Raw genomic sequence first — 68,679 nt, 5'->3', positions numbered from 1 at the left:
TGTCTGGAGCGGCCTTTCTGTTACTTAGCACTCCGCTGAAGACGCCGAGCTACAGTCGATGCCTAGGCAAACACTCTCTCTCTCTTTCTCTCTCTTTTTTTTTCTCTTCCTCCCTGCTCTCGCTCTCCAGCTTTGTCAGCTGCTGAGATGCATTGCGGTTAATTCATGAATCCCATTCAGCCTTGGTATTAAGGCTGAGTCATATCCATCTTTTGTTCCGACATTTGGAATGGCATTCTGTAATACTGACTCCACACAGGAGTCACGGGGTGTTTCGAGTTATTAGTCTGACTGCAAATGTTATGTCAGAGTCAAAATGGATCATCGTCATGTGGAAGTACTTTCATCACACGAGTCCCATGATAAAGACTTTGCCCACTGAAGGAATTTTTGGGGATAAACAGGCATTAGTGATGCAGGATAGAAACTGCCTTACGGGAGTTTACACACTGGCTTTAAAGGTGACATATCATCCAAAATGGACTTTTTAATGGTTCTCTACCTGAAATATGTTTCCCTGGCATGTCTACGAACCCCCCGAGAATTAAAAAAATCCATTCTGCCCCTGTTCTGATTTCTACACCTTTCTATAAATGTGTGTGAAACGAGCCGTTTCAGACTTCCGTGTTTTTGTTACGTAACAACAATATCCGGTCTGTAACGGAGTCAGAGCTCGGAGCTTGTTCAGCCCATAGACTGTATAAAATAAAACTGAATCCCCCCTCCGTTTTTCATTACCTGCACAAATGTGTGGTAACAAGGAGCTTAGGAAGGAGGCATGCTAGTTGTAGGCTTAATAAACACAAAGGTCGGTTTTACTCCCCACGTCTGCAGATTTGAAGATCTAGTGGATGATTTTTATTTGTCATGGAAAAGTGCTAGCGCTAATTAGCATAGCCACATAGCTACATGTTCATAGCTGTAGCTGTAGCTGTAGCTGTGTACCAAGACACACTGACAAATAAAACAACAAGAAACACTAAATCTGTGACCAATCCTTCAGAAAGGTCCCGCTGCCTTTCTGGCAGAGGTCAGTTTTACTCCCCACGTCTGCAGATTTGAAGATCTAGTGGATGATTTTTATTTATCATGGATAAGTGTTAGCGCTAGTTAGCATAGCCACATAGCTACATGTTCGTAGCTGTGTATCAAGACACACATCTACATACTGATAAATAAAACAACAAGAAACACTAAATCTGTGACTAATCCTTCAGAAAGGTCCTGCTACAGGCGCCTCTCCGTCAGGATCAGATTCTGGATCAGATTCAGAGGGTTGAAGTAACGTGATCTCTGAGCAGCCGTGTATATTCAGCCAACATGTAAACATTAGATCAACGTGCCGGAGAGCCGAGGGCACATCCACTTCCTGAGGGGGCGTGGTCAGAGGGAAAACAGAGTGTTCTGAGGAGGACTGATGAAGAGGGATTTTCAGGCAGACCAAAATCTGATTTCAAAGTGTTTTTTTGAGCATAAACTTTAAAGACATGTTTTGGGGACCTCTTAGACCAATATATATTGATGAAAAAAGCGTGATATGTCACCTTTAATGGCATTGCGTAGGTTTACAATGTTGCAGGTTTTCTCTTGTGCTTGGTGGTGATGAAACGTGTGATCTTTCAGTTTGTGCTAACCTCATCTCGCTTTGTTTAGATTTTGAAAATCTTTATTGTCCCCAAGGGGCAATTTGGTTTGCAACAGTAGTCCCCACACACATCATATATACACTCAAGCATTACACAACAAACAAACAAACACATTTAATTTAAATACATAACTACTTAACCCCGCGGATGACATCATTTTTTCTACATATGAGACCAAAGGTACCACAATCCTATGTGAAATGGCAACACCCTACCTACAGCTTGTTTAAAAACCCAACAGCTGAGGGCACAAATGATCTAAGATATAAATTAGATCTGGCCCCCAGGGGAACCTCTGGGAACCTCCTCCCTGTTGGCAAAAGTCTAAACTCTGAAAAAAGGGGGCGGTGAGGGTCTTCAAGGATGGCCTTTGCCTTCTGAGTGGCTCTCACTTGATAAAGATGGTCAAGATCATCAAAGCTAGGGTTGGTAGTCACGGGAAACTAGCATGAATTTGAATGTAGCATTTCCTCAGGACTCCATCTTAACAGGTTGAAACAGAAACTTTCATTTCACATCCACGTCCGGATTTATTTTTCTTTCATCTCCTTTTAATGTCATCACTGTTCAGGAAACAACACCTGTATGTCTACCATTAAAACTCCTGTGATAGATAGCTTATCATGCAGCACTTACTGCTGCTAATGTCTTTCATATTTAACTCCTAATGACCATGAGCTGTAATTAGACCTCATGTGTCACGAATGATGACTGACAGGTTGAAAAAGGAGGGCAATAAGGTCACAACACTGGAAAAAAAAACATGTACTAATAACCTACCAAGTAGAAGTATCAAGGTTTTTGAATTTATGCTTACATCGATATCACATTTTCAACCAAAGTAAGGTTGGACCTGATCAGAGACATTCATCTTCTGCTGGTCTTTGTAGTTTTGTTCGGTGAGCACCTTCGTTTCATCTTAGTGTAGAAAATGTTTGAGTTTAATCGCACGACTCCAAAAGGATGCGTGTAAAAGCATTTTATATCGGCTGCACTTCATGCACCAAGACTTACACTTCCATAAAGTTTGGGAACTTACAGTGGACAGATTAATGGAATGAGTAATTACGACGGTCAGGCTCTAAAAGTTCCTCATTCTGGATACGGATACATCACTGATAATGCAACTGGAGTGTGTCTTTCATTAAACTCGCCCTGCATTTCAAATTCTTACCCCACCTGTACCACAGCTTGGTTTAATATTGGACTGTGATTGGCTTCTGGAAACAGCTAGCACAATCACCATGAGTGGACATTCACTTTGGAGGGAGCCACAACAACTCATTTGAAGAAGCCTACAGGGTTGAATGTTTCTTTCTGCAAGCAGCTCCAACCCTGGAACAAAAACAGACTTTATTAGAATTTATTTTGGTGCTTTTATGCCCATTTTTTAAGAAATAGGAGAGTGGATGGAGGAGGAAAGTGAGAAGATAGCTTTGGAGCTGGAATTGAACTCAAGCTGCCTGCTTTGAGGAGCGTAGCCTCTGCACACGGGACGGCGATTTAAAAAGGAAAAAGGGTCTAGCTTTAAACAGAATTAAAAAGTTGAACATTTTTTAAAGCTCATGTGAGGAACTTAGATTTCTCATGATTTTGGCGACCTCTGTGGAATAAGCAGTACCTCTAATTCCTTTGTTGATCTGGTCCTGCATGTGTGTTCTTTTTGTCTTATAATAGTCAAATGTGCCGCTCACTGTAAATGTGGAAAATGTAAACAAAGGCTGTCTCTGCAACATGCTGTTAAACACCTTGTCTGAAACACTGTGGCAACATCAACAGACATTAAAATAATCGTGTACAGATAATCAACCTATAGAGGCATCAGTATTGTTTTCAGTCTCTCTCATCAGCAGCTAAAAACTCCCTGCAGCAACTTAAATCAATCAAATATTTCCAATAAATATTGTGTACTGAATATTTAATTTTAGTCTTGAGCCTAAACCTAATCCTGAGCCATTGGGTCTCTTCACATAAATGTTTATGATGGGTTTTGATCATACTACACAGCAGAGTGAAAGCTGCAGGGTGCCCCTTTAAACAGGAAAAGTTGCCTTAAAAATGATTGTTTCCCAAAGTATGAAGATTAACCGTACCCAAGACCAAAAGAATAAACATCTGTGGGAAGAGATATTCACATGCTTTCATTTTTTTTTAACTGGTTCTGTCCTTATTAAGCAGGGAGCTGATTCATGTAGAGTTTTTGTCTGTGCTCTCCTCTTTAAACTGCTCTATATCAGAGTGGTCCCAAAGCCCTGCATCCTCTGTGCACAGAAAGCAGAGCATCTCCATAAAATAAGATGTAAGATGGCACTTTTTCATGTTCCCGGTGTCCTCCTCGCTGTGCTCCCTCGTGGTTTCCTGATGAAGACGAAGTGTAATTGATTCAAAGCTTAAAGCCGTGCCTCGGAGACGGCTTTAGTTTCAGAAATAATAGACTCGACCGAGAAGGGACTCGAGGAGAACTGAAGCAGACACCAGACAAGTGGAACAGTGTTTCCAGTCCATGTTTGGGATGGTGTGTAAAACAGGGCTTTTCCCAGCAGAGCCACAAGATGGCGCTATGAAGTAGTGTCTCAGTCAGCTCCATACAGCTCAGATGAAGAAGTTGGTCTGGATATCAGAGTTTTTTCCTCTTTTATTCTGAAGAAGAGAGGGTTGGAGGTCTTTTCCACTGTGAGGCTCTTCACTGTGCTGCTTTTGTCAGTATCAGCCTGATCACATCCACGATGCATTCATGGCCTCATTCCAAATATCAAACCTAAACTTTTAAGCATCTCCAGCTGATAAGAGAGTACTGGGGTGAAACTGTTTCTTATTTATCTTTCCAGTCATCCGTCTGCCACATATTGTGAAAATACTGGCAGGAAACTTCTTATTAATCTTCAAATATAAAAATGCACATGCACCCACATGCACAGCAGGCCTCACAGGTCTTCAAAAGGAGCTGGAGTGGAAATGTCTCAGCATTGTTGGTGGTGTGCAGACAGATGGTGGTGTTTCTTTTCCTGCCTGCATTTGATATTAAAAAATATTTTTAGATATCTTAAGCCCAACATGAACATGTCATGCTTTGATTGAAATGGTCACAAAACAAGAGGGACTCCTGAATAAGCATGAAGGGCCTGTGTAAGCAGGAAAGCCCCATGCAAAGTTCCTAAAATAGACACATGCACACGTGCCGAGCGTGATAAACCTATCAGCCTAAAGTTAGTATTCCTCAAATACACGATGAGACAGACGTTTCCCGAGAGAGAGACACAGAGAGGCTGTGTGCAGTCTGTGTGTGTGTGTGTGTGTGTGTGTGTGTGTGTGTGTGTGTGTGTGTGCGTGCGTGCGTGTGTGCAGACTGCAGTCAGGGGGGATGGTAGGGGAGCTGGTAGACTAGAGTGCATTTGGTATTCAGCCGTGCCTAGTATTTATCTGTCTGCTGGCTGTCTAGTCTGGTCTGGCCTGTTAGTGGTGTCACCCTGCGTGCTCCCTGGGGGACTAAATTGACGCTCCAGACAGACTGCATGTGTGTGTCTGAGTGTGTGTGAGTGCTGTTTGGTGGTGGTGGTGGTGGAGGTGGTGGTGCTTATGAGTGGATAGAGGTAGGCTGCAGGAGAATCATGTGTGTCTGAGTGTCTTTATATGAGAGCTTGTCTGGGGTGTGCGTGCATGTCTGAGGTGTGTTGTGAGTGTGTGTGTGTGTGTGTGTGTGTGTGTGTTTGTGAGGACATGAGGATGACCTCACATCAAAGCAGAAAAAAACTCCTCAGTGTCTGAATTGATATTGTTGCTTTGGCTGACGAGACAGCAGCGCCTCAATTTGTTGCTTCAATAAAATTATGACAGCTGCCAGGCGTTTGTAAATTGCATCAGGGTCACGCGTCAATTTTTTCTCCCCTACCAAAAGTGTCACTTCAGAGTGTGGAATTCATTGAAAGCCGTCAAGGAAAATATTTTTGCATGATTGGATATAAAACTTGGCTGGTGATGCGGCACTTAATGCACAACATCTGTTGGAGGTCTTTGCTTTTCCCATTTACTTATTTTCCTTCACAGAGGGCCATTTTATTGCCAATGGTTACTGGTGTTCTCAGAATTTAAACTGTAAACCCCCTCAAGAGCAGGCATATTTCAAATATTTTTCAGTCAAGGCCTATAAAAGATGAGATTTCTCTCATTGATGGGGAAAATGTGATTCTCTGCAGAAGTAGACTGAAAAACATTGACTCCTTTATTATTACATTTTGTCTTGTGCACAGAATAGGCCAACTTCACATTGTAACTGCTAAGATGGCGGGCCACCAAAAAGCTATTCAGTGACCTCTTGTGGGCCCTGGACCACAGTTTGGTAACCTACTGGTCTAGGGTGGCATTCAGTGCTTCTCTCAGATTTGAACAGCCCTGTTTATTTATAGACTGCAGAAGGTCTTGTGCTACAGTGTGAGTGTGGACATGCGATGGGTGGGAGGGTTGCACTGTTGGTAGACTCAGAGGGGATGTGTTGGGTTTGGGTGGGGGGGTGGTGTAGGTGGGGTTCTTCTCTGCTGCACATGTGCCCCTGAACCACAAGACTAGCGCGGGGGTCACCTCAAGGTTAGCCCCTTCAAAGGCCCGTCTCCATTGGCTGCAGCCCGCCGTAACAAGGGAGTGAAACTCGAAGCGCTCTCCCCACCCTCCCCAAATAACACACCAGACAGACCAGTCCCTGCCTTGCCTCCCCCCCTCCCTCGCCTCTCCCCTGATCTGCTCTCCCACAGCCATTGTCAACCAAGACCCAGCCATCTGCTAGCTCTCTGAGTCAGGTCAGCCCCCCACACACCACCCTCCAACCCACCCATGAGCACCCACCCTCCTGTAACCCAGACACACATATAACCCCCTGTCCCATCCCTCCTCCGTTGCTGCCTTCAAGTCCCGCTCGTACAGCTTGGTATCCTAGCTGTGAATATCTGTGCCAATGCACATGCAGGGCCCTTTGGTGAGAAATAAGAACCTCACCTGCACTTGCTTTAATTTGATGAGCTGTTTAACTTTAAGAAACTAAATGCTGTATCTTATTCTGCAGAGCAACAGTATAAAGAGTCATAAATGGTGCTGAGAGTGAAGACTAAAACAGTCTGCCAAACAGGTGCTGCACTGTGCATATTGAAACGTTTATGAAAGGCCAAGCAGCATGATAGCCAATTAATGCATATGCAACTAATATATGCAAGGACTTCATGAATATTAACCACTGACACCAGACAGCCCCTCACCAAGCATGACTCCAAACACAGGGGCCCCTTTATAAACAAAATAGTCTTTTGCTCATTTAGAGGGAATAGCTTTATGAGACTTTAGGAGATGATGCTTAAGTCACATGCAAAGTTGGTATTTAATTGATAAAAACATTTTATGTCTCTACACAATTATTTTAACGAGTATTTTAAATCAAACTAGTGAATATATTGTCATCTCACATTGAATATTGTTGTAATAAAAGGTGTTGTGTTTGCATTTTTTAGATCTGAAATGTATGACACCCTTTAAAATAAAAATACATTTTATTTTTTTAGCACAAATTGCAGTTAAGTCTAATTTATATGCTGCTGAAAAAGCTGAAACACTCTATTGAATTGATATAAAGCATTTTTGTCTGTACACAACTATTTTTTTAAATGAAACTAGTACATATATTGTCACCTCAGGGTAAATATAGTTATAATAATTATTGTTGTAATCACAAATTGACATTTTTGCACTTTTAGATCTCAAATTTACATGATAATATATTTTATTCTGAGAACAGATTGTGGTTGAATCTGATGTTTTGCTGCTTAAAAACCCTCTTACTCCTGTGTGAAGTAAATCTAGACTTTACCAGTCCCATAATACAAGTTGTAGCCTCTTGTTATTGAGTCACTTGCAAAGATGGTATTCAATTCATATAAAGCATTTTATCTCTGTACGGAACTACTTTTTTAAAAATCAAAATAGGACATATATTGTAACCTCAGGGTAAATATAGTTGTAATTGATATTGTTGTAATCACAAATTGACATGTTTGCACTTTTAGATCTCAAATTTACATGAAAATATGTTTTATTTTTTACCACAGATTGTGGTTGAATCTAATGTTTTTCTGCTCAAACACTCTCTGACTCCTGTGTGAAGTAAATCTAGACTTCCCCAGTCCCATAATACAAGATGTAGTCTCTTTATAATTATTTTAGCTGATTCAAGACAGAGTGGTGCTTTTCTCCGTTCGTTCCTGAAGGCAGCACCTCTCTTCCCCTCTGTCAGTCCCTCCTCTTCCTCGCTCTGATTGGCCGGCGTGGCTGTCAGTCAGTGAGTGGGCGGGGCCCAAGCCCGCTGTGTCTGCTCTGCTCTAGTGAAGGAAGGACAGCTGCTCTCAGCGGCGAAGGAAGGAACGGAAAAACTACACAATGCGTTAGCCACGGGCAATGGCTCGTCCCCAAATCGCCTCCTAATTCTCTGTCCGAGCCACTCCAATACAAATATGGCGTGAGAAGAACCGTGGAGGAAAACTGCGAAACTGTCGGGAGTTACTCGTAGCGGCGGACCGAGCTGCCGCTGCCTGGAAGTTTTCTGTTGTTTTCCCGTCGTGGGGCCCCGACGGTGGCGGCGGCTCTCTCCCCGGAGCGGTGTCCCGGTCTGCCCAGCCCCATGCAAAACCTAACGGCCCCTGGCGGCCCCGGCAACTCCAATGTCACCTGCTCCTGCAACTGCACCGTTTCCCAGCCACAGGGAATGGAGATATGTAAGTAACAGGAGTTGCGTTTTTTACCCTGATCTTAAAAAGCCGCATGATACTTTAGTTAATCCGCTGTATGTTGCAGTCTGGGGTGCAGCAGCAGAAGTGGAACAAATTAGACTCAATTTTCCTTCAAGATGGTGAACAAACTCTGCTCTTGACCCTTCATGTCTGTCTGTTCTTGCAGTATATGTGTGGCACCTCTGCAGGAACTTGCTGCATGTTTGAAATGTCCAATAGAAACTTTATGGTGACCTTAAAGTTCTTACTGGTATTTATGATCTCTTGTGTTGTCTGTTTTTACTGAGAGCTAATTATGTAGCACACAGGATTAGATGTAAAGTCATAAAACCACTGTGTGTACTATGTTAGTGGCTGTGTTGTAGTGTTAGACCACAGGAACATAATGTTTTACTCAACAGTTGGTTTACAGTGGAAAAAAACATCTAGCATAGCATCATAGGAGCTGTTACTGTATTTATGAAGCATTGCATGTTAACTGAGCACTTTTAGAACAATAATTAATCTCTTTGAGTTTCTCATGTAAGTTGAAGTTGACTTTTTCAAGATGTTTCCTGTTCCTCACTTTAATACTTGGAGATCTAACCTCACAGGGCCTGTCTGGCTGTGCATATGCTCTGAGGGATCACCACAGAGGGTTAAATAGTTTGCCTGTCAGCATAGACAGGAAACGCTGGAATGGTATGTTATGTCTGTCTGCCTTCTGAGCAGCTCACAGAGAAACTATCATTATCAGCTCTGCCCTAATGCCGCTGCCTGCTAGATCCACTGCAGATGTTCCTCTTTATGACTGAAGCAGAGACAGACACATGCAGGCATTCAAGCAGGCAGGCAGACAGGCAGTAATGCAGGGGACAGCCAGACAGACAGTGCATGTATCCATTCTGACAGATCTGCAGACAGACCGCCAAAGACAAATAAACAGGAGACGGGCACACAGCAGACATACAGACAGGCGGGTAGATTCATAAGCAGGCAGCCAGACAAGTACCAACAGAGATATAAACAGAGACGTAGACACACACATCTGAAGCTAGACAAGCGGACATATTGAGAGACAGACATGCAGACACACAGACAAGCTACAGATGCACGGACAGAGTTACAGTGATGTGTAATTTCCATTGGGGCTGAGGGCCAGGCCTGGGCAATGTGAGGTGAACGCAGGATATTAGATTCAGATTTGGCAGCAGTGGGTGGTTGTGCTGACGCCACATTGTAACCAAGAAGTGTGTGTGTGTATGTGTTTGTCTGGCAGACGGGCTGGTGTGCGACCATTCGTTTTCTGTGGCATCATCGTATTGCTAGCCAGGAAAAAACGCACACAGTCAGGCATGAGCTGGTGCGATCCACAGACACACTGATACAACAGGGACTAATGAGATAACCCAGAAGAACTGCCTCAGACTTCTAAAGTGAGCTGCGAGAGTCGAATCATTGCGTTTCCACTGGATGTCACTCTGTAATAAACAGATTAGTGTGTAAGATTATGGATGCATGTGTGTTTGAGAGCACGTAAACCCCGGTGACATTTTCTCAATGCTTATCCAAACGTCTCACTAGTTGGAGGGAGCTCCATTCACAAGTGGTTTGAAATAGCTGTCCTACTGTAGTGGCCGTCTGGTTTGAAAAGAGCTCTTGTTTGTCGGCCGTGTTGTCATGCAGACTCGGCAAAGGCTGAATAATGTAGCTCATGCTTTGATGATTTCTCTGGCTGAAGAAAAGAGCTACAGTCTGCCTTTTTTTCTCCTTCTTTTTTTAAAGCAGAGCGGGCGGTCTCACTGGTGTGTTTCCTCTTTATTCAGACGAGGAGGAAAAAAATTGAAAGGGACTACGAACATAGAGGGATCACAGCGCAGACAGTGTGTCACGGCCAGGAGTCGAACCTCTGCCTACACACGGGGGATTCACATGTAGGATTTTGAAAGGAGGAGACCTTTAACAAGTGTTAGTCTGGAGCTGTTGCTGGGCTTGGATTCATTCTGTGGTGCAGCTGTCTTGCATTGTAGGTGTGGTGTTATAAAGTCCTGAGATACTTGAGGTCAAACAGCACGGCTTCATAAAGATTTATGCAGATTCTTCAGCGTGACTCTACAGCTGTGTCAGAACATATTCAATAACTTTGTGTCTGGTCACATTTTGTACATTTCCACAGTGATAAAAACTATTACCCACACAAACCCACTTTAATAGGAAGTTGGATGTCTGTGTGATGGTACGGTCCCTGCAGGGTGAGAGCATACGCAAACAATTTTCACTCTTAAGTCATTTAATCTAGTATTGACTTTTACTCCTATCAGCCCGGTCTGTCTTAAACAAGCGAGCAAATATTATGTGCCAACTGTGTGAGGTCATTTCTCTTTCACCTAAAGCAAATACCCATTTCTTTTTTCAATCAGGAAGCCTCATCTTGGTAGCGGTTCAGTGCTTTATTTTGTGATACGGACTCCCAGAAAAGTCATGAACAAAAGTGAAAGTACACAGACTACAGGGGAAGTTTACCTGGAGTCAAGTCTGTCATTGTAATCAGTAATCACACTGTCCATGAGTTTCAAGCTTCAACTTTTTGCAGAGTAATCAATAAGTCCAACTTTACTTATCAAAGAACTTCTGCACAAGAAAATAACCAATGATGTTTTCAGACTTGTAGATTACAAGATGTCTCACTTCTGTCTGTTGGTTACATATATCATGGTGTATATTTTGGTGTCAGAATGACCTAAAAAGATATTTAAAGACAGGAACTGCGACTTTGAGGAACTTCTGTAGATGATGTTCAGTATTTTCTGACTTCTGCATGGACCAAATGGTGCATAGAATAACATAGAACATAATGGATTGGTGTTTTTTGCTGCAAATCATTCAATCAATCAATCAATCAATCAATCAATCAATCTTTATCTTTATTAAGTGCCAAATCACAACAAACCTTATCTCAAGACGCTTTTACAAACATAGGAAGTCTAGACCACTCTATGTCAAATTATGAACAGAGACCCAACACCAAGACTGGACAAGACTCAGTCTTACCCCATCTTAATCCACCATGAGCATTGCACCTCACAGTATTTAGCTAGTTACAGCGACGAGGACAAACTTCCTTTTAACAGGCAGAAACCTTGAGCAGAACCAGACTCATGTTAGACAAACATCTGCTCGACCATTTCTAGCAAAGTTTGCCCGTGTTATATGTAGGGATGACTCATTTCCAAGTTAATATTCAAGTTAAAATTCAGACTAGTCTAAAGGTAAGAAAATGAGGAGAAAAAAGTCAAAATTTGGCATAATTTATAACATGGCGAAACACAGGATCCCAGAGTTTAAGATGCAGCTGTTGTACAACTTCATCTCAATTTTCTAGATCAAAGTACTGCCAAACAATATCAGGCTACGTGACGCCAAAGATCTGTGCTTGTTTGCATTCTAAATGTAGAGCATTACACCGTGTGCTTGGAACCAGATTTAAAGCCCGAGCTAGTGCCCCTCAGAGACAACATTGGACTAGAACTGTAGGCCCACCCACAGACTGTATGAAGAATGGACGTAGTATTCGTGACGTCACCAAGAGGCAACCTCCCGTCTCAAACGATGAAGCCCATGCGGAAGTGATATAAACTGCAATACATCGAGAATCCGCTTGAGGCTGGCTGCAGAAACACCGGAAACCACATACACATGAATGGGAAAAAGACGATCTTTGCAGCATTAATAAACATGTTTACAGCCTGGTTCAAAAAACAGCTTGGCCCTACGAAGCTAATCTCTCTAATGGCACACACTGTACGGGGGGGTGAATTTTTTTCTAACGTGACGGTTCAGAAGATATTAAGATTCTGAGTTTTTGCCCTCATAAGGACATGACTGACGTGACTCCCGGTCGGGAACACATAGCTATTGGCTTGGAGGCTCACACTACGTTACACTCTGCCTGGTTGAGTTCCCATTTCCAATATGGCTGCCGCCGTCGATTGGCTTCAAAACAGCTCTCAGGAACAGATGGGTGGTGTCACGGATACTACGTCCATATTTTATACAGTCTATGGACGTCACCCATCTGATCTTCAGCGGGTGCCATATTGGAAATGCTGAACTCAACCTAACTTTGTCCAAGCTACTGTGAGGTAAAGAGGCTGGTCTTTAGCCTTTTCGCCAACAGCTACAGTGTGTCCGCCTGTCAATCAAGTCAGCCATGCCCTTATTTGGGCAAAACCTGTTTAATGTCTTCAAAAGTAACGAGTTATAAAAAGATTCACAGTGTGTGCTGATAGAGAAATGAGCTATTCAGACCTAAAGAGTTTTTTGAACCATGCTGTAAACATGTTTCTTTCTGCCGTAAAGATCGTCTCTTTGAATGGGTGTGTATGTAGTTTCCTGTGTTTCTGCAGCCAGCCTGAAGTGGACGCAGATTTTAGCACTTCCGCATGGGCTTCATATTTTTAGACTTGAGGTTGTGGCTTGGGCGCACCATGATCAACGTATGGTCATCATTATGGCGGCAACGTTTAATCACTTAGTCTACGTTAAGACATCAAACTTTATGTTCATTGGCGCCTTTTGCTGAAGAAACAGGACTCAGTGTCAAACATTTGTATTACTCAGGTGTCCTCTTGGTATCGATACCATAACTCAGCTCTCAGCTTCCACCCAGACGGAGTAACAGATCCCTGCCCGGTATTTCCTCAGAATATCTTTATAATCCTCCGCTTCTATACATGCACACATAGCAGTCTAGCTGTAAACATGCTCTCGCCTCTTGGGAAAGGCCCGGGTCCATGTGTCAGAGACTTGAGTGGCTGTCTGCGTCTGTGTGTATGTAACAGTTAGCCTGCAGCAGGGGCCAGCCAGCCAGACGGATGTAAACGGCCTGATCTGTAATCCCGTGTATGAGTGGTGTTAGTGTGTAGGTGGCAGCGGGGTCATCTGTCAACTACCTCAGGCCAAACACGCACTCGGCTACTTGTTGACTCTAACTCAGACACATACAGAAAGATATACACATAGGCACACGCACACATTTACACCTAGATGTATGCACACTGAACGCACACACACTCACAGAAGCACACACACACGCACACACAGACAGCCACTCTCAGGCTCAGCCAATATTTACCCTGCAGTCTCCCGCCAGACAGCCAATCCAATCTCTCACTAAGCTCTTTGTTGTTTGTTTGGGGGTTTGTTTTTTTGCCTCCTTTTTTGTTTGGTTTGTTTGTGAAGGTGTTGTTGATTTGAAATTAGTTTGGTTTTTATTTAGTTTTATTATTAATGAATCTTAGTAATGAACCTTGAAAAACAATAGTCTTCAAACTCTGTGCAGACTGAATAATCCTGGGACCTTGGGGAGGGGAGTGGCAGAGACAACCCAACAGCAGCATTTAAAGGAAGCATTTTTTTTCTCCTTCACACAGACTTCTTTTTACCATCACTGCTTCTGTAATTAATTTCACAGGGAATTTCTACACTTAGTGTTTCTCAGTGGAGTCTTATTGAGTCTGCCAACCCTCCTGAGCTGGAGGTGAGAGAGGGGGAAAGCGGTGCTCAACGTGCAGGGGGGTTAAGACGGAGCTCCTTTTTTTTTTATGTAAGTCAGGGGGCCCCAGATCCTGTTTTTACACAGCTGACCTGCAGACGCACTCTGCTGGCTCAGGTATTAAACACACACACAGGTAGAGAGCATACACACACACACACACACACACACACACACACACACACACACACACACACACACACACACACACACACACACACACACACACACACACACACACACACACTGTTAAGTCATTCAGGGAAAGTTTGAGGTTTCTTCTACATTTGTTGCAACACTTCTCTTTTCTTACTTCTCTTAGTTAAAACTGTCTTTTCTCAGGATGAATGACAAACAGTTTCAGTCTTCTTTCTTTGAATGAAGCTGTTTAAAGTCCTTAAATCATGAATTAACGTCACTGAAATCCTGCAGAGTTTTAACCACTTCTTACTGGGCATTTCAAGCCAAAATACTCTTCGATAATCATTGGCATCTATTCGACTGAATAATCCCCAGTGTCTGTCTCGACCTTAACGTCTGTGTTTCTGTCATGTTTACATTCTACGGCCATTAGACAGAGTCCTGAGGAAATGCTACATTCAAATTCATGCTAGTTTTCCGGGACTACCAACCCTAGCTTTAATCATGTTAGCATTCTTCTTCTTCTGTTACTTAAAGCGGCTAGCAAACAGCTGTAAGACACTCTGTAGCAACCGTCTGGCGGGACTACCATATTACAACCAGGCACCGGTGAAAACAATGAAAAATTTTACTTTTAAAATGAGAAAATATTCAAAGTAACTTTTCGATTTTTACAAAGTGAAAGAATTTTCGAATATTCGAAAATCATTGCCCATCCCTACTTCTTACTTCATGCAGCAATGAGTGCACAAATGCTCGTTAGCTCTGGCTCATCCAGTTGTTTTTGTTTTGCTGTGATCATCATGCTAGTTTGGCTGACTCAGTGTGTTGATGTGAGTAACTCTGGATGTAAACATTACATATTATAAGTATTATTTGCAAGAAAGCCTGGCAGCAGTGTGGATAGACGCTCATAGGGTGATGTGTGGTCTCTGTTGTTTGTTTGGCCAGAATGTGTATTTGTGTCTCACTCTGCTGCCCTGGATGTTTTCAGTAGACTGTGTCATGTGAGCACAGCAGCGTTAGCATCGCTCGTGGCTTTTTCACTACGTTTTCTCCTCTTTTACATTTTTTCAAACAGCTTGACAGCCATTCAGAGGTTTTTTTTGTATCTTGGGGCTGTGCGAGTCTGTGTGTCCAGAATCAAACTGACAAACCTTGCAGCTACACACACACACACTCACACACACACACACCGACACACACACACACACAGTGTAACATGCAGCCCGGAGCCGCCCCGCTCACTTCAGCTCAGCAGGTCAAGTTCAGGCTGAGTCTTCTGAAGTCCAAAGTGAGGAAAGGTCATTCCTGGTGTCCTTCCAATTCTCCCTGCAGCACCTTCACTCAGTGCTCCAGCCTGAGCAGCATTCACAGCCCATCATAGTCACTGGCTGCCGGGACTCCCTTTGTGTCTAGATTCTGCACCCCCAACCCCACGCACAGACCTCCTCCCTTAGTTCCCAAAATGCCCTTGGGACCAGAGCAGATTTGTAGTCCTAGTGTGTTTGAAGACAGGCCATCCGTCAAGTGTGTGCCTGTGTGCGTGTGATGGTGGTGGTTGGGGGTGGTTAGTAGCCTGTTGTCTCAGTCAACATCTATTTACACACAGTCGGAGTGTCTGAGATGCTAAGGAGTGAATGAATCAGCCACGCTGTCTGCTGCACGTCTCATGACTCCAGGTCTGTGGACATGGACGGGACACATTACAGTCAGTCATACACACACACACACACACACACACACACACACACACACACACACACACACACACACACACACACACACACACACACACACACACACACACATACACACACAGGCAGTTGTGTTTTTTCTGCAGGTGATTTTTGCTTTGAAATAAAACCGCAGTTTCGCATTACATGAAACAAATAGAATCTAAAATGTTGTGCCGCCCTCTGTTCGTCAGATTGGAGGTAATCCGTTTGTTTATATGTGTGTAGGAACACCCAGACAGTGGAATAATGACAAGTCTCTTCAAGTGGTTTGCAGGATTTTTCTTGGATTTCGAAGAGGCTTACGTGGTTAAGTTTCCAAAGCAGCGCTGGGGCGGTCTCCAGGGCTATACAGGATCACTTCAAGTAGGGGAACTTTAGTGCACAGGTAGTCTTTCAAAGCCTCACTGCAAGAAAAAACATCACATGGTTAACCAGTGAATGCCTGGAGAAGAAAACCCTTTGCATGGCTCTGTGACACATAAGAGGAGGGACGAACTTTGACGGATCTATTGCAACTTCTTTACAACTTTACTTCATATGTCTACACATTACGATTGTCACATCTTTTAATACTTTCAATCCCATGTGCTTTAAAACTATTATATATCTGTTATTTTGTAGTTTTTTTGTATCGTACAGCACCAAAACTTATGGAAAAAACGATCTTTACTCATGTTTTCATCTTAAAGCTGCCGTGAGCAAATGAAAGAGAGCAATCTAAAGAGGAAGTGAAGAGAGTGCGTGTTAAGGGTTAATACGGCAGTGAAACTGATGAGTAAGAGGTTCATTTCTAAGTTTATACTCTCATAAACTTATGAAGACATCCAAAACTACGTGCAAACCTTTGTTTGTCTGCAGCGCTTGTTTACGTACGTCATCTTGTACGTCTCTGCGCCGCTATGCTCACGTCACGCCTGCAGTTCTCACAAAGCCCAGACACAACGACAAATACTGCTGTCCTTTTCAGCATCTCAGAGCCACATGAGCACATGTCAGATTTATGTTTGGTGCAGGCAAACAGAGAGCAGAGGAGAGAGACAGCGATGCCACTTGGACCCTTTAAGTTTTCTTTTAGACTGGACTGCTGATGGGAAGTTTCACTCTGCACTATGATTGATGCTTTAAAATGTCCAAAATAAGACACTTTGAAAATGAGAGACAGCAGACTCTCTGCAGACACACGCACTGCCAGACTTGTGAATGATACTTCAGAGGGAATGTGCCCATCTTATTATGAACGAATACTTTTTGTCAGTGTTCTTCTATAAATACCAAAATTGCCAAACTCTTTGAGCAGAGGAGTTCATTGTTTGTTATGGTATCATTAGATTTTTACTTGTGTCGTATCAAAGTTTAAGATTGTTTTATCCTTACAACCTTACTGCCCACACCAGGTTACATTGTTTCAAGGGTTCCCAAAGTGTGGGTCGGGATCCCCTGGGGGGTCCCGAGACACAAATTGGGGGTTGTGAGATGTCTCCCAGAATGTTTTTTTTTTAAACCTTCTTTAAATCATCTTAAAATAGCACATTTTACCCATTATAGTAAAAAAATATCGACAAAATAATAGCTAAAATTGAAATAAAAACTTGAAAATAGAGAATGTAATGAGTTTTCTGCCTTTCTTTTTGCCACATGACTCCTGAGTTTAGGGTTAGTGAGCAGTGAATTATCAAAAGCATCAGTAGCAGTAGGTTAATTCATAACAGCACAGGAAACACAGACACCTGCTCATAAAGGTAGGCTAATTTTCTGCAGACCAGCTAAATGAAGCCACATTAAATCACTTTGAGAGATAGTGGAAGTCGCTAGATTTTGGCACCTATATTTTGGGGTAGCGGGCTGAAAAGTTTGGGAACCCCTGCATTATTGGGTAGCTGAAATGTACATGCTCACAAGAATCTTGTGCAAAATGTAGTGGTTGGCGTTTTGCCTGCACCCTCACTCAAAACGTCACGACCAAATCTTCCCTGCTGGACTCCTCCCCAACCTTGCTTGGAGGTAGACCTCCTCATTCACTAACTGGAAGCTAGTTTTTATGGCGAAGAAGAACCTGAACTCTCTCTCTCTGCTGGTAACACCAGGTGAACTTGGTTATCAGACTGCAGTTATAAAGACACGCTGTACTGAGAACAACAGGAGTTTCTTCATCAAACACAAACTCCACAACTTCCTCTAGTCCTCCTCGTGCAGGAAGACAGCGAGCATGTGTGAATGATAGTAGAGCTTTTCTTCTGTGATAAATAATTCTAGTTGCCGTTTTTAATTGCTGAATGTAACTGCTGCTACGTGGAGTGATTGACATGCAGTTACGTGTTGCCTAGCATCACCACAACGCCTCTCACTGTAAAAAACACACCTCAATGAGAGTGGAGTGTGAGCTGTACAACATTCTACAGGTCTGTGTGGCTGCAGGTCCTCATGCATGGATCAAAATAGTCTGTGATTTAAAGTCAACTTAAAGGACAATTCTGGATTTTTTGACACCAAACTCAAAAAAGGATCACTTTTATTAAACAGAGACAGCTGATCAATCACTCTCTTCCAAGCCACCTGACTCGGTTGACAGTAAAACAACGATTTTACCTTGAGGAGTTGCTGTTCCCTCAGAGTTTAGAGCATCCGTAGTGCCTCAGCGTCTGTGTTCTGAAGGGCAACATGTTTTTGTCAGTTTGCTAGCATTGAGTGTGATGTAGCTAACACCTGTCTCAGTTTTAAAACAGGAAGAAAGAAAGTATCTATGCAGGAATCAATTCTTTAATGTTGTCAGACAAATCAGACAGAAGTGACAAAAACAAGCTCTTCTCTTGGTGAAACTTTGGATGTAAACATTTCTCAGAAGCAGAGGAGCATCCTAACTCAACCAAACATTTTGCAGAACTGAGCAATTTGAACAGACAACTTGGTCCGATCTTGTATCACCGTCAGCTCTGTACCTTTGCACCGCCAAAGGGGGTTAAATCCGCATCCTGTGCCAGCTGGGCGGCTAGCTGCCCCCTAACAAGGCCCTGCTCTGGATCTGACCTTATCACAGGAAATTACTCTGGATTACACCTGAGGCAGAGAGAGGGAGGAGAAGATAGGTAGAAGAGAGGAGTAGCCTCTGTGGTCTAAATGAAAACCACACAATGACCTGGGTTTCTCTTTGTAGTCTCACGCACCAGGACTGGATGTGGCTTTCCTTTAATACATATGAGAGGTAGGGTTAGCTGTCCATATGGTGGTTAATATATCCATAGGGAAGACACACTAAGTTCACAGATTGTTACCAAGTTTCTGAAGTGATGTCTGTGGGGTATTCTATTAGTATTACATTTTAACCTGGTTTAACCTCCCAGCCTGGAGTCGAGTGGTAAAGGATGTGTGTGGGAGTCAATAACAGACCTTTGGTAGCCCAGATCCTTCTGCTCGTCCTCCTCTCCTCCCTCCCTCCCTCCCTCCCTCCCTCTCTCCCTCCCTCTCTCCCTCCCTGTTCTTCGCTCCTCTGCAGAGATTCAGACAGCTGTCTGATATTTGGTCCCTCTCTCTTCCAATCCAGACATGCAAGTCAGACAGTGGTGTCTGATACCTACCTCCCCCACTCCTCTCCCTCCTCCTCCTCCTCTTCCTCCGCCCCCCCGGCAGCCACCAGCTGACCCCAATCAGGCATAGGGCCTGCTCTATTGTCTGGCTGGGGAGAGGGGACACTCAAACACACACACACACACACACACACACACACACACACACACACACACACACACACACACACACACACACACACACACACACACACACACACACACACACACACATGCATAGACTCAGACAGGGGGTCAGTAGAAGATAGTGGCTGTCTGGTCTGGCCTGCCTCTTTGACTGCCAACCCCCAACCATAACACAGCTCCTCTCCTTTCCTCCTTCCTTCTGTCCTTCTCTCCTTCCTTTAGTAGAGATCTCAGATGTATGTATGATGTCCTTCCTGCTAAGTTATTAAAAATATGAATGCACTGTAGTTATGTCTGCATGGTCTACTTTGGAGAAACACAGCTGAGCGATTTCACCACATGAATCCACAATTAACAAACAAAAATAAAAGACTTGGTCTGGTATTTGAAGTGCTTCGTGCAGGCTTATCAGAATGATGATCTATCAGTTATATTTGTTTTATGAAAGACAAGTAAATCTCTCTCTCTTGCTCTCCGTCCGCTGCTGAGTAGCCAGCGTCTGCGCCCACAGGAGATAGTGAAGCACTACAAAAACATATTCCTGCAGAACTGTTCCTGCTGGCAACGTATCTTTGGCGACGTGATAAGCTACCGGATCTCCAAAGTCTTTTCACTGAAGTCCTTTGTTCTTATACAGGATACTATGGGGAATGCAATTCCACACAATTCTCCCACTCAGCTGCAGGCTTTTGTTTTAGATGCTTGAATAACTTTGTTGTGCAGCTTTAGTTGCTGCAGACTTTAGAAAAACTTTGCAGCAGACGCCGGTTTTGGTCAAGGTCGGGCGCTGCACCGGCAAACGACTTCCAGGTGGACGAGGAGAGCTCTTTGGGCTCAGATGACCTCCTCACTTTTATTTCTGCAAGTGCACACTGCGGTGTTGAGATTTCACCTACGCCTCAGTCACTATTCAGTCATTACAGTTGCTCTATACACAATAAGTTATACAAATACAATAATAAACTATGTAGAAAATAAATACATGGTTGAAGTCCCTGGAAATTAGGAAGAGGGCACTCTGGTGGTCTGTCTGGAGTCTGGCTATGGCAGCGTTTAGAACGTTGGACGCTGTAGTTGTGTTGGCACATGTGCTGATAATATGGTGGGAGGCCCACAGCGCTCTCAGTGCTATCCTGGTCCATCGGACAGTCAGGAAGCCGCCAATGGAGACGTTATGGTTGGGAATATCCTGATGCAGCAACGTTTCCGTGAAGCACAACATGCTACATTCCTGAAACTCTGTCTGACTCCTGGCTAGTCCTGTTAGCTCATCCATCTTATTAGCCAGAGGACTCACGTTGCCCATGATGAGAGAAGAGAGACACGGCTTCTATATCCTCTCCATAAACCTCCATCTTCTTATACCAGCTCTCCTCCTCGTAGCTCTATGCCTTCTCTGCCTCTATGCGTCCTAAATCTCCAGAGTTCTGCAGGAATATCCAAAAACTGGCCGCTCTTCTCCTCACATGAAGAAGGTATTTCCAATTTGAATTCAGACACCTGAAGTGAAGAGGAAGACTGGAAGATTGCCTCTCTGTCCATCTCCTGTCCCTGATCTTTATGCTTGACTTCCTGCTGGAAGCTAACGCGGCTCCTGGCTAGTGTTGCTAATGATGATTAGGGCTCCTGCTCCGTGCAGCATGGAGATCCTATGTGTGAATTATTAATATAGGTCATAGTCACAGCATCCGGCTTGGCCCAGCCCAGTGCCGTCCCAGCACTATTGCAATACACGGCCCCTACCTACCCCTGCTTACCCGCAGTCTGCCCCATCTGTCAGCCAGATTAACCCAGCGGATCACCTACAACTGAGGTCTGCACCAGGTTAGGCTTTATAAAAGAACCCCACTTAAATGTTGCACACCTGCACCTTTATGTGAGAGATGCCTTGAGTGCAGAGATGCGTCCATAAATCCTGAAAAGTTACAACCTCTAATTTTTTAAATTGTCAAAAATCCTGTGCCTTTGGGATTGTAATAATGGTTCTTTCCATAAACACTTAGTCCCCTACCAGTTATGCAGCACCCTGCGCTACTCATTTACAGCAATTATATTTTCATGAGACAGGAATCTTAATGGGAAGAGTTTATGGCTCCTCGTAAGAAACCTGCTTTCTATGATGAATTGTATCTGTGGATGTGTGTGAGTGGGCGGGTGGGACTCCCATTTCAAAAGCCAAATTGCCTTCCCTCAGTTTGAGACTGCTGCAGCACTCAGTGTCTGCTTGTCTCGCTGAACGTCTAGGAGCTCAAACATGGCGTGAGTTAGCCTTACACAGAGACAGCCATGCCCTCTCAGCTGTTTTTTGTACGCCGATGCATACACACACACACACGCACGCACGCACGCACGCACGCAGTCATACAGTCATACAGTGTTGTGTTGAATGGCATCGGAGAAGCCTTAATGCATTATTGTATGACTCTGCTTTAAAAATCCTGCAGAGTAAACAGCAGATAGTAAAAACGCCTCACTCCAAAAGACGTCAAATGAATCGTTGCAGTGAGAACTCGGCGTGATCCTTACCTGACTCCTGCGCCGTAAAAAGAAAGAACCACTATCATCAGCACAAGAAGCACAGGGAAGGTTACTGAAAACACACAAAGGCTTTCTGTGGGTGGGTGTTTCTAAGTTGTTGATATCTCCGGTTACACTCGGTCTTTGTGTCACAAAAAAAAAGACCTTTACCTCAAGGAAGCAGGAGCTTCTTCTTTTAATTCCACAATATTCGCCGTGAGCTGAACTCCCCAAGTGGTGCCTCTACAGAGAGACGAGTGGAAAGGAGAGGGTGGTGTGGGTGGGGAAAAAAGGAGTCCGACAGAGAATCATGAAAGATAAGACAAGAGGGAAGAAGAAAAGAATCAGAGGAGGAAAAAAAGCAGAAAAGATGGAGGGCGATGTTGTGTGTTGCTACACTACTTGACTCTAAGAAGTGAATTTTCATGAAGATTTCATAACGCCTCATGTAGCCCTCAGGGGTTTATCAGCCAATGGAAAGCAATGATGTGAGACAGATGGGTTCTTCTGTACCTCTAGTTGGCTGTGCAGGAGGCTGATTGATAAATCTTTTCAACACACCGCAACATGAACACCATCGAGTGATAGTCAGGGCTGGATCAAGACTTTTTGACAAGGGACCTGACTCAGCATCAGTTCACCTTTCTTTCTCTTTGGACATCATAGTATCATACAGAAAATAAGACATATGTCTAAGAGCAAGCGGCAACCTCCAGTTGCGAGAATTGAAGCCCATGCGGAAGTGTTAAAACTGTAGTTCCTCGAGTGTCCACTTGAGGCTGGCTGCAGAAGTACCGAACCCCATACACACTCATTCAAAGAAGACGATCTTTACAGCAGAAATAAACATGTTCACAGCCTGCATGATGACTCAGGTACAGAAAGCACAATGAAGATGTGGTTGATGACGACCTTGTGGGAAGGCGTACAACATATCAAACAGCAGAAAGACAAATTTTACTCCTCCCAGCCACATGAGGAAGCTGCTCTTTTTCTTCTTTGAGGTTATAAAGACGCAGACAGTCTGCTTCAGGAGGCCGTTAAGGTGCATGGCGGGTACAGTCTAACACAGGACGTTGAACCAGGAAAACCTGAGGTTAACTGAGACCGTTTCATAACATTCCCCCGTCACTGTAAATGTGTTGCTTATAGTAGGTGATTATGCTCTTACTGGCCTACTGGTAGGTGTAGTTGGCCCTGACTAAGGTTCTGTAATGATGGTGATAACGAGAGATAACGGCCGGTTTAATGGTCTGATAATTTCCTAAGCGGATGCTTTCACCTCAGCTGGATTAATCCATTCTATCATCAGCAGAGCTGCACATCAGAACACAGCTACACACACTCTCACACACACAACGAAAGAACATTAGACTACATCAAAGAGTCATGAAGTTAATTTATCTCATTTCTCATTTTGGTCAGATTTGCAGTCTATTACAAATTCTAAAATTCTGAATGTTTATAAAATCTCTCTTTATTTAAGCAACAACATTTGATTTATTTTATCTCCCTCTCTTCAACTCGGTCTCAGCAGATGTGTGTCTAACATGAGTCTGGTCCTGCTGGAGGTTTCTGCCTGTTAAAAGAAGTTTGTCTTTACCACTGTAACTTGCTAAATGCTGCAAAGTGCTCTGCTCATGGTGGATTAAGATGAGATCAGACTGAGTCCTGTCTGTAAAATGGGACTGGATCTTATCCTGTCTTGATGTTGGGTCTTTGTTAATAATAGAACAAAGAGTACGGTCTAGACCTGCTCTGTTTGGTTCTGTTGAACGTCATGTAAGAGTTTATAGTCTTTCTCTAAAAAGACAGCAGCCTGAAGTTCAGGGATTTAATGCTAGAGCTTCTATAAACTGATGTTTCTTGAATGTGAACCCAAAGGCCAGTCCTTCTGGAAGTCTCTTATAGTGTTGATTTAAGTAATCCATGTATTTGGCCAACCAGGAACTGGATCCAGAATGGAATCAGGAACCTCAGTCGCAGTCTGAACCCACCCCTTAGTCTGCTTTTGCTTGGAGATCTTAGTCTCTGAGATATTACTGCCTTCTTCACCCCTGTGTAATAAAGGGAAAGTCTTCATGTTGCTAAAAGCTGCATCATTATTTTTTTAGGAATCAACAGTAGCATCCTCTTATTTAATCCACTGAGCAGCAGCAGTAGTTTCACTGCAAGCAAACTAGCTTTAAATCCTTGACCTGGCTGCCTCGCTGCCCGCTGAGAGCAGCAGACAGAACTGTTTCACTGCAGCGTCTGTGTCGGTCTGTAGCCCAGAGGACTGGAGTTTTACTTCTTTTTGGTGAGACACGAGCCTCTCTCCACATTTAACTATCCTTCCCTCTGTTTGAACCCCTTCAATCCTCCGTCTACCCCCGCTGCCCCGGGTCTATTTATACCTCCGTCCCTCCCTCAGCAAGCCTAAAACATCCTGGCCATCTCCAAACTAGCAGCAGCAGCAGCGTTACTTAGAGAATCCGTGCTCCCCCTGCACCTCGCTGCCTCCTTCTTCTTCTTCTTCTGCAGCTTCTTTTTCTTTTTTTCAGCTTCCTCTGTGTCGGCAGCTGTTGCTCAGCACCGCACCGAAGTTCAGCCTGCGGTCACGGCCAAGTGTTCAGCAGAAAAAAAGTTTTTTTGATAGGACTTTTTGTATTTTTTTCCCCTGCATATACTTCTCTTTACCTTGCATTTTTCTCCTCGTACACACACAACTTGTTTTCTCCCCCTTTGCACTGACATCGCTTTCCTCTCCGTCTCGGGCTTTTCTTATTTCCTGTCTCACGCTCACTGTCTTCATCTTTCTTTCTCATCTCTACCTCTTCCTTCCTCTCTTCTGTTTCTGTCTCTCTCTCCTGCTTAATCCTGCCTGCGAGGCATTGCTTCATGGTTGTTAAGCATCTCAACCCAAAGGGGTAAAAAAGAGCGAGGAAGGGGAGGAGGAAGGAGGCGCTAGTCATCTGGTGAAGCCTATTGAGCAACTTAAGCGTGGTTGTTTTGCTCTATTGGCTCGGCACAATGAGACCGCATGTGGAAGACATGTTTACACCCCTTCATCTGAGAGTCGGAGGGAGTGGGAGGGAAGGTAGGAGACAGAAAGGAGGTGGGATAGGAGAGGAAGTGATGACAAAAGTGCACATAGTGAAGTGAAAGAGAAGAGGTGGGATAGAGAGGAGGCTGAAAGGGAAGTCAGAGGAGTGCAATGAATTATGAGAGAAAAAGGATGGAAGGATTAAAGATTCTGCAGAAAGCGATGAATAAATACAGAGGGAGGAAGGGATTGAGAGGAGTGTGACAAAAAGAGTGGAAGAGAAAGACACAAATGAAACCGACTAAAATAGAGGGACAGTCCATCTCTGTGGAGAGACAGTGAGTCATAGCAGGGTGAAAAAAACGCCACACGAGCATATGCTGCTGTTGAGGAGCCATCTTTCTCCAAGATGGAAACCAGTTATGATTTGCGGTCAGAGATTAAAAAAAAAAAAAAGGCTGAGCAGATAAAACCGAGTTATTACAAACAGACGGGATGAAATTACACACCAGAGGAGGAGGCTGTTTGTCACACTGCTCTCTTTTTGCTCATTTGTTCATTATGCTTTTTAGTGTTTTAGTTTATTCTTTAAGAACTGTTGTTATCGGAGGAGGCTTCATCATTCGTGCAGGGACACTCTGAGTTTACCTGAGATCATTTAATCCAGCTCTGGAGGGACAGATCCAGAAACAAAGTCTGTTAGGAAGTCCTGGAGTTATTTATCTGTGGTCTGTTTGACTGGGATCTCTCTACATTATGAACTATATGATACCACACAATCATATATGTGGCTGTAGTGTGCTTAAATTAGGGCTGCAAATAATGCATGATGCTGGTGCGCATTGCATTTGTGTGATTGACAAATCAATGAATCAATCAAGCTTTATTTATGCAGCACCTTTCATACAATCAAATTCAATCCAAAGTGCTTTACAGTGATGAACAAGAAAAAAGCTGGAATAAAATAGTGGAAAAAAATGCTACATATTAAAAAAAATATGGATTTTAAAGAAGAGACTAATGCTCCAAAAACAATAATATATGGAATTAAAAATAAGGTAATAAGGCATCACAATAACTAAAAATATAAATAGTTAAAATAAATAAATAGTATAAAAGTTGAAGATAAAATAAATGCATTAAAATATCATAAAATTAAGTAGATGAATATTAAAATTTGTATTTTGAAGAGACTATTGCACTGAAAAAGCAATTAAATATATGCAATTAAAATAAGTTAAAGCATCAAATTACTAAGAATGCAAATAGTTAAAATAAATAAATATGATAAAAGTTGATAAAAAGCACTAAATATATAAATAAAATTGAGTAGATAAATATTGAAAAACAAATATTTAAAAATAGATAAAATAATAAAATAACATTAGAATCAATATAAATGTTAACATAATTAAATTAAGAAACCCTAAATAAAAGCAAACCAAAGATATATGTTGTAAAGTCTCAATGTCTCCAGCTCCTCTCAGATCCTTGTCTTGGAGCGTCGTGGCTGAAAGCAGCTTCTCTGAAAGTTTTTGTTCTGCTGTGAGGAACAGCTAACATAAAGGAGCAGGAGGATCTGAGAGTCCTTCCTGGTTCATAAACTAAATAAAAAGAGATGTAGTCAGGTTTTAGGCCACATGCGTGTATATTTGGGCCTCTACTTCCTGTTTTAACATCCATTCACTTTGACATGCCTGCCTATGTCTTCACATCATTTGATCATTTAACTTCCAGGCAGGAGTTCCTCTGAGTAGAATATGAAACCCTGATTTAAACACACTATCATGTTCATGTAGGAGGTGGGTGAAGCTGACATAACCAGTCTGAGCTCAGTATGTCTGTGTAACCTCAGCAGACCCAGCAGCTCCAGTCTGGATGTGTCACATGTCTCCCAGAGCTTCCTGTCTTCCACCCACAGAATCCCCGTCTGTCCCTGTTTGGTAGATCAGAGCAGCCGCAGAGAGTTAGCAGCACATATGCGGCACGCAGCCTACGTCTGGGAGGTGTCTGCTCCACCTACTGATGTTCAAAACCTACTTCAGAGTTTGGTGGTTGAGATCGCCTCTCCTGTGGGGGTGAGGCAGAGGGGGTGGGACAGGGTGAGGGGGCTGTTCTATCAAATGAAAATGTGCCAGGAAGCATGCAGAGAGGCAGACAGACAGACCCCCTCGTTTCTTTTTCCTCCTCCTCTCTCTCATCTTGTCTGTTTTGTTCTCTTTTCCGCCGCTCTGCTGTTTTTGTTGTTCGGTCTCAGAGATGAGACACGCTTTGTTGTTTGTCTGCCTTTAACATCTGTCTCCTTTACCACATTCTCCCCGCACCTCTATCTCTTCCTCTGCTGACTTTCCTCCCCGTCTGTCCTTCTCCCTGCTCTTATCTCGGTTTCTGCATCCAAACCTGGGCTTTAGTCTCTCTCTCTCTCTCTCTCTCTCTCTCTCTCTCTCTCTCTCTCTCTCTCTCTCTCTCTCTCTCTCTCTCTCTCTCTCTCCTCTCTGTCGTTCTATCCCTCTGTGCCACTCTGGCGGCGATGTCTGCTTATTTCTTTCTTCTCCATTTTCCCTCTTGTTCAGTTCAGCCAGACCTCAGCGTGATTGTACCTTTTCGCCCTTAGCAGTAGCCGACCTGTGAAGTTGGCCTGTAGAAAAATGAACACAGCGGAATAATTTTCATAACCCCCCTGCTAAGTTGACAAAGATCAATGTGTCTGGATGGCTGGCTGAGTTGTCTCTGGCTGATTGGAGTCAGCAGAGTCAGATGCTGTGTGTGCATTTGCAGTCTCCATTAATGACGGCTTCTTCTTCTTTATTTGCGTTTTGTTTTCTGTCTGTTTCATTTGAGAACTGGCATAAAAGTGTTACTATCCATGCTGAGGTCATATATTCAGTGTCTTATTGGTGGATATTTTATCTCCAACAACTTCCCCTAAGAATACCAAGTCAGGGCTGTCCTCAGAAGTGGTTCAGGTAATGAATTAAAATCCCTGAGCAAACTAGAGATTTGTTTTTCTTGCAACTTTCTCAGTTGAATGGTGAAGGAGAAAAACCTAAAAGTGACCCCTCACTGGAGATGGGAATCAGGGATCGAGGCCTGGCTCTAGAATTTTCAAAACCTGTAAATCAATAGTGTTGGAGCTTACAGAGTCTCATCAGTCCTACCCATAGACTGTATAATAAATAGTATCTGTAACGTCGAACATCTGTTTCTGAAGCCAGTCGTCGGCGGGTGCCATATTGGAAATCCTGAACTCAACCTAACTTTGTTCGAGCTAGTGTGAGGTAAAGCGGCGGGCCTTTAGCCTCCTCGCTAACAGCTACAGGGTTTCTGCCTGCCAATCAAGACAGCCATGCCCTTATTTGGGCAAAACTCTTAAGTTTAATATCTTCAAAAATAACGAGATATAAATAAATTCACCCCATACAGTGTGTGCTGATAGAGAAATGATATATTCAGACCTAAACTGCACTTAACTTGAACCAGGCTGTAAACATGTTTATTTCTGCTGTAAAGATCGTCTTCTTTGAATGGGTGTGTATATGGTTTCTGGTGTTTCTGCAGCCAGCCTCTAGTGGAGGCTCAATGAACTGCAGTTTTTCACACTTTTGCATGGGCTTCATATTTTAAGACCAGAGGTTGCCTTTATTTCTTGAGTTGAGCCATGCTATTTACTTAAGTAACTGTTGCACAAACATACATTGGCTGTCTGATAAGCTTAACGTGCAAAGAGACCTAAAGTTTGGCCAGATTTTACCAAAGCAAACGATGAGAAGAAAGCAAAATGCAATATTTGCTGCAGAATAGTTTCTTACAAAGGGAGAGAACACGACCTCCATGACTGAGAACATCAGCATTGTGCATCAAATTAAACCAGAGTGCAGCACCTTCCTCTGACAGAGCATGACAAACTGCAGGACCATCATCATCCTCGTCCCTGTGTGTGGTGTGTACAGTGTGTGTTCTTTGGGACAGTTTATGAAAAATGTGATGCATATAAAATCAGAACATTATATCGATATCTGAAACACGCATCTGCCCCCCTATTGGTCTTGGTGTGCCCTCTGGTTGTATGTATGCTTGTGTGTATCCTGCTGCCTTGCACCCCCCCCTCATGCTGTCACAACAGCCCACCACTGCGTGTCTTCCTCCTCTGACTGCCTGCGATGAAGATGACGATGACTCTGCTTATGTTTGCGATGAGGCTAACAAAGCTCATCGTTGCCAGTCACTGTCAAAGCACCGCTTCCAGGTTGAATCACATCACAGCACACCCCTCATAACCTCCTAATCTGCTTCAGGTTTTTACGGTCTGTCAGATGCAACACTGTCTGGTGCCCCCCCGTCGACCCCACACCCTCCCTCCCTGCAGAACTCGTCAGTGTCATCACGGTGTTTTACATCATTTATTGCCTTAATCCTTTTTTCTTCATGTGCGACTCGTAGAGCTCCTGTTTCCGTTCCTCAGTTCAGACTGATGGCATTCGCTTCTAGTTTTCCGCCGCTTGTTACGAGCACGCTCAGAAACAGCAGAACAGACTGTCCATTGTCCGTTAGAATAGTAGCTGTAATTATCCTCATCATCTAGCAGCCAGACAAGCAAAGCTCTCAAGTGGACGGCTACTACTTTTTCTCTCTACAGATCCTTCTGCTGAAGTGCTAAAGGATTCTTCATTTCCTTAAAGTACCAAAACACACACACACACACACACACACACACACACACACACACACACACACACACACACACACACACACACACACACGGACACGCACGCATCTAAATAGTCCATCATTTGGAATCAGAAATGAGAGGAGGTGCAGCTTGTCTGCTTTCTGAGTAACACACATGGGTCGGTCTTTTTGTGGAGGTAACATGCATGTGATGTTGCCTGCACAGTGTCTTAAGGCATGGGTAGCAGCAGCACAGGAAACAGCCACATAGACCAGCGAAATGAAGTATGAAGTAACATTTCGAGGGACCGTGGGGGTCGCGAGGCTTTGGCATCTATATTTTGGGGGTCGCAGAGTGATACGTTTGGGAAGCCCTGTCTTAAGGTTGCATGGATAAACCACAGACACACTGAAGCATCTTTTTCGTGCCTTTAAATCCCAATAGTCATCAGATTATCTTCACTCTCAGAATATCTGACATGATAAAGGCTGTGAAGACAGAATGAAGCACCTGTGTTGTGTTATTACAACGTCTGAACACAGTTCTTCACCGGCTTGTTGAGTCATTTAGTATGAGCTTTTCTTAAGCTAACGGTAGCAGCTTAAAAAAAGGAGGTCCCCTGACTGCGGTTCAGAGACAGGAAGTGAGAGGGATTATGTAATACTACATGTTGAAACAAATGAACAAACCTCTCCAGTTATTCCCACACACTCAGAAGCATTTCCACTTTTGCCGTTGTTGTTGCTGATGCATAATTTTCCAAGATCATCACAGTGGTTTTTATTTCTCAGGAATGTACACACACACACATATGCACACACACACACCCTGTTAATGTTTGCCCCACACCCACTCACACTGACTGTGGATGACACGCACAGACATGCACACACTTTAACCCTGACATTAGTCTGACCCTTCAGTCTGGCTTTATGGGGGAGGGGAGGGAGGTCTAGACACTATCCTGTCTGTCTGGCTCTGATAATGTACACACACCTGAGAGAGAGACTGTGTGTGTGTGTGTGTGTGTGTGTGTGTGTGTGTGTGTGTGTGTGCGTGTGCGTGCGTGTGCATGTGTGTAGTAATGTTGGGCCAGCCGTGCACCAGCCACCTCCCTGAATGAATACTTTAACGCTGCTGTACTGCTGTTCATGAATATTACAAACCTTGGAATATTGATAATATTAGATTTTATTGTAATATTCATGATATGTTATCACAGAGCCCCGCGTTGCTCCTATCTTTCTTCATGTTATATTCATGCAGATGGAGATGATATGGCTACACGAGTCCTTTTCAGGAGTCTAAGCGGGGATTTATCGGCCGCTCAGCATCAGATCTCATCATTACGGCCCACCTCGGCAATCATTAAACCTGCTCTTTGTGCAGAGAGAACGTGGGAAACACATCCAGAGGTGGCTCAGATGCACGTGCTTTAGAGTCAGAGGATAATGCATATGATCGACACATCTAGAGTGTGACGCTGGTCTGATTCCATAAAGTGTGTCAGTAGCAGCAGCAAGCGTGACTGTCACCGAACCCTGCGGCTGCAACAAATCACAAAACTCAAGGTTCAGATCTCATCGTCACAGATCACTTCTTTATTACATATCAGCGAAAAAGTGACAAATAAAACCTTCTGTGGCATAACGGAGTGAATCAATAGAGGCAGACTGAGTGATGTTCCCAACCTGCATGCCTCTTTTCCACTTTTATTGTGTTTTACAGGAAGCAAAGTGCACCTTTAATGTTTAGGGAGCATTTACAGCTAAATTCCACCAGATCTGTGTCCCTTCCGGATCTGAAAGATTTCTATTCTAGTCAATGTGTTAACTTCCACTGGATCCACTCCGTTGCGTTCCGGCTGCATCTCTGATCTGGCAGGTTGGAGCCCTCCAGATCAGATACACAAGACTTCTATTTTTGCCAGATGTCGGAGCACAACGCATCAGTCTCAACAGAGCAGATGGAGCGGGACAGGAAGTCAGGCACCAAAACAATGTTAAAACATCCGGTTAATTTTCAGAATAAAACACTCTGTGTTATCACCAGATCGTATTTCACTTAACTACAACAACAAACTGTCATGATGAGCGGAGCCAGGCCTGGAGTCAACAGGTCAGAGGTTTTAAGAGGACCAGAAAGACAACATGGATGAGGAGAGGAGGAGGAGGAGAATCCTTGATTCAGGGATTACCGCGTGAAAACCTCGGTCACATGACTCCAGCTGTCTGGCGATCCTGCTCTGTGCTGCGCTCTAAAAAAGCAACCGGTGGCTGTTGACAGATGAGAGAGCACTGATGTCACCGAAACCTGCGGCTGCAAGAAATCACAAAACTCAAGGTTCAGATATCATCGTCACACATCACTTCTTTTTTACATATCAGCAAAAAAGTGGCAAATAAAACCGTCTGTGGCATAACGGGGTGAATCAATAGAGAGAGAGACACTTAGTGATGTTTACAACATGCATGCCTCTTTTCCACTTTTATTGTGTTTTACAGGAAGCAAAGTCCACCTTTAAGGTTAAGAGAGGATTTATATGCCGCTCCAGCGTAACCTTGTTGAGCGGGGGGAGTCAGTCTGTACCGTACGACAGCTACCCTAACCTGCTGGTGCTTTGGATCTGAAGCTTAATTTCAGCCGTGATAGCAGCACGCTGATCAGCACTGCTAAGTGCAGCAGTCACAAGACTGTTAAAGCAGAGACTGATGAATGTCTTCAGGCTCTCATAAACGCTTCATGCTGACATTTTTATGACATGTAGTAAAGATATCACAGCTTTTGACATTGTTGTTAAGTCAGCAGACGATTACAAAGCTGTAGCTGCTGCTGGGCTGAGAGATTACACCCCATTAATAATCGAGTAAAGCCCCCCCCCCCTTCAAAACAGTATCATCAGTATCATTTCAGGATCTGCTTTGTTTACACTCACCATTGTCATATGCCAATTAGGTAGACATCACTCAGCTCCAAACAATAAAACTCAATTTCACAAAGTGGTTAAATTTATGAGTGCTCGGAAATGAAAGCTAGTGCATGATTTTGGCTGAGCTTACCTGCAAATAATCTAGATTTTATAACCTGGCATCACTTTGTCTCATCGTCCTACCAACCTGTGATTGGTTGGATCACACTCTGCACAAAAACACATCCTTCGTTTCTACATCATTTGTGTTTGCACTTCTGTTAAGCTGCGTCTTTCCCGTTACCGAGTGAAAATATCGTTAGGAAAACGCAGCAGAACATTTTCTGTCCCAGCGCTCGAGTTAGAAATAGCCGTGGTTGTAACAGTCCTGCTTTTTAATCCCATTTAGTCTCAGTGGTGAAGCACAGACAGGCTGTGTGATTCCCTGTGCTGTGAGAGAGAGAGAGGAGAAGAAGAAGGGATAGATGGAGAGAAAGAGAGAGCAGTGGGAGAGAGGAGGAAAGAGACAAAGCTGTAATTGTTTGTTCTCTTGTTGCCCTGAGTCCCTATAGCATGTCTGGCACCTTTCTCTCATTCTGTCAGTGTGTGTGCGTGTGTGTGTGCTTGTGTGTGTGAGTCTGTGCTTCTCTGACACACTCATTACATCCTCCATTCCTCCTCTTTCCTTTCGCTGTATGTCTGTTCTTCTCTTTCTTTTCCTCTCTGTCCCTCAGCTCTCTGTTTCCATCTCCTTCCTGACCCCAAGATACCTATCCTAAACATTCACACACACACACACACACACACACACACACACACACACACACACACACACACACACACACACACACACACACCGAACACACACACCGAACACACACACCGAACACACACACACACAGGACCCTCTCCTCAGGGTTAAGCAGCACTAAACTAGTTCATTTATTTCCATGGAGAGACTGAGTGTAGCAGAGGAGAGGAGGCTGTAACTAGGCTGATATCTACTACATGCTGTGTCACACTAACACGCACACACACAAACACACACACACGCACTCACACACACACGCACTCACACCCGCACACACTGTGGTTAAAAGAGACTGCTGCCAGGCTGATACCAGCCGTCTAGACGTTACAGTGCATTTCCCCCGGGGGAGGGGGAAGGCAGTGTGAGCCTGCATGTGTGTGTGGTTGTGCGTGTGTGTGCACCTCCGTTTCTCTCTCCCTCCATTTCCCCTAACTCTTTCTGTCCCTTTATTCCTGAACTCTCTTTCCTGTGCCAGTCAGTGTGTGTGAGTGTTTACGTACATTCACTCCTCTCCTCCCTTGTCTCCTTTTATCATTCTCTGCGGCACCGCTAGTGTGCGTGTGTGCGTGCGTGCTTGCGTGCGTGTGTGTGTGTGTTTGCTTGCCAGGCAGGTCGCTGCCATGGCGCCCCAGCAGCTCCGGGCCTTGTTGATCACGGCACCGTGCCCAAGGGTTACCATAGCAACGGCAGTGGCAGCAGACAGGGCTGTGTGCGTCCGTGTGTGTCGAAGGAGGACTATGTGTGTTTGGTGTGTGTGTGTTTGTGTGGGCCCCGGTGTGGTGGGCAGCAGGCTGTGAACTCAGCAGGCCTCTAGCTGGGCTGGAGCTCTCCGGGCTGACAGAGAGGGGCGAGGAAGTCGGAGCAAAGAAAGTGTCGGTCTCTCTTTTTACTTTAGGAGTCAGGAAACATGTTCAGAGTTTGTGGATCAACATGGCTGCAGGCGGCTGCAGCTTCTGCTTCAGATGTGGGGAAAAAAGTTCAATATGGGCCCATATTGTATAGCTGCATCCTGATATATCCAAAAAAGATAACTTTCATATCTTCTTATAACCGTGGCTGAAATATTTTAATAAGTTTTATTTACAGGTGCCTTTCTGGACACTCAAGGTCACAGTACAACATATCAACAGTAAAAAAACAACACTCAACTGTAAAGAAATACATACAACAGAATAACAATGCAATACTAGAAAAATGAAAGTGAAGTCATGATGAAAGTGAAAGTGAAGTGGTTCCAGTCCCATAAAGCAAAAAATGAAAGCGAGGAGGTACTGAGGAGCTCGGTTGTTGATGGCCTTGAAAGTGAGAAACAGAATCTTAAAGGTGATGCAGTATTTGATGGGAAGCCAGTGGAGTTGCTGCAGGACAGATGTGATGTGGCTTGTGGAGGGGCTTCTGGTGAGGATGCGGGCAGTGGAGTTTTGAACCAGCTGAAGTTTATGGATAGATTTGTCGGGTAAACCAAAAAGAAGGGAGTTGCAGTAGTCTGGGCTGGAGATGACCAGAGTGTGAACAAGAATGGATGACCTGTTGGGAGAGAGAGACAGACGCAGACGAGAGATGTTTCGAAGATGAAAGTATGCTGACATTATTGATGTGGGACTGGAATGACAGTGTACTGTCGAGGATTACACCCAGACTCTTAACATGGGGGAGGGGGAGACTGCGGAGTTGTCAAAGATACATTTTAGAGCCTTTTTACGTTCCAATGTTGATGATTTTGGCTTGTAGCTCTTAAAAATCAGAAATCCAGTACCTCAAACTTTTAGAATATTTCCTAACATCATTCAATTCCTGCATCAGTGTGGCATGGCATGGAGGCAATCGGTCTGTAGTACTCCTGAGGTGTCGATTTGATACCTGTCTTTAGCTTGTCTGTATTTTTTTAATCAGGTGTTTCTCATCTTCCTCTTGATGCAACCTCCCAGATTCTCTCTAGGGTTCAGGTCAAATGGACAAATCGAGCACGGTAGTATCAAGGTCAGCAAACCATTCGGTAGAAATGTTGCCGCTGTGGGCAGGTGCTGATTCCTGCATCGTTATGAAGTTTGTCCACAGATGGAGCATGAAGTCTTAAATCTCCAGGTAGACATTGTGTTGACTTTGGACTTGATGAAACACAGAGCAGGAGATGACATAGCAACCCAAACCATCACAGACTGCAGAAACTGGACTTCAGACCACTCTTTCTCCAGACTCTAGGACCTTAATTTACAAATGTAATCAATAAATCAATATTTATTTATACAACGCCAAATCCCAACAAATGTTATCTGAAGACTCTTTCCAAACAAACCTGCTGGACAGAGGCCCAAGTATAATTTTCATACTTTCACTTCTTTGTGATGCAGTCAGAGGAAGCTCAAGCTTGCTGATTAATTGAAGCCAATTTAGTGGTGAAAGAATCCTGCTTTTGGAGTTACTTTGGATTCAGGTGGGACACATCGCACACTGCATGTTTTTCTCATCACTCAGTCTCACCTAAAAAGCAAAGCTCTCTACTCTTGTCTCCTAAAATATGTGATTCCCTTCCTGCCTTGACCGTGTGAACGCAGCATTAACCACAAAGCGCTGCACGGACAGCGGCACAGACGATGATTGGTCCTGTTACACTTCTTTTGTAATCAGTCACACTGATGTTGGCACAAGTTTATTAACCTGAGGTACACGTTTCTCGCTGTGTCCCCTTCATGATAACAAGTGAGCCCACAGATTGAGTGCCTTGGACTCGGGGACCAGCACAATTATACAGCACTTGCAGTACTTCCTCCATCAGCCATGGTAGAAGTGCTGCATTTCAAAGTAAAGTACACTTTTGATTGCCAGGTGCGTCAGTGAGAAAGGTAATATTTCTTGCAGATGTAGCTCCTGAGTGCATCGGGAAACAGGAAATGACTGCAGAGGAAATAAGCCAGCTGGAGGTTTAGTTGAGCTTATCCCAGCCAGGTGAAATGAAAAAGCATCTTACCTGCTACTTCAGTGTTTTTGCAAAGCTTTTAATTTTTAGGAGAACATGCAAATCCCATTGAAGACTTTCTGTCATTCTGCTCCTGTCCTGTGGTCTCCCATAGCCCTCTTAGAGACAGGTCGTCTGCTGTAGCTGCTTTAGCTCTGAGGCTGTGTGCCGCCTGCCTGCAAGATAGGATTCATAACAAGCAGCTGAGTGTCTCAGTCAGTCTGAAAGAAAAGGAATTTTCCTTGCTGGTGGGAGTTGCTCTCCTTCTCTGAATTAGCAAGCAGCTAGCAAGCCGTTCCCCTCACGCTCAGCTTCTGCTGTCAGCAAACATCCACTTACAAACCTGAACCGTGGAATACATTCTCATGGTTCTGGACAAAAGACAGCTCCTTTGTGCAAACTAAACCAGCCAGTCCGTGTTTTCTCACGGAAGCTTCTAAGGTCATCCCAGCTCAAATGTTAAGTTTATTGAGCAATAACAATGTTAGAGGCCCCAGTTGAGTGTGTGCAGTCTCTATAGATAGCCATTAGCCTGATTTTCATTTCAGGGCCAAACAGGGTAAGCTTGTATGCTCTCATTAGTCACAGAAGTGAACTTCCTCCAGCTTTAACTGTTTCTTGTCACCAGTAGGAATGAGTTTGCAGTAGTTGTTACTGTGCGCCGATATGAACCCTCTTTACAAAACGGTATAAACCCTTACCTCTTTGTTTTGTCATCATGTCTGTCTGTGCAGGTTTTGTATAGAGGACTAGTCTTTTTAATTTTGTTTGGATAGCTTCCTGGCCCTGCCCCAGTAATGACTTGCATGAAATCTGGATTGCAGTGCTTGCTACGTTGGAAAATGGGATCCATTTCTTGTGAGTGTACTTGATTTTAGTGAGTTAGCTGTTAAGTTCAGCTTTAAAGGGACTCATTTGTTGCTACAAAAGGCGTTTTTCAACCAGAGGAACGGCGGGTGGACCCAGGGTCTAAATTTAGTTCAGGGGTAGATATTCTCCCCCCTAGAAAGCCCCTGCTTGGGGGGGTAGTACTTTTCAAATGTCCCAGGGTTTTCGGGGTCAGCGCCTGCAATGCTGAATGTTTCTGATTGGCAGATTAAACGTAGTGTTTTTATTGCACCCGCCCGTCCACAATAACATCACACACATCTGTGATTCACTTGATTTTTCTTTCTTTCATTTATTTTTATTTGTTCTGTCTTTATGTATGCTTGTGAACTTTTTAAAAGAAGAAGCTGTGATTAACTTGATTTAGCAGCTTGTAACAGTAGTCTTCTCTAAACCCACTGCCAATGCGTCTCTCTCGGTGTTACGGTTTTAAAAGTGACCCTGTAAACTGGAGACCTTCAGCTGAACGTGTCAGTGTTTGTGAAGTTTACACAGCTGTTGAAACACAGAGGGAGTCCTCGGGAATGCAAACTATTTTTTTTCCCAAATATCCTCATCAGTTGAGTAATAGATGATCATCTAAAGACGTTAAGGGTAAAGTGGGGGGGTTAAAAGACCCCGAAACTCTTGGTCGAAATGCACCTAAAGTTGATTCACTGAAAATTATTCTGACACCTAAAACCTGGAGAAAAAAAAGTGAACTGTCCCTTTTTAATATTTCCGTAATTAATGATCAATTACAGAGGGATGAAGCGGCATGTGTTACACATGTTTGAATATGACCTCAGACAGCGGTGTGTTCAGTTCATACCACGGCTGCTGCTGTCTGTCTGTTTGCTGTGAGTCTGACGGCTGCCTTTCACCCAGAGGTCAGCTGAACTGTCTGACCTCCCTTTGACCTCCCTCACACACACACACACACACTCACACACACACACACACACTCGCACACGCACGCACACGCACACACAGTGACCCAATGACAGCCCTTTGACCTGTGTGTGTGTGTGTGTGTGTGTGTGTGTGTGTGTGTGTGTGTGTGTGTGTGTGTGTGTGTGTGTGTACTCCATGCTGTTTACCCTCTCTTTTAGCATGTGGCTTTTTGAATGGATGTCGGGGACACGCTGTGACTGCTGTTTGTGTCTGATAGGGTTCAGTGTTCAACCTCAGTGAAAACAGACTGTGTGTGTGTTTATGTGTGTGTATGACTGTAATAATGAATGTATAAAACATGAATGCAGTCTAAGTGACATTCCTGAAGAGGTGTTGTAAAGCTCAAAGTTAGCGGCCATGTTTAGATTGAACCACCTTAGCTTTGCCTTGTAAAGGACTCTCTCCCGTAGTCATGATAATAACATTTAAACAGATATAAGTGGTTACTGTTATTTGTTTATCTGAAGAGAGAAAGTAGCCGGTTTAAAAGTAGCCTAACATTTTGAAGAAGAAGTTATTGTGAGCAGTCCAAACCACATTTCACAAATTGGCTGTGTGTTGATATAAAAGGTAGCCTGTTCGGACCGCTGCCTCGTAATTTGTGCGGATTTTCAATTTCAAACACTTCAAACTTTCCCTGTGAGCCACAGTGGATGAATAGGTCGGTGTTCCTGCGTCAGAACAGAGATGTTTGAAGTAGTTGCCGTGTAATGATCGTCTCTGAACGCTCCTTCTCATGTGATTTGAATAAACTTGATGACCTCTCTTTCGACGGGACAGCCGACTTGCAATGCAAATAATTTGGTGTGCTGAAGGAATAAGGGTGCTGCAGACGCCGGGCTGATATTGTTTTGACAAGTGGATTACTGTTGTAATAACATCAGACTGGTGCTGGTAATGCAGACTGCCAGCACACTCTGATCTCCGGCCTGAGCTGGAGTCGCTGCAGAACACTGTGTTCTGGGTGGATACTGTGGTACAGGATAGGCCTCCCTCTTTTCTCTCTTGTTCAATCTCTCCTCCTCCTCACACTTCCTTCCTCCCTGCTCAACTCCTCCTCTGGCTTCCTTCCTCTCTGATGTTCAGAGGAGAGGCTATTAACTGCGGCCGTTTCACTTTTTTTGCTTGAACTGTAAAAACATTCCCACCCGTACTTCAGAACGCAGCTTTGGGTCAGGCATGTGGTTTGTTTGGCAGCAGCAGGCAATGTGTGTGATATTTATCTGGCAGGCTTAAAGAAGGGCCTGGTTGACTTGGTTTCCCAGAAGGCTGTTCTCTAAAAGTAACCCTCCCTTGGTCCCCTCCCTGTGGCGGCTGTGGTGAGCACACAGGCCCGGGCTGGTAGTGGCTAAAGCTCCCAAATGAGACAGTCAGCTTAGCAACATAACATCTTTGCAATGCTTTCTCTGTGCTCACAGAGGGCGGCACTTCAATTCCATAAACAAATCTCTGAGGCCATATTATTATCAATAAGAGAGACAAAGAGAAAGACAGCTGTGTTTGTAGTTATTGACTTTACACTAAACACAACAGACTAAATAGTTTGAATTGTGTTTAGATGTTGAACATAAATCCTCAATGACTCTGTCGTCTGTTTAGTGACAGAACTCTGCAGCTTTACCTCTGTGAAGTCACCGCATGAACACTGCTGCTAAATGAATCAATCCTAGCATTCAGATATGGCATTTAGTCAGAGAGACTCTGAGTTTGATCATAAATCACTTCATTTCATACTTTTTACTTCTTTGGATGCCTTGAGATCTTTTTGAATGATCAAGCTCTCTGTGAAAACATTAATAAGGAACTCTGAAGGCTCATTTTGAGACTAGCTAGAGGTGCATTTTGACCAATAGCTCCAGGGTCTTTTAGCCCCCAGAACTACTTTCCCCGGTACTACAAGGTTCCTGTGCCCTCATTGTTGTCTGCATTTTCGACCGCGGGCTGAAGTCCCAGGAAGATTGTACGAATCAGGCCAGTGACATATGGAGAAAAAAAAAAGTAAATGCACTACACCACCAGACCATTAGAGGGCAGTAAAACAAAGACGAATGCTGTTCATCACAGATAACACCATAGAAGCAGACGAACAGGCATGTATCATTATGAGCAGCACAACAGTTAGCATGAAGAGACTCAGCTGGCGCTGTTTTAGATGGTGCTATATTTCATCACAGATGGATTCACTGAATCAACACGTGAGAGGAGATAAGCGCGAGTAGCAAAGACGTTTCAACACGGCTTTAAAATCCTTTTTAACTCAAAAAGCCGTGGCAGAGATCTGCCGGTGTTTTGGTTTAAACCGCAACTCTGTTAACTGCCAACTTTCAATCGTATACATCCCTCATAAACGTCTTTAGACGACATTTAATATCTGATGAGGATATTTTGAAATCTTTCTAAAAAGCTAAACTAGTTTGCATTCCCAGGAACTCCCTCTGTGTTTCAACAGCTGTGTAAACTCCACAAACACTGACACGTTCAGCTGAAGGTCTCCAGTTTACAGGGTCGCTTTTAGAACCGTAACACAGAGAGAGACGCATTTGCGGTGGGTTTAGAGAAGACTACTGTTACAAGCTGCTAAATCAAGTGAATCACAGCTTCTTCTGTTGAAAAGTACACACATACAAAAAAGATAGAACAACAAAAAACAAATGAAAGAAAGAAAAATCAAGTGAATCACAGATGTGTGTGATGTTATTGTGGACGGCGGGCGGAATAAAAACACTGCGGTTAAGCTACCAATCAGATACGTTCAGCATTGTAGGCGCTGCACCCCAAAAGTCCCAGGACCTTTGAAAAGTACTACCCCCAAGCAGAGTTTTTTCAAAGGGGGAGATTATCTACCCCTGAACTAAATTTAGACCCTGGTTCCTCCGGTCAAAACGCATGTAGTTCCGGGGTAAAGTTCCTCCGGTCGAAAAATGCCTTAGGAAACAAAACTGCAGCTCAGCTCAGGGTCTCCTCCTCTGGTCGTTCCATGCACAGCCTGGTAGCTCAGACGCTCTGTGTGTTATGATACAGGGAAATAAAAACTCAAGACAGCGTTTTCCTTTGATGCAAAAGTGAGACGCCCAGAGTGCCGGATGAGTCATCAACTTTTTTTGATGTTTTTCAGGGAATGACTAACTCTTAAATGTAACTAAAAATCCACTTTTTGTCACTGTTGTTCTTATTCTAGCTTTCAAGAAAAATGAGACTTAAAAATCCACTTCTGCATCACTTTTAAGAAGTTATGTTGCTTAAATGAAGTCTGACTGAAGTCCCTCGTGGCTTATTACACATCTTCTTTCTTCAAACATTCCTCTTCCTTCTTGCGTGCGGTTGATTATGTTACCAGACGGTCATTCATTGCAGTCATTGCTTCTTGATCGTCTCTCTCTGCTCTTTGTCCGTGTTGCTGACTCATTTTGTGATGAATCTCTTCAAAACTTTTAAGTGTGGTGTGAAGGATGGGTGGGGTTAAACACTTGTCCCCCCTGAGGTGATAAATGTTGGACTGGATGTGTCAGTCCATCCTTCTCTTGGGCAGTCCACCGCAGTGTTTTTATTCCTGTTGCTTTGTTTAGCTGATGAATTTATGAATGAGATGATTTGAGTCATTTCTTGGACTCTTCAACACCTCTCTCATCGTCGTCTTGCAGAGGAAAAGTTGTCGAGCTTATGTGTTGTCGTTTTCGAGCTATTTTTCTCCTCACTGTGGTTTCTGCCGGTGCTCCCTCTCAGTCTTACCCCACCCATCCCCTGTGGCTGCTGCGGTGGGGCAGAGGCAGGTTTGGGTGGGTTTACGTTTCAGCTGAGGCTCCACAGTCACCCACCCTAATGCAGAAAAACAATCCGGAGTGGATCCCTGAGGCTGGGGGACTGGGAATAGGTTGGGCTTTTACTGGACCTGCTGGTCTTTCCTTTATGTGGTTCTTGCTCGACTTTTTCATAAGAGCATGGATTTTCATAAAAGCCTGAAAGATATCCGTCGATATCATCAGCCGGATGCAAGCCCATCATGACGTGTTGGCTCCATGAGTGTCAGAGCTGTCGATACCTGGAGCCGGGCAGCTCTGCTGTTTGGGTGCTGGTGGTCACTGAGGGTCACGCAGCAGGTTCAAGCTGAAGTGAACCAAGAGTTTCAAAATAAAGTGATGTTTTTCAAGTGTTTGCTTAAGAAACCTTTATTTAAATGCTGGTTTTCACAGCAGAATGAAACATGTTTACAGCCTGCTGTTGGGTACAGAACACAAGTTTGGGTCTCTATAGCTTATTTCTTTTATTCGTAACAACTCTGCACGGGTCGATTTTGTAAATCATCTGTTATCTTTACATTAGAGGTAAGACTTGAAGGTATAATGAGACATAAAGCAGACGTGAGCACTACATACTTGTGCGTCTATGTGTTCTAGTAGCTCTGCAGTACTCCTCCGAAACACTTGGGGCAGTGTGGTCTCTCTGATAGTCAGGTTGCCTGTTTCTGGCCCTGCTACATTTTCTGTTTACTTTTTCACAGCAATTCCGAACGGATTATGTTCATTTAGAGCTGATACATGTTGCTGTTTATCATACAGCAATGATTACAGGGAAGAATAGAGAGGAGATGTAATGTACGGCCGATGGACAGCGATTCTAGAAGTGCTGTAAATGCAGGTAATACAATGCAAGGCGTGTGGACCAATCACAGGGCTTGCGGTTTGCGTTGATTTGATGCGTAGCTACATTTTGGAGGAGGTGTGCGCCGGCTACAGAAACACGTCTTAATCAGGGGCATGGCTGATTTGACTGACACGTGGGTGTGTTGTTGCTCTTTAGCCAGGCAGCTTGGTTAGGACCTCAACTCCACCTCTTTGGTAGAGTCTTCAGAAACCAGGGGCTGACATCTGAGAGCAGCCTGTGGGTAGTTCATGTAGCTTATCAGTAGAGCATATGTCATGAGATGAGGGCGCAATGAAAGGGGTTTGTACCCTTTTCATGGGAACACAAGTGTTTTGTGTTTGTTTAAAATTTGGATGTAGTGTTTGCTGATATATCTATCCAAATTAATGCTGATATTAAAGCTTTTTTCTTTTTTTTTTAAAACGGGCATTAAGACAAGATTAGGCATGGTGTCATGGTGGCATTCCTACTCCAATGTTTTACAAAACTCTGAAACTGATTGACAGTATGTATGAATGCATAATATTTTTCAAATAGCAGCCTTTGCGTTGCCATATTGGGGCACATTTTTGTGAAAATATGAGTTAAAGAAGATCAGATTCTAAAATATCATCCATCATATTGGTAGTGTTGCATTTTTTTCACTGTAAATTGGTTTTAGTCTCATGATGAACTCTTAATTCTGAAAGATTCTTCTATTTTTCCTCTTGTGTCAAAAACTGCCCAGCTGCATTGTGGGTAATATTTTCCAAAAATTGTACTGAGCTCTGTGGAGGAGTAGTCTGCCAGAATTGAGCTATTGTAGCTCAAATAGCTGTTCATTGTTCTTACAGAGCTGCACACACACACACTGGGACTCTCTCTCACACACACACACACACACACACACACACACACACACACACACACACACACACACACACACACACACACACACACACACACACACACACACACACACACACACACAAACACACACACACACACACACACACACACTCACACACACACATAAAGTGAGTTAGTGTCCAGCAGTGAGTAAGAGTGTGAGTCAGAGGTCAGACTGTGTGCCAGGACCAGACAAGGTCAAGACTTCTGCTCAGAACAAGCACAACAAAAGAGTCTCAGACTGCAGACGGAGAGAGGACGAGGAGAGGAGAGGAGAGCAGAGCAGAGAAGAGAGGAAGGATGGAAAGACGGAGTGAGAGAGAGAAACAAAGTGGGAGACAATGAAGAATACTGAGAGAGAGAAAGGTGGTGGGAGAGGGAGGAATGAAAGGCAGGAAGAGTTGGGAGAGAAAAGAAGACTTGTGGGAGAGAGAGAGAAGAACCAAACAATGAACAAGAGGCCAGACGTGACTGTAAGGCAGCGGTCATTGTGAGTCTCAGCGGTGACCTGATCTGGGAGGTCATCCCAGACCAGTTCTGATACTGGTGTGTGTGTGAGAGTGTGTGTCACTGAGGACAGAAACACCGCAGTTATTCAGCGTCTTTACAAAGCAGCCACTGTAAGCCGGGACAGACCGCACCGTCTCAACAATCACCTTTTCTGTGATTTGAAGCTTTTCTCCGGGCACTCACTCACACATGAGGATATACATGAACCCTCTGTGTGACAGAGTGAGCTGTGAGTCTGACCTCTGCTGCCCCCTGCTGGTCAACACGAGGCGTAACACCCAGGCAGGGTGGTGCTCAAACAGGGCATCTATGTATCAGTCTTTAAAATATTTAAGATGTGTTTTAAAGCTTTTTTTAAAAATCACAAAAAGTCTGTCCTCATGTGTGAATGTTTACGTTTCTCACTTTAGCCCTCGACTCTCTGAAATGGCACAGCCCCCTGAGATTAAAGCTTGTGTTTGACAGTAAAACATAAAGTTTATTTACATTTTAAATACCCAATACATCTCTGACTATACACACACAGTAATTCTTTAAATTTCCGCTGTAGCTTTTACTCCGTATTTCTCTGGCTCCTGAGAAATGCTCCTTTAAATGAGCATGTGGCAAAGTCTTATCTTGACTAGAAACACAGCGTCCTCAGTGCATTTCCACTTATTGTTATATCATCTCTTAGTGTCTCTGTAAATGTTTCATATTCCTTAATTATGTATAACCAAGAGATCATGCTGCTCTACCTATTATGACACACTAGAGGTCCTGGGAATCGTTTGCAGAGGCTTGAGTTTTATGCACTCACACAAAGATGACAACAAATGACCGATGATGATACAAAGAGCTGTTGAGGAGGACGGCGTTGATCTTTAACTTTTATTTTGGATGGATTCAGACCAGTTTCTGCAAACAAAGGGAAGGGAAGCTAGATATCAGGCATACTGTCAGCTTTTTACACTGAATTTCTGCATTTATAAGGCACACAGATCAGGAAAAATATACTTAAATTTCATTTATTACAGTTATTTTACATTATTTTCTTCTCACTCAGTGCAAATAATCCACAGGAAATGTCCCTCACGTTCCCTACATGTTGTTTCAAAGATCCAGTTAATAAAAGAGGTCTTGTTCCTCCTCCGTCTCCTGTAAACATGTGATGCTGACGTCCCTCTCTTCTCTTCTCTGTGTTTGTGCAGCTGAACTGGAGTTTGTTCAGATCGTCATCATCATCGTGGTGATGACAGTGATGGTGGTGGTGATCATCTGCCTGCTCAACCACTACAAGCTCTCCACCTGGTCCTTCATAACAAGGCAGAGCCAGGCCCGCCGGCACGACCATGCCCTGCAGCAGGTTAGTATCCGTGTGTGTGTGTATATATGTGTGTGTGTGGGTGTGTGAACAGGATAAAGAAGATACTGTTTGTTCTGGGTTGTATTAAGTTGCTCTTACGCTGCCGCTCTTTCCGTGTGATGCTCTGATAATGAGTGAAAAAGTGCGTGTGTTTGTCTGAATGTCCCTGCTTGCTCATTGTGACAGTGCGTTCCTTTATTTCTGAAGCAGGACAAACATAGCTACCAGTTTGTTCCGGGTAAAGCTGCGCTGAGCTAAATGAATCCTTTTATCCCGATCGGAGTCTATGTCCCAGTTTCACTGAGGTAGCAGCTTTGCTCCAGTCTGTTAGGTGAACTCGGCGAATTGGTTTCTTCAGAGCCAGACTCTGTCAGGCCTTGATGTTTAATTCACTACAGTGCTGTCTAGACAGCAGCGGCTCTGCCCCCATACTGACACGCTAACACTCTGGGACAAACACACACACACACACATTGGTGCAAACTCTCAAGATACACAAGCTTAATATGATCTGTAATGTGGAATTATGAATTCATCGATCTGTTCATCTTCTCATAATTAAAGCAGCTGTTTGCTTTGTTGTCTCATTAAAGATTAATCACCTCTCAACTTCTCTTCTTCATCTCTCCTCTTCTTCATCTCCGCACCTTCCAATCAAAACACAAATGATGCGAACAGAAGTGGACATAAATACAAAGTGTCATAAAAGCAACATCAGACAGCAGAGAGGAAACAAAGCCCTGCAGCAGACAGAGTGCAATTTGGAAGAAAAGCCGACGGCCTCTTTTTTCTTTTCTGGTTAAATAATGTTGACTGCTCTTCTGAGGAGAGATCCTGGAGTCAAATGTAGAAGAAGGGAGACAGCAGTGATGTGATAGGTGTGTGTCTTTCATCAGGTTTGTTTTTGAGACGGGAGCTGTCTGCCTTTTGTTGTCCTTGCTCCTTAACAGGGCTGGATATTTCAGTTTGAAGCCATCAAGCATTTCTCTGCGCTGTTTCATCTTCTGGGTCTTCATTAAATTTGTACTTTTGGGGCGTTTTTTTATTCTTGAAAATTTAAATCCTCCATCAATGGTCCCTCATCAAACACTGCCTCATAAAAAACTAAAGCAGAAGTAATAGTTGTTAATATGTGAAGCTGCATCAGCAACAGTTAATCTAAAATGAAGTGAACACTTTGTCAAATACACATGTAATGCTCAGAAAAATGAGTTGATGTTTCTGTCATCGATAAGAAACAAAGAAAAGTCTTCCAGCCAGCGGGGATCCTCAGCCTCATTCTGTCTTGTTTTTGTTTTGTCTGTCGATGTGTAGGATGGGTGTCTGTGGCCTTCAGACAGCGGCTCTCGACAAGGTGCCTCAGAGGTAAGACCTCCACCACACTGACACATATCAAACCCACAGGCAGGCCTTGATCACTGTGAGGAGGCAGAGCGAGCAGGACTCTGCTCGATATAAACATCGGTGGCTACTCTGAGGAGAGACGTGACAGCTGTGTGTTGTGTTAATTGCTCTGCTACCTTTGTCCACCTTTATATATGCCGTGCTAAGATTTCCAAATTAATTCATCCTTAAAGGCTGATTTATACTTCTGCGTCGCCCCTACGCAGCAGGGGCTGGCACAGACATGAGCACCACATACTTGTGCGTCGATGTGTCGAGCAGAAAGTCTCTGCTGAAACGCTTGAGGGCAGTGTGGTCTCTCTGATAGCCGGTTGCCTGCTTCCGGACCCGCTACGATCTCTGAATAATTCTGATTGATATGTAATATCTACTAACTAACTACAGCTGTAGGTAGGTGAACTACTCTAAGATTTGCAAGTCAGCTTTCTAAAAAGTAAAACTGCTAACAAGAGCTTGTCAGAGAAACTAGGTGGCTCCTTTTTAATGCAGAATGATGTTGACCAAAAACAGGTACAGCATGCCATCTTTAGGTGCTGATTTTTGAGCTTGCAGCGCCTATTTTCTATTCAAACCAGAAGTGATTCAACATTTTCAGTGGAAAGACTCCCTGAGAGTCAGCTGATTGTTGCTGCCGCGCTCATCACTGTCACTTTTAGTCCACCGAGCAATCAGAGTCAAGAAGGGGCGGGACTTCTGATTCAACTTAGGTTGTTTTTGAAGGTTGTTTTCTTCTTTTTTCTGTGTAAGACAGGAGCACTCAGTTTGTGCTGTGAAAATTATTCAGTTAGATATAAACCACTTTTAACTTTTGAATCTTAAGTGATGGTTAAGAAGCAGTTTCTCTATCAGCTTGGCCGTTGTTTACATCCACTTTCCTAAACAGGAAATCCAGCGACGCCTGACCCAGCATCCTGCAGACCAGATCCAACAGAACAGTCATACTACATACTACCTTCAAACACAGTATGCAGTATGCTGTACGTACAAGCGGCAACATTCGGTCTAAAAATATGAGTCAATGCGGAAGTGTTAAAAGCTGCACTTCATCGAGGATCCGCTTGAGGCTGGCTCTGGAAGTACCGGAAGTCACATACACATGAATGGGAAAAAGATGATCTTTACAGCAGAAATAAACATATTTACAGCCTGGTACAAAAGATGAGTGTAGTCTGAATAGCTCATTTCTCGATGTCCTCTCACTGTGAGGGGGATGAATTTTTTTCCAACATGGCAATTTTGAAGATATTGAGATTACTAGTCTTCCAATGAGAGGCACAGCTGCCAGCAGGAACACTGCAGCTGTTGGTGAGGAGGCTTAAAGCCCGTCTCTTTACGTCACACTGGCTCGACAGAAGCAATATGGCTGCTGCTGCCGATTGGCTTCAAAACAGCGTTCAGAAACAGATGGGTGACGTCACGGATACTACGTCCATATTTTATACAGTCTATGTGTACGTACTGCATACTACATTCGTAGGTAGTATGTTGCAGACGGTTTCAAAAACAGCCTTAGTCAACAACAATGGCCGAGGTCTGTACGGAGGAGAAAAGTTATCACACACAATAATTCTATGACACGATTTCTATTAATATATTTGTATAGTTTCTTGTTAAAATGCCATTGATGGAAAGCAAATGTGAAGCATACAGAGTGCCTTAAACACCCCTCAGTTTACTCGGGCCCTACCCTTTCATGTGATATTTACCCTTCAATATAATTAATCAATATTATAGCTTACTTCAAAGCCTAGTAATACTCTGTCTGCTTTCATTTTACCTACAAATACAGGAGACAGCTGTTCATGTGACGCATGAAATCCATGCTGTCTCATTGCTTTAGCCTGAAACTCAACCAGTTAGTGTTGGTGCCAAAACCTTATCATACTACAGCTGCAATAGATGAGGTTTGGGAAACAATCATAAAAAACATGAACAAAAACTGCCTCTGTGCTGTAAAGTAACGTAAAAATAAAGCGTCTACACAAGTGGAAGGACGTATATACTTGCATGTTAAACAGTGTTAGTCACTCAGAGCCAGTGCAGAGAATGAGTATTGGCTTTAAAGATGCTAACTGTGATAAATCAAAGACCTGAACATACTCATTTGATGCCTTTTGTCTGATCTACTTGCTTTATTTACTGTGTAACAAAAGAAATGTGCTCTTCTCAGCTCTTTGTCTCTTGGTTGGCTTGTTCTCACAGCGCTCGCCTTCGTATAATTCTTCTGTGGTTACAGGAATACTGTCACGGCAGAGAGATCCTGACATTTGCATTTTGGTTGCTTGTAAATATTTGATCATTCAGGAATTGAAGCTTGTAATTCGCGCTGGGTACGGCTGGCACTGTTCACCAAACAAAATCAAATTTGGCGTGTTCTCAAAGCCCCGAGAATACAGAACTGCAAACAAATGCCAGTATACTCAATGCGACTGGTGATCTGTTTGCTCAACGGCATCCATGCCAGATGGAAGAGCTTAGGAGCCGCGTTGGGAACACTAGAAACAAGAAGTTCAAAGAGCTCTGGAGAACACACACTGACATGATAGTGGTGATAACTTGTAGACAATAATATTTTGAGGCTGTGTGAAAGTTAGCGTAAACTTCATCGAGGTAGAAGGGCACGTTTGCACCAAATTTACTGCCAGCTCATGATACATGAAACTAGAGGAGATGGGGAAACAGACACAAAGGGATGGATAGAGAGAGGGAAAAGTGGACTGAAGGCCAAGGGAGTCAGAGAAGGAGAGGTACGGAGGGATGAAGGGAGGTGAAAACTGTGTCAACTTAAAGCACCCAGTGAGACGTGGAGAAAAGGAAAAGGCCACAGAGAGACGCACGCAGAGGGAGATGCAGCCAATGAGTGTGTGTGGCTGATAGATGCAGAGAAGGGGGCTGTGTGTGTGTGTGTGTGTGTGTGTGTGTGTGTGTGTGTGTGTGTGTGTGTGTGCGTGTGCGTGTGTGTGTGTGTGTGTGTGTGTGTGGCAGGGGGGGTGGATGGTTTTTGGTGCGTCATTAATCAGCAACACCTCCCCTGACACTGTCTAGACAGCCGTCTGAGAGCTGCCCTGCTCCGCTGCGCTCTGCTCCCTCTATCAGTGATACACCTTTCTCTCCCTCCCTCCCTCCCTCCCTCCCTCCCTCCCTCCCTCTCTCTCTCTGTCTGTCTGTCTCTCTATCTGTCTGGCTCTATACTTTTCTTTTTCCTCTTTATTCCATCTCTTTCTTCCTTTATCTTTCCACCTCCTTTACTCTCCTTCCTCTCTTTATCCTCACGGCTCTTTTCTTCCTCTCTCCTTTCTGCACTCTCTTATCTTGGTAGCCTTTATTTTTAATCCTTTCCGTTCCACTCTTTCTCTCTCTGTCTCTCCATTTCATTTGCCCTGATCCTCTATCCCCCCAGGTTTTTTTTTCTTCCAGTCTGTTGTTCTCTTCATCCAGACTGCCTTGTCAGTGGGGGTTGACTATTAGAGCCACAGTCACTAATTGAAATGGGCTCCCTCTGATAATGACTCACCACAGTACAAATGTGTTGAATTGGATTGAAATGAAGAAATGGATCATGCAGACTCAGTGTGAGGAGCTAATTGAGGGGAAGGAATGTGACAAAAGCCAGAGAAGGATGCAACGTGTTGTATGTCTTTGCATTTTTTCACCCTCTCTCTGTGTTTACACGGTTATATCTGCAATCACTCACCGGTCATGTGGTGGCTGAGGCTGTCGCTGCAGCAGGATCATCAGTCACTGGTTTCAAGTTATACTCTTTGAAGAGTTTACAGTAAATCAAGAGTTTAATATTCTCAGCACAGTCCACTGTACATAAAGTAATGGAGGCTGAACACAGACTCCTGCTCACTAAGAACCTCGAAACAGCTGGAGCTGATTCCTCGTGATAGTTTCTTTTCGGTAACATACGCTGAAGTTTTAGAGGCCTCGTCATATTTTTACAGGGGTCAAGTTTTTTCACTACATTTCTTGTGAATGTTCTTGCTGTTATAAGTATTATATTTGTCCTGACAACTCTTCTTTTCCTCTTCCTCCTCCTCTTTCCTCCCTCTCTACCTGGTACCCCCCTTCCTTTGTCTCTCTCTCTGTTTTCCTCTCAGGTGTTATACGCTCCCCAGGCCAGGGATCGCTTCACCGCTCCCTCCTTTATGCAGCGCGACCGCTTCAGCCGCTTCCAGCCCACCTACCCTTACCTGCAGCACCAGATCGACCTGCCACCCACAATCTCGCTGTCGGATGGCGAGGAGCCCCCACCGTACCAGGGTCCCTGTACCCTGCAGCTCCGCGACCCCGAGCAACAGATGGAACTCAACCGAGAGTCGGTGAGGGCACCGCCCAACCGGACCATCTATGACAGTGACTTGATCGACATGGGAGGAGGCGGGAGCCTGGGTGGGGTGGGGGGTGGAGGGGGAGGAATGGGAGGAGGCGGTCCAAGGCCGCCCAGCAGTAACTCTGGCATCAGTGTGGCCAACTCCAGCAGCCACGGGCGCATGGAGGGCCCCCCGCCAGCGTACAGCGAGGTGATGGGTCACTACCCTGGCTCAGCATTCTTTCTACACCAGCACAGCAATAACCAGAGGGTGGGGGGGCCGGGGGGCAGGACGATCCAGCAGCAGAGCCAATCAGAAAGCACAATAGTACCTGCCAAGGCCAAGGACGGCCAACCAGAGGACCTGGTGTGAAGAGAAGGGTAGGGTGCAGGTGGAGAACCCACCCGGACTAGAAACTGTCTCTCCTCCTCCTCCTCACCCCTGTAAGCAGTGGTCTCTCTATCGCTCTCTCTGTCTCTCTGTCTCTCTCATGTCCTCTTTCCTCACTCCCATGCACAAATATCAACCTTAGCAACAACAAAACAAGGAAAGAGAACCAACCGTTGATTTAATTTCACTTTCTTTCCAATGTTAGTAATTCAAAGCGCTAGCACAGCTGGGGCAGGATGTATGCACTGCTCTGAGAGCTGTTTTCTTTTTGTTCAACATGAGAAAGAAACATTCTGCGAGAACAGATTGAAACAATTTGCTTTTTCTTGCCCCCTCGGGTGACGGCTTTGTCCCTTGGAACTGAGAATGATATTTTTATTTTTGTTCTTTTTTTCTTTTTTTTCGGACCGGGATCTGTGCACAAAGCGATAACTGAGAATCAAGGACTTACAGAGAACACAACAAAACAAGAGACTCACAAAAATCCAATCTTAGTGCCAAGGTTCACGAGGAAGCAAAACAAAGGGGGAAACTGACTCATTCTACCGTTCAAAACATGAAAAGAAAAGTTATCTAAAAGTTGCACTATCTTTTTGTTGTAAAAGAGAAGAGGGAAATATGCTATGTAATGATGATGATGATGTGTTTTTTTTCTTTTGTCCTTTTCATGAATGGACTGACTGACTGAACTTTGGCTCCAAAGTTGTTTTAACAATTGGGAGCAAAAAAAAAAACAAGTATTATAAGCTTATGTCCTTCCTGTTTTTGAAATACTGCAAGAAATACTCTTACCCAGCCTACAACACCTCTGTCTGCTTACACACAGGCACCGTGAGACTCAGTAGGAGAAGAATCTTGTACTGCTCACGCTTGTGAACACTGCAGCCTCGTGGGGAAGAAATCTGACTGGTGACCGGTCACTGGGTGGACCAAACATTTCTCACTTCCTCTTGTATATTTTTACAAGACTTGGAGAGTCTTTTCTAAACTCTTAGAGAGATGAGAGCTGCTTGGCAAGACTCAACACGCTCCACGCTAACGTTTCTGGAGAATCTTGAATCTGGAAAAAAGATCATACCATCATGACATGAAAACATATCTGAACAGTCCACCCAGCAGTCTGGTAACAGCTGATTCTTCACTTTTTCAACTCTGTCCCGACCTCTGAGCACCTGACACTTCGTCTTTCCTATCTCCTGCATCAATGCCCCCTCTCCCCTCCTCTCCTCTCCTCTCACCGCTCATCTCGACATGCACAGTGCATTCTGCCAACAGCCACACTGAACACGAACCCCGCCGCCATGACTACGAAAAACACAAAACAAAAACAAAAAGAAGGCTCAGATCTCTGTCTTCACGTCTCTAAAGCCACAAAAGAAAAAAAAACCCAAGACTACACAAAGTGAAGATTCCTGTCTGCGTCCGCCAGCACAGCGATCAGGTTTTAAAGGAGAACTGTCTGTGGTCGAAGTCAAAGGGCTATGGGAGGGTCCTTTTTGTAAAAGAGAACTTTTTTTGAAAATTGAGCCTTTTTCTCTGCTCATCGTTGCCTTCTCCTCTGCTCTTGCGCTTTCTCTGTCTCTGTATCTTGTTGCGTTCAACGCAAGTGCTCTGATCCCCCCCACCCTAACCCTAACCCTGACCCCACCCCGTCCCGGCCTCCCTGCTTTTTAACAGAGTCTCTGGCAAACACTGTACATCAGCCCTCCTTCCATCCATGTGCAGAAAAAGTGCGTTCAAATGATGCAGAGTCCGCCAAGCCCTTTAAAGTGAAGACTGGAGTGGAGCCCTCGTTTGGCAGTGTGCTAGTGCAGTCCTTTCTTCCCCTGTGTGTGTGTCTGTGTCTGTGTCCATATATATATACATGTGTGTATTTGTTAGACCTTTTGACTACACTAAAAGCACTTAATGCTCCAGCAGGAGTGTTGTGTGTGTGTGTGTGTGTGTGTGTGTGTGTGTGTGTGTGTGTGCGTGTGCGTGTGCATGTGCGTGTGTGTGTGTGTTTGTGTTGTGTGTGTGTTGTGTGTGCGTGTGTGTGTGTTTGTGTGTCTTTGTGTTGTGTGTGTGTTGTGTGTGTGTGTGTGTGTGTGTGTGTGTGTGTGTGTGTGAGTGAGTGGTTAAACAGCTGACTGCTTGTCTGAGTTTAAAGATTCAAGGACATGTTACTTGTTTGTCCGTATTTACCCGTCATCATTGAAGTGTTCATTGATCCAGACGTATGTAGGGTCTGATGGTGTTGCAGAAGTGACCTCATTCAAGAAGCTCAAAGATCTCTCTCCTCTTGGGGTTTTGTCGTCGAGCTGTTATGTCGTTCCTGAGCATTCTGGCGCTGTGATCTGTCTTTTCAACACGTAGCCTTGATTATTTATTCCCTTTTTGTCAGTTCAGCTTCACAATAAACATTTCCAGCTGACTGCTTTCTAAACGTTTAAAGAGACGTTACTGTCGCTTTAAGTTCATCATAGGATTCCTGCAAACTGGAGATCTTAGAAAGCTGCAGCCTGGCTCTCAGCCTGAGGAGAAACACAAGTTTTTAACATGCGACTGCCTTATTCAGTGATTTTTTTAGCCGTTTAATTACAAGTTCTGTTTGTTTTGGAGAGGAGGAGATCTCAGTGGATAATTTGGTGCCTGGTAAAAAACCTCATGAATGAAAAGGAGAACTTAAAAAGCCTTCTGTGTTGTTGCTCCCACATTGCTCTGTGGAGAATGAAGCTGCAGACGCAAAGTCTGACTGCAAAACTCTGCATGAAATCAGGGTCTTCTCAATCGACATAGAGAAACATGATATACAGCAGAAAGGCAAACTGTGTCCCAGTCTGCTTCATGGATAATCATTGTGAGCTGGAGGATGTTATGTCACATGAAAGTGTGTTTGTGTGCACGATAAGAACAGAACATGTCACGTATCTGATGACTTAATCATTTTTTCAAATCTCTGAGACACTAGTTGCAATTTTTAGTCATATTATGAAATAGCAACAGGTCTTGCAAAGAAAAGGAAACCATGCACGATGACCATGACTAAACCGCACACCCTCCTCCCCGTGCATATCGTGGATTTGGGACGCAGTTGAGCTTTTTATGCTAACGTTATTCTGTGATTTTTGGCGACTAACGCCCTCCACGTTTCGCCGTCTCTCTGAAAACGTTTCCTCGTGCAGCTCACGTTTGACTCTCCGCCCCTCAGATGTCAGAAAACAATTGATGAAGAAAGCCTTCTGATTGGTTAGTATCGGTGTGTTTGAATGTATGCATGTGACCCCGTCTGATGTGACCCCGTCTGATGTGTGTCCAACTGTGTGTGTGTGTGTGTGTGTGTGTGTGTGTGTGTGTGTGTGTGTGTGTGTGTGTGTGTGTGTGTGTGTGTGTGTGTGTGTGTGTGTGTGTGTGTGTGTGTGTGTGTGTGTGTGTCTGTGTGTGTGCGTGTCTGTGTGTGTCTGTGTGTTACTACATTGCTGCTGCTATTGCTGTTGCTGCTGCTGCTACTGCTACTATTGTTGCTACTGCTGCTTCTCATGCCCCCCCCCACACACACCCCGCCCACCCCACACCAGTTCTCTGTCCTTCTGTCCCCTTAACTCATCCAAAACTAGAAGGAGAGAAATCCACCCCTCTGCAGTCAAAAGCGAGAGTACTGAGACGCACCGCGGTCCTGTTTTCTGCAGGACACTTCTTAAACCTTTTTGTTACACAGAAGCCTGAGCGAGTCAGTGAGGAGATTGTCCTGACTCTTTTGCCTTTGACTGCACGGACCTGCTTCAAACCTGCGTTTGTTTCCTTTCTTCCTCCTTCTCTCTGTTTTGATTTCTCGCCTTGTTCTGTCTACGCAGTCATAGCTTGTAAATTGAGGACATAAAGATGAATTTTATGTTTTCTACAAGGAGGTTTGCATGTTACTATTATGTGAGTAAATAAGGTGCCTAATGTTCATGTTTGAGCAGACCACACCTCAGTCAAACTGCTGCTTGCGATCCTTTCAGGTGCTTTACTCGGACTCAACCGCCTGTCTGGTTTGGATGGAACAGAAATACTCAAATAGGTTTCCTGCGATTGCCAAAAATGATCTTCTCTGTCTTGTTGTGAAGTCGTGGACGGTTGTGGCGTTCAGGAGTCAGGTTGTTACTCCTGTATGGTCACAGACTGAATCTGATCCGGCAGAGAAGTGAACGAAAGCCACGTTTCGATTCAAATATCCTACATGACGTTACATTCGGTGACCACGGGAGCAGCTGTGTAGCAAAACTCCAGCTGTCCCTCCAAACTGCAGTCGTCTTTTCCCTCTGCTTTGAGCGTGAACGAGCCGTGACTCTGATTGGCTCAAAGTCTGACCACGCCAGACAGGAGCGGCTGTTCTGTCGGAGCCTCTGAAGTAGTTTCAACCAGCAGTTTGACCAGCGTGTGGAGCAGACATAGGAACCCACTTGCACTCAAAAAGCTCCCACCTTCGTTGTGCCTCACTTCCAACGGTGCTTTTTTCAGTAGTCTGTCTTTCTTTATGTTTGTTTGTAAGGTGCTGTATATAACTTGAATATATTATGCACATATCCTACCCAATGGGTAGAAACCACAAAAAATGTTGTGAATAATGTAATATAATGTATAGACAATATAAGAATTTTAAGAAGGCAGCATCAAATTTGTAAATGCCTACAGTTAAAAACGTGCTTTGTCTTTTTTTTATCAGAAACATGGTTTGCAAAGTATGCTTAGAATATGGTTGCAACACAAATACAAATTACTACTTATAATATTTTGCTATAAATAATAGTCTGTTATGATAAGGACGAGATAACCTGTGGATTAAGGACATTGGTGAGTTATTGACTTGTTTATTGGATCATCTGAAAACAAGCTTTCACAGTGCGTGCCGTCATTCGGGGACTGGCGGGCGGATCATTTTCACCACATTCGACTGACAGATGTAACGTTCCATAACTCTGATCTTTTAGAGAACACACATCGGTTTGTGTTAAAGCCACGACGACAGCCGACCTCGGCTGCATCTCGACTCACTTTGTAGATCAAAAGTTAAAGCTGTGTAGTTTGGAAGAGGCGTCACATTGCCACCGCACACTAGAGCTGTCAGCATTTCCAAACACGGAAGGAAACGTGTTTGTACTCTTAGGATTTCAAATTTTAGTTCAGCTGTAATTTTGTATATCTGCCAAAGTATAACTCTGTGGAGCACACTCAGCACAGGGATAGATCTGTCTGGATGTTAGGCATTGGTTCAAGCATTTCAGCTCCGTTACAGGAGGAGCACCAACTTCTGCTCACGGCCACGTCGAGCAGTTTCAAACATTCAAGAAAAACAAAAAGGTCATTCCCTTTTTTTTTTTTGGTAAAGATTGGAAAGTTGCACCAGCGTGAAAGGAGTGGAAAATACTGTTAAACTGTCATTTAACTTTTCTCTTTTTGTTATGATTACTTTTTTATTTTCTACATTACAATGTTCTATGTGGCACAGTATATTGAAGCAAACGTCATTTTTAATCTGCAGTCATTTATTTACAGTATGTACTGAGAATAACTCCACTGTACAATAACCGCAGAGCATGTTCATTCTTATCTATAGACGATGTACATAGCAACACGCCATCTTCTCTTCAAAGCACCAAATAAGTGGCAGTTGTGTAGTTTTCATTTGGGAAAAGTCTCTGTTGTAACTTTGCTGGGGCGCCGCTCGGCTCTCCTTCTTAACGGACTTTTCTGTTTTCGTTTCCTGCACTAGCTTGAAGAACTAACTTGGGCTCAGACTGATTTTGATTTGATTTCTGCCCCCGCAGCGCGCTCCTTCTTTCCACTTATCAAAAGTCTGTACTCAACTGCTGACAAAAAGTAGCTGTTTTTATCGTTCCAGATTTTAATAATAATGATGATGATGATGATAATAACAATGATAACGTCTCAACAGTTTGGTATTCTCTCTGTCTTGACAGTTACCATAGGACTGCTTCCATCATGGGTTTTGTAACATCGATTTGCTTTATTTACAAATGACTCCTTCTCGTTCCCTCTCCCCCCTCTGTGCTAAAATCGAGATATATATGTGACTGTATTTAGTGAGCATACAGTATGTATATATATCCAAACACAGAGGTAAAATTGTTGTGTATTTTTGCCTCTTTTTATTTAAGCAATTGTGATGTAATAGGTTTTAGGCCTAAGGTCTGTTATTGCAATACTTTTACAGAAAAGAAGAAAAAAATCAAAAAATGTTGCTCTAAGTGCTGTTGTAGTCAAAGATTTTATGCTTGTACTTATGCTGTAGTCAAACTGCAGCGTAATGAATAAAACTTTAAAAGTGATTACTCTGGTCTTCTCCTGTTTTTGCTCCTTAGTGTTAGATGGATAATGAGGTTTTGTAATGTGATTACTGGAGTCAGTGCAGGCAGCGGTGCCACTCAGCTCTTTTATCTGTCCTCACTGATGCAGCCAAAGAACCTGAGCAGGATTTAAGAGACGGATCAGCAACTTCTCAGACTTGTTAACCTGGTTCCTGTGTTGCCTGGTGATGCAGGTTGAAGCCTGACGCACCAACATTCAGTCTGAGTGGCTTCATCAGCTTTCATGAAACTATTAACTCCAGCGGGCTGATTTATAAGCACGTTTAAACAGAGCTGAAACACCGGAGAGGAGTTTTTAATTAGATGTGAGATTAACACTGATGCCTCTTTGAGACCTGCAAAGACAAACAAGACCATCAGCAAGAGGGACAATCTCTACTCTGAAACTTTTAATGTCTGAGACCGCTGTGAGGGAGGACGGGGGTCTGACCAGATGACTGCGGCACGATGAAGAAACAGCCTCTCTGTACATTTTCTAATATTCACTATGAGACGTGACATATTTGACTGTTTAAAGAAAGCATAAAAAAAGATCATCACATGCAAAAGATCAGCAGAGTGATTAAGTTGCATCTTTGTCCACAGGAGGGCGCTAAAATCAACACAAACTGAAACTTCCTCACAGCAGCTTCCACACGAGTAAGTATTTTAAACACTGTAAAATAATAAAACCATAGATTCTCTTCTATAAACATGACACATCACAAGCTAAGCCAGTAATAAAACATGCTAAACAACACCTGTCTCACAGGTAAGTGTCTGCTGAGCCTGAGCTTTCAAACATGAATTCATTTCTATCAATCAAGCTTTATTTATAGAGCACCTTTCATACAAATCAAATGCAATTTAGAACGGCAAGCTCTCTGTGTGTTTTCAAAAATAAACTAAAAACGTACCTTTTTTATCTAGATTTTAATTTGCAGTAATATTTTCTTAGCTTCGGGCTGCATTATTATTATAATCAGTGCTTTAACATTTATTTATCTTTTTTAATTATTTATTTATCTATTTATTTCTTGTATTCATCTGATATTGTCAATGCTACCTTATTTTTAACTTTTCTGTCCACTCTTACTTATTTTATTAATTTCACTGTGTTGATTTATTTTATTTTTAAGTATTTTATTTATAATCATGCCTTTTATAATTGTATCAATTCCTGTTGTTTTCTGTCTCTCTGTTATTTTGTGAAGCACTTTGGGCTGCATGTTTATATGTATGAAAGGTACTATATAAATAAAGTTGAGTTGAATTGAATTTGAAGTACTTAAAGTGATTGAAAAAAATATAATACAATATAAAATATATAATGAATAAACACGAAGCAGAAATGGATTTAGAAGTAGAGACTAATGCACAACAATTGCAATAAAATTATATAAATAAAAGCAAAGGGTAATAGTTAAGAAATAAGCAAATAAAAAATAAAACATAAATAATTAAGACAATAAAAAAGGCAAATATAAGAGTCTAAGATAAATGAAATAACTTAAAATAGCAATAAAAATGTGTGAAAAAATTAGTTAAAATTAAAAAAATAATAGAATATTAAAATAGATGTAAAGTGACATTAAAATGAAAAAATATATGAAAGTCCTCCAAAATATTACACCTTTGCTTTATCAAATTGCCTTCAAATTCAAAATGATGTAGTCCTCAGTCGGTATAATTGTATTTAAGTATTTCTGTCAGTTTTTGCTTTAAATTCATGTTTTCATACGTAATCCCCTTTACATTTCTGTTTGTCTGCTCAGAAAGAGCTTTTGGATCACTGATGACTCAGCACCAACAGGAAGAAGAGATATTTGTGTTGCCAGTTCTTGTGAAAGAACTGATGTTTGCTTTGTCGGGTGCGAAGCTAAAAAGGTATGTGGCTTTAGAAAAATAAATGCAATATTTGATGTGGTGTCACTATGCAGAGGAAGCATTCATGACATGATTCACAATCTGGATCCTAAACCAGAGAGTGGTGAGACCCAGACAAAAACAGATCCACAAAATGTCTGTCTGCGTCATCTTCTTTCACGACAGTTGACTAAGAAGCTGCCATACCTGCGTGAATGTTTCCCTCCTTCACTAAGGTTTTATCTGTTTCATGTTCAGATATGACTGAAATCACAGTGGGTAGAAACAAGGAGGAGGACCGATTTGCAGTAGAAGATTTAACAATAAAGAACAAACAAAAACTAACTAAAAATATTTTGAAGAAACTAAATTACTAACCATAGACCTTTCTGGAGTCTCTGAGCTCCCTTGTCTCGTAGGTTCTTCTGGAGCTCTGCTGCTGTGGACATGCCAGACTCCAGCTGTTACTACTACTACTATCCGTCTCACCACTATCATCTCTCTCTCTCTCTCTCTCTCTCTCTCTCTCTCTCTCTCTCTCTCTCTCTCTCTCTCTCTCTCTCTCTCTCTCTTGATCTCCCTCTATCCCTCTCTCCAACTCGGTCTCAGCAGATGTGTGTCTAACATGAGTCTGGTCCTGCTGGAGGTTTCTGCCTGTTAAAGGAAGTTTGTCCTTGCCACTGTAACTTGCTAAATGTTGCAAAGGTCTCTGCTCATGGTGGATTAAGATGAGATCAGACTGAGTCCTGTCTGTAAGATGGGACTGGATCTTATCCTGTCTTGATGTTGGGTCTTTGTTAATAATAGAACATAGAGTTCGGTCTAGACCTGCTATGTTTGGAAAGAGTCCTCAGACAGAAACATAGAAACTAAATACACAGAGTAATCAACACAGGTATGGACACAGGACACAGGTGAAACTAATGAGGTCATCAAAAAGGAGGGAAACACACAAGGACAGGAAGTCAAACTAAACTGTACACACAGGGATCAAGAACTACAAACTGGAACAGGAAACACAGGGACAGGTTTAGACAAACATGATGACGTTTCTTTCTTTCAGGTTTATTTCTCTCACTGCTAATGAGTCTGTTTTTAATCAAACAGATTTAATGTGGAATTATGTCAAGTGCATCAGATTTCCATACAAGAAAGAAAAAAAAGTCCCCTCAGAGTGAGAAAACAGGAAGTGATCACTTCTGATGTGTGTTCATCCAGACACTGCCACAGCAGATGTGTGCAGAGATGACTGCACAAAACCCTTCAGTGCTTCCCTTCTTTCATTCGTCGGAGGAAGTTCAGTCTCTGGTGAGTCCCACATTAGGTTTTAACTTCCATCACCTAAATCTGCTCCGACTTTCCCATCGCTGAGGCAGCTCAGTAAAGGTCAAATTCAGGCCACTCTCAGAATCTGCCTCTGAGCCAGGAGCAAATGACTCACTCAGCCCCGTGAAGTAATGAACTGCATAAAACATAAGTTACTGTATATTTCAGCAGGAAAAAACGGTTTATTTATAGACAGACCCCATCTGGCAACTTGTCATAACATTCACAGGGGTGAAACAAAGCTAATGTTCAAAGCACTTAGCTTCACTTACAAGAGCAGGGGAGGGGAGGCCCCGGGGCCCCGCCTCCCGTCCTTTCTGTGAACCTCTGCAAAACTCTGCAAGGAGAAAAACCGTCCCGATATCGCTCACATCTTCCCCCTGACTCACTTTCTCAAGACTAAACACACACACACACACACACACACACACACACACACACACACACACACACACACACACACACACACACAAACACACACACACACACACACACATCTGAAGAGCTGGCAGACTGGTGGAGGCCACGTAGAGGCAGTCATGCATACATCTGCTGCAGTTTGTTCAGAGATGAGACATGATGTCGCTTCAGTCTGAACCTCTCCCTGGCTTCCCTTTAAATATTACAGGGTCTGGACTCAGACAGGAAACAGAGGAGGACGCTGCTTTCTAATACTCAGGGTTTTACCTACATATTTAATCAGGAACACAGAAAATGTTCTCTTTAGAAGAAATGTGTAATCAGACATAATAGATTTATATGAATTGGATTTTTGAAAGTCACTGACGTTACTTTTTAAAATTCTTGAACTTTTCTCTCCCGCTGAATCACTGAGCAACTCAGGATGTCAAAATAAACACTTTAATGTCAGAACGAAATCTACTTACACAGAAAAATAATTATAGGAGTGATTTCTTTCTTTTATTTTCAATTCTAGAATAAGTGAGGACAAAAGTTGAGCTCTTAAGAATAACTTATAAATTCAAGAAACTAGTCAGAAACTAGCCTCTTGGGATTAATTGGACCCTTCCACTTAAATTCTGAAATAGGAAATAATTTAAAGTTGAAGTAGTAGTTTTTGAAGTAGGGTTGTATGAGGTACATGAAGACTGTATCCAAACAGAGCAGGTCTAGACCGTACTCTATGCTCTATTATTAACAAAGACCCGAACACCAAGACAGGATCAGATCCAGTCCCATCTTACAGACAGGACTCAGTCTGATCTCATCTTAATCCACCATGAGCAGAGACCTTTGCAGCATTTAGCAAGTTACAGTGGCAAGGACAAACTTCCTTTAACAGGCAGAAACCTCCAGCAGGAGCAGACTCATGTTAGACACACATCTGCTGAATCTTCATCACATGATTAAGCTTATTTTGAGAAAGCGTGAAGAAAATGTTGGTCAGTGTAAGGGTACGCCATATTTAGAGTTTTGCCTGCACTTTACCTTGCCAACGTTCTTCTCCTACCACCACACTGATCAGCTGTTCAGGTCTGCAGCCTTGAAAAAGGGACCAAAATATGACCAAACTAGGACATGAGTGATTCTGACAGCAATAATGACATGCTGTGGACACAAGAGGTCACCTTTCTGTACCAAAGTTTTCAGAGGAAGAAAGAGAGGGGAGAAACTTCTGAGCTAACTCGGGAGCAGCAGAGATCCAGAGTTACCTGGTGGTGCAGGTGTGAGCTCCTGCTGTCAGGAGCGGGACTTGGTAACAACAGTACTTCTGGATCAGTTGATACTAGCAGCTCACATACAGCTGCAGTCTAGAGTTCCCTGCCTTATTGAATGTCACTGTTTTACCTGCTTTCTTCAATTTTCAGAAGTTAAATCAGCAAAACTGAACAGCCAAATTCAAATTTGCTTCCAAAGTAAGTTTTAGGCTCTCAAGGCTTTTTTATTGCATATTGACACAACCCATGATCCACACAACCTTATTAAGGCTTCAAGGTTTAGGCTTGCTTTGTATATATATCTATATCTATATAGATATAGATATATATATACATATATATATATATACAGTTGAGGTCAAAATGATTAGCCCCCCTTGTGAAATCAGATAAAACCCTTGATTTCTCCATGAAAATGACCATTAAAAACAAGTGTTTATAGTTTATGTGTTTCCAAAATAACAAAGTAAAAATGTTCACTGTGTTTGACTTGGATATTGTATTGATGCAATGAATTGAAACAAGAAAAGGTAAAAATGGCATGTCTAAAATTATTAGCCCCCTGGCCCAAAGTAGTCAATAGTGCACCCTTTCTGAGCCACACCTTACAACAACCTCTTCAAATAGTTCTTTACAAGGTTGGCACATGTCTCTGGAGGGATTCTGGCCCATTTTTCCATTGCAAATTGTTCCAGCTGGTCCTAAATACATGGTTTCTGAGCATGGACATTCACTTTGAGCACCTGCCACAGATTCTCAACAGGATTTAGATCTGGGCTCTGTACGGGCCATTCCAGGACCTTGGTTTTGGTATTGTTTAAGAACTGTTTGACCAATTTTGACATAAGCTTTGGATCATTGTCTTGTTCGAAGACCCAGCGCCAAGTTAAGCCTAGACTGATAGCAGAGTTCTTCACATTATCCCTCAAAATATCAACATAACTTTCTTTTTTCATGATGCCATGCACCCAAACAAGGCTGCCTGTGCCTGAGGCTGCAAAACAGCCCCACAGTACGATGCTCCCTCCACCATGTTTAATTCTGAGGACCGTGTTCTAAGGGTTGAAGGACTCTCCCTTTCTTGGCCAAACACGAACAACATCCATGTGCCCAAAAAGTTCCATCAGATCAAAGGATGGACTTCCAAAACTCATCTTTACCTTTCAAATGTTGATGGGCAAACCTCAGTTTGGCTCTGATGTGCTGCTCTTTGAGTAAAGGGGTTCTTCTAGGATGGTGGTCCTGAAGCCCATCACTATGAAGATCCCTCACAACTGTGTTCCTTCAAACATCAACTCCAATGCAGGCCAGGTCAGCAACAACCACCTTGGCAGATGTCTTGGGCTTCTTGTTGACATCTTTGACTACTTTCCTCTCCAAAGTTATTAAAATTTTGCGTTTTCTACCACGCCGAGGTTTGTTTCCAACAGAGTTTGTCTCCTTGTACTTTGCAATGATGCAACGTAAAACTGTTCTAGACACTGTAAAACGCCTGGACATGACAGTATAGCCGCCCCCTTATTATGAGCCTCAATTATCTTCTTTCTGAGCTCAAGACTGATTTCCTTCGTCTTTGGCATGGTTAGTAAGAGTAGTCTCTCTCAATAATGTGTTCAAGTGCCCTGTTTGGAGTCCCTTACGGAAATCTCAATGCTGTTTGAATGCTCAGGTGTTGTTAGGAAGCCAATTGACCTACAGGTGTTGTTAGGAAACCAGCTGACTGCACAGGTGTGTTTTAAAAGCAAAAATTCACATATATATATATATATATATATATATATATATATATATATATATATATATATATATATATATATATATATATATATATATATAATGGCTACAGAATGCATGTTGGATTCCCTGGTCAGTCAGCCTCCATACATTGCACTTATCCCACCCAAAGTCTATAAATAGAGCTCTACAGCTGAACTATTCAATGTGACCTGGACTGAAACTTTCTAATGTACACAAATCAGCTCACCTGACAGAGTCACCTTGAGGTATCCAGAGAAAATTTTAAAGAAGAGGAATTCACAGACAGTTTGGGTGTTTTTTCCTCCTGACCTGCGCTTGACCTCACGCTTCCTGGAGGCATCTTGACACTTGAGTCATGTTTAGCCACTGACTCACACCTGAGGAACACAGATTGTCTCAAGAAAAGGGTTTCAGGAGTCGCAGCGCCACTCTGTCCTTTGTGTCACGCTCCCTGTGGGAGAACAGACAGGTGTTTGTGTGCCGGGATGTGGACTGCATAAACAGTTGTTCATTAGTTTGGACAGCAGAGGTCATTGTATCTTACACACACTTCCCATCACCCAGCAATACGAATCATATTTACATATAGATAGCATTTATAATGAAGGAGGCCGGCTGGAGCACGTCCAGTATCTGACAGCAGTATGTTTGGATGTGTTCAGTGTTTCCGGACACTGACAGGTAAGAAGAACACAAAGTGTCATAACACGCAACTCTTCATCGAGCTGTAAGCACCCAGTGAGGCAGTGGAAGACTTCTCTTCGCTGTGTTTTACTGGAGGACAAACATCCAGGTCTGAGATTGAAAAGCTGTTCAGAGACTCTGAGAGCAGGTGTTTCTAAAACATCTGAATGTTGGTAAAGATGACTTTTACATGTGCAATACAAATAAAAGTGTCAGGCTTAACTTTCATCCAACATATGCACAGACAGACTCTAAAAAAATATGGTGCTAAATGTGCACTAAGTCCGATCTCCACCATGCTACTCCACACTAATGCTATGGTAAAGGAGCCGCAACCAAGTACTGTTTGTTAGGGTTAGGGTTAAGGTTATGATAAGGGTTATGAATAGGTTAGGGTAATGATTAGGGTAAGGGTTCTGATTAGGGTTATGGTTATGATTAGGGTTATGATTATGATTAGGGTTAGGGTTGTGACTATGATTATGATTAGGGTTATGATTATGATTATGGTTCAGATTAGGGTAAGGGTTATGATTAGGGTCAGGGTTAAGATTAGGGATAGGTTTAGGGTTCGGGTTATGATTAGGGTTAGGGTAAAAGTTATGATTAGGGTTAGGGTTATGATTAGGTTTATGATTAGGGTAAGTGTTATGATTAAGGTTAGGGTTAGGGATATGATTAGGGTTAGGGTTATGATTAGGGATAGGTTTAGGGATCGGGTTATGATTAGGGTTAGGGTTATGATTAGGGTTAGGGTTATGATTATGATTAGGGTTAGGGTAGGGTTAGGGTTATGATTATGATTAGGGTTAGCGTTATGATTAGGGTAAGGGTTAGGGTTAGGGTTATGATTATGATTAGGGTTAGGGTTATGATTAGGGTTAGAGTAAGGGTTATGATTATGATTAGGGTTAGGGTTATGATTAGGGTTAGGGTTATGATTAGGATAAGGGTTAGGGTTAGGGTTAGGGTTATGATTAGGGTTAGGGTTATGATTATGATTAGGGTTAGGGTTATGATTAGGATAAGGGTTAGGGTTAGGGTTATGATTAGGGTTAGGGTTATGATTATGATTAGGGTTAGGGTTATGATTAGGATAAGGGTTAGGGTTAGGATTATGATTAGGGTTAGGGTTATGATTATGATTAGGGTTAGGGTAAGGGTTATGATTATGATTAGGGTTAGGGTTATGATTAGGATAAGGGTTAGGGTTAGGATTATGATTAGGGTTAGGGTTATGATTAGGATAAGGGTTAGGGTTAGGATTATGATTAGGGTTAGGGTTAGGGTTATGATTATGATTAGGGTTAGGGTTATGATTAGGATAAGGGTTAGGGTTAGGATTATGATTAGGGTTAGGGTTATGATTAGGATAAGGGTTAGGGTTAGGATTATGATTAGGGTTAGGGTTATGATTAGGATAAGGGTTAGGGTTATGATTAGGGTTAGGGTTACGATTAGGGTTAGGGTTTTCTTTAGGGTTAGGTTATGTTTAGGTTTAGGGTTATGATTAGGTTTAGAGTTATGATTAGGGTTAGGGTTATGTTTAGGGTTAGGGTTATGTTTAGGGTTAGGGTTATGATTAGGTTTAGAGTTATGATTAGGGTTAGGGTTATGATTAGGGTTAGGGTGAGGGTTATGATTAGGTTTAGAGTTATGATTAGGGTTATGATTAGGGTTGTGATTATGATTATGGTTAGGGTTAGGGTTTTGATTAGGTTTAGGTTTAGAGTTATGATTAGGGTTAGGGTTATGATTAGGTTTAGAGTTATGATTAGGGTTAGGGTTATGATTAGGATAAGGGTTAGGGTTAGGATTATGATTAGGGTTAGGGTTATGATTATGATTAGGGTTAGGGTAAGGGTTATGATTATGATTAGGGTTAGGGTTATGATTAGGATAAGGGTTAGGGTTATGATTATGATTAGGGTTAGGGTTATGATTAGGATAAGGGTTAGGGTTAGGATTATGATTAGGGTTAGGGTTATGATTAGGATAAGGGTTAGGGTTATGATTATGATTAGGGTTAGGGTTACGATTAGGGTTAGGGTTTTCTTTAGGGTTAGGTTATGTTTAGGTTTAGGGTTATGATTAGGTTTAGAGTTATGATTAGGGTTAGGGTTATGTTTAGGGTTAGGGTTATGTTTAGGGTTAGGGTTATGATTAGGTTTAGAGTTATGATTAGGGTTAGGGTTATGATTAGGGTTAGGGTGAGGCTTATGATTAGGTTTAGAGTTATGATTAGGGTTATGATTAGGGTTGTGATTATGATTATGGTTAGGGTTAGGGTTTTGATTAGGTTTAGGTTTAGAGTTATGATTAGGGTTAGGGTTATGATTAGGTTTAGAGTTATGATTAGGGTTAGGGTTATGATTATGTTTAGAGTTATGATTAGGATTAGGGTTATCTTTAGGGTTAGGTTATGTTTAGGGTTAGGGTTATGATTAGGTTTAGAGTTATGATTAGGGTAAGGGTTAGAGATATAAGAGTTAGGGTTATGATTATGATTAGGGTTATGATAAGGGTCATGATTCCGGTTAGGGTTACGATTAGGGTTATGATTAGGGTTAGGTTTATGATTATGTTTAGGGTTAGGGTTATGAATATGATTATGGTTGGAGTTATGATAAGGGTAAGGGTTAAGATTAGGGTTAGGGTTATGATTACGGTTCGGGTTATGACTAGGGTTAGGGTTATGATTAGGGTTAGGGTTATGATTATGATTAGGGTTAGGGGTAGGGTTAGGGTTATGATTATGATTAGGGTTAGCGTTATGATTAGGGTAAGGGTTAGGGTTAGGGTTATGATTATGATTAGGGTTAGGGTTATGATTAGGGTTAGAGTAAGGGTTATGATTATGATTAGGGTTAGGGTTATGATTAGGGTTAGGGTTATGATTAGGATAAGGGTTAGGGTTAGGGTTAGGTATGATTAGGGTTAGGGTTATGATTATGATTAGGGTTAGGGTTATGATTAGGATAAGGGTTAGGGTTAGGGTTATGATTAGGGTTAGGGTTATGATTATGATTAGGGTTAGGGTTATGATTAGGATAAGGGTTAGGGTTAGGATTATGATTAGGGTTAGGGTTATGATTATGATTAGGGTTAGGGTAAGGGTTATGATTATGATTAGGGTTAGGGTTATGATTAGGATAAGGGTTAGGGTTAGGATTATGATTAGGGTTAGGGTTATGATTAGGATAAGGGTTAGGGTTAGGATTATGATTAGGGTTAGGGTTATGATTAGGATAAGGGTTAGGGTTATGATTATGATTAGGGTTAGGGTTACGATTAGGGTTAGGGTTT

The 68,679-nt window shown here is 43.1% G+C and overlaps 1 protein-coding gene across 1 annotated transcript; it reads left to right on the top strand.

The window, feature by feature from the left end:
- The first annotated feature begins 7,988 nt into the window (after positions 1-7,988).
- Positions 7,989-58,042, top strand: LOC117822923 (low-density lipoprotein receptor class A domain-containing protein 4-like). The gene is made up of 4 exons (XM_034697881.1): positions 7,989-8,395; positions 45,467-45,621; positions 46,936-46,986; positions 51,129-58,042. Exons 1-4 carry the CDS (start codon positions 8,302-8,304, stop codon positions 51,711-51,713), a joined length of 885 nt encoding a protein of 294 aa, XP_034553772.1. The 5' UTR covers positions 7,989-8,301; the 3' UTR covers positions 51,714-58,042.
- Positions 58,043-68,679: the final 10,637 nt, after the last annotated feature.

Source organism: Notolabrus celidotus, chromosome 12, assembly GCF_009762535.1.
Source record: "Notolabrus celidotus isolate fNotCel1 chromosome 12, fNotCel1.pri, whole genome shotgun sequence".
NCBI classification, from domain to species: Eukaryota; Metazoa; Chordata; class Actinopteri; order Labriformes; family Labridae; genus Notolabrus; species Notolabrus celidotus.
The sequence above is the reverse complement of the archived record's forward strand: the minus strand, read 5'-3'. Positions and strand labels throughout refer to the sequence as shown.

Coding starts and splice junctions, on each gene's coding strand:
- LOC117822923 (XM_034697881.1), top strand. CDS start 8,302: ATGCAAAACCTAACGGCCCCTGGCGGCCCCGGCAACTCCAATGTCACC. Junction 8,396..45,466: donor GCCACAGGGAATGGAGATAT/GTAAGTAACAGG, acceptor GTGTTTGTGCAG/CTGAACTGGAGTTTGTTCAG. Junction 45,622..46,935: donor ACGACCATGCCCTGCAGCAG/GTTAGTATCCGT, acceptor GTCGATGTGTAG/GATGGGTGTCTGTGGCCTTC.